The sequence below is a fragment of the Liolophura sinensis genome, chromosome 1 (assembly GCF_032854445.1).
Source record: "Liolophura sinensis isolate JHLJ2023 chromosome 1, CUHK_Ljap_v2, whole genome shotgun sequence".
Taxonomy (NCBI): Eukaryota; Metazoa; Mollusca; class Polyplacophora; order Chitonida; family Chitonidae; genus Liolophura; species Liolophura sinensis.
Window position 1 is genome coordinate 32689679 of NC_088295.1, and position 65920 is coordinate 32755598.

Sequence of the window (65920 nt, forward strand, 5' to 3'; positions counted from 1 at the left end):
GCGGTGTGTATCGTTTGCTGGCCGTGTTTCCGCAAACATTGACAATGTTGACTGAGGTATATACTCCATTACATGTTGATTACCAAATTCTGCAAAATACTACTGCCAAGCTCAAAAGGATATTCAAGCAGCATACAGACAGCATTACCCGACCAGAACATGCAGGGAGATCATCCACTACAGGGCAGCTAAAACTGTATGTGAATCTTCAGTCGTTATTTGTATGGGAGGTGGAGGTGAAGTCATTGGACAGGTCGAGCTATATAATAAATAGGTCACTGTGAAGTGTTAGGTACATGGACACAGACCCCTATTACAACTTCCGTTTTTTGGTAGGGACGATTGTAGTTCTGTGAATTTTAGGGTATAAAGTCTTTTTTTGCTCCCAGGCGTCCAGTTTTGGTGCACAGGTGCATGCTAGGTATTAAAATGCTGGAAACTGTCTCAACTTTGAGGAGGTATGAGCTTTACTGATGAAAGTTTGAAATTCTGGGTGAGAGGACACAAGGTGTGAGGTAGTGATGAGGCTGCGAGTGACGTCCCCTTGGCGTTGCTAGGCACGCCTCCCAGCTGCCGGCATGGAAAGGTCCAGATTTTGACGGTCAACCTATGTCAAGATTTTTATGGCTTGTTTCTCCCAGGCTGGGCCAGGTATGCACCAAAGCTTATTGGCCAGTGAATGTTTGGGACTGACCTACAGCGCTAGACGTTAACATTGTCACTTATGGAAAATTAATGGGGGTCCGAGGCCACATTATGGAGTGATTTTGTACTCGTCCATGTTGTGTCAGAAATCTACACTGGATCCGCATTTCCCTAGCCTATGGCTGCGGTTAGATGGGGAAAATGAATGACATCATGGAAAGAAGGTATAGGGAAATAAAGATCGACCTGAATGGAAAAAAAGATATTCGAGAACCTACAATGTGTGATAATTATAAGAAATTGTTGTATGATAGACACTAGAACAATATGGCGTAAAACTATGAATATCAACAAAGCGTCGTTTTTGAAGCTTGCAGCGCTATCTGCCATGAAAAGCATGTGTGCTCCTGCAATAAGTCATGCTGTTATGCATGTGCTTGAAAACTAAGGTCAATTCATTCAGCAGATGTAAAACAATGAACAGTGTCAGTGCATTGCAGTGAGTGCTTAGGGTTTAACGTCATACTTAATTTTTCAGTCATCTGACGATGACAGTGCATTAGAATTAATAAAAGCCTTTTATGGACTCTTGGACTTTTATGACCATTTTTATTTTGCCACACCAATGGCAGGATTGGATGTAAATTACTAAAGGCAATCCTTGACTTGAACTCCCTGATAAAATGATGCCATTAAAACTGATATTTCCCCCAATGGATGACGGTTAAAAGTGAGGAGGAAGATGTCCTGAAATCCATTCCAGAGATTTATTTACTAATCTATGTTTTTGATTATTTTACTAAGGTTGAATTACCATTTCAAGGCGGACATCTTTAGCTGACATCTTACGTGCTCACAACAATGTCATGCATGCATTCATTCACAACGTGTTTATTTTGAACAGAATAATTAAAGCAAATTTCAATTTGCTCATAACGATATTCACTTAAGTGGATAAGTGAAATATGAAGAATTCTTGACTTTCAGTATTGAAATTAATGATGTATTTTCCTACAAATTTCAAAATTCTATTTTAAAATCTCTTAATGCTTTGACGATACATGGTCAATGGACATAAGTATTCATCACTTCCTAGATGGTGTCACGCTGTGACCTTTTCATCAGTAATTTCAATGGGGACCTGTCAAATGCCCTGCAGCAGGATATTGACATCATTATATTGATGTCAAATGTTCCTTTCCCTGATTAAAGACAGCAGAATGTTACAATAGAAAGTGATACATTGTAACAGAGTTGATGTTATGCTACAACCTGTTCATGATGTAACAATGGCTTGAGGTCATGCTTCACACTAGCGCCAGTCTAAGCTAAATATTTTCGATGATATTTACAATGGGGGATTGTGCTGGCCATTCAGTAGTTTTTATTTTTTTCCCATAAATTTTTCCCACAGTCCTTATAGGCCATAAATTATTATCAATTATCTCAATATATTTCTGGCCATATATGTTACCATATCTACCACCACTATATATTCCAACACCATTATAACAGACACAGCCCCTGACCCATCAATTTACCCTCCTGCGAGATGGAGGGCAGAGACGATGGGGACTGTTGACTTCATCATGTCCACATATAAAAACAATTGTCCATTATTATCACAACTTGACTTTCATCAGAAAATATCCCCCCTGCCCTCCTGGCCATTCGTCCAGTTCCTACTTTCCTTACACCATCTTACACGTTTTTTCTTCACCTCCTCACCAACTGCCATCTTCTTTGAAACTTATCTTATATACCTCACTGGCTGCAATCTTCTTGACGCAGGTTTCTAACAAAATTGATGATCCCTTCCCTCGTTTATATTTTCTGTTACATTTTACAAGCCAAAAAAAAAGATGTGATCTCTTACTGTCAACATTTTTTCCCTCCCACTTCCGGGCATGTTTTCAATGTTACCCTCTGCTTGACAATTTACTCAAAATACAGCCAATTATGATTTATATGGAGTATGAAATGATTATTTTACCATCATTTCTTCCTCCCCTATACTCAGCTGTTTGCCTTTCCAACCCACCTTGTCAAACGGTGTTTACAAGTAAACCCATAAGAGCAGACGACTATATGATGTCATGAATATATTTATGACAACTTATAGTCTATTTCATATAAAAGGTTTGACATATTTCTGTCTTTTTTTCTTTTACTGTAAAAATCTAAAGTGCAGAATTTATTGAAGATAACTGAACATAATTTTAAATTTTATCTTTCAATGACCAGACTGCTTTTGATATACACGTCTATGAAAATTAAAAAAAAACACTGATGATGCATTACGTGTAACTGTTGATTGCTAAACTGGATTAATTAAAGAAGTTATGATGGCTTTAATCCACAACGGCACAGTTACATACTATGGTACAGTCATATGGGCATATCTAGCAAACTGGTTCAGGATAAATAAACATGAAGGCCTACATGTATATTGTACAGAGTTTTGAAAGGCACTTGCTATGTCCCCTAGTATGACCTAATTTAAAAGTATATTGTATAGAATATCCAGTTCTTGTCAAAGGTAGCAGTGTGTACGAGCGTAACTGAATATATCTCAAGAATTTAGTTCTAGAGCTGGCTTAGGCGGGGTGGGCGAACATGCATATAGAGGGTGTGGTGTTATCACGTTAGTATACCTGCACTGTACACGTAACTATATAAACGCATATGTAGGCCTACCCCGCATGCACGTCAATGATACCCCTTTCCGTCTGTGGGCGCATGCATATACATATGTCACGTATGTACCTGTTCGTAGGCAAATGTTGGGTTAACTTAACAGCCATTCAGTATAATATTACACATATTTAACTTATAAATATGTGCAATACTTTAAAAACAGTCCCTGGTAGTTTTATATTTGCATGTAACATTTGCCGGAAATAAACTCACATATGTGAGTAATCTCATAAATGAAAATGTAATGATAAATAGTGAATATTAAAGTTATACATATATGAAATGAGCCCATGCAGGAATTTCATCCCCATCATTTTGTGAAAAGTTCTCCGTGTCAGGTTAGACAGTCAGTAGACCTACTTTGTGAAGACGTTCAGGTATAGCCAATGAAAATAATGAGAGAGAAAGAGAAGAAAAAAACATTCAGTAGAAATTTACCAGTACACATGTAACAACGTTACCGACAAAACAGGCATGGAAAAGGCAGTTTTACCTTGCAGTTGCAACTGATGACAGAGATACATGTAGGCCAAAAACATGTGGGCAGCCTGTAGAGGTAAGTTGTCTCAGCAGGGCTTGGGCACTTAATGGACGTGTCACAACCACACGTAAGTCTAAACCTCGTCCTCTTGTTACCACAGGTACCGAAAAATCTGAATTCATGGTGTATACTGTCAACTAGTGTAGCTATTTCAACCAGGAAGTTAGGTTGTCTATTACGGTGGGCCAGATGTGTCCTCTGTTACACTGACGCATAAGACGCAATCGGAACTAGTTAACTATTTTGTCGTCTGCTCGCTCTGAAATACTATACTCTCGTGCATGAAAAACACTTGACGTTGTTGTGGAACCTTGTTCTCTCCCCTGACCACGCTTTCAAAGCGCGAAAAACGTGTATATAGGGGAGAGTAAGGTACAACACACCCACGCGTTTATTAGCAATCCTCTGTTCTTTACGCTGGCTTGAGGAACATAGACCAGTGAGGGCTGTGATTTTTTTTTGATTCACTTGCTACATTGCAGGCAATTAAGAATTACCCTTGGCAAACTGTATCTCCTGTGATTTTGGAGCCGTTATGGTTGATAACCTCGTTGTACTTTCAGGGCATAGAGGTTTATTTGGCATGGATACCAGCCCACGTGGAAATAGCGGGTAATGAAGAAGCGGACAAGGCTGCAAAACAAGCGCTCCTGCTGAATAATATATCTGTCTCTTACACATTATCATGTCGAGAGGTGTTCAACGAAGTCAAGTCACACTTCTACTCGCTTTGGCAGAATGAGTGGGATACAACGAATAATGGTCTTTTTATTTTCATTTTCAGCCTTCTATTTCCAGTGGTTTGTGTAAGCCTATCTCCAAGACGACACGATGTCTTATTTTACAGATTAATGTCTAGTTTCTTACATGTTAACTTATGCCTTTTCAGGATAAACTGTCACCCAACTGGCTGGTGTGATTTTGTGATGTAGATGAGTCCGAAGTACATTTTCTTTTAAGATGTCACAGATATAATGTAGCCAGAACTCAAATGTTTGCCAAGCTATCACATTATGGTATTTTTCAGCACACATTACAGGCAGTTCTATGTCCTCCACGAAACAGAGTTAAAGTTTTCAATGAAGTGGCGAAGTTCATTGTTAATTCAAGGCGATTTTGAGTCGCCCCAACCCTCATCCTGTTTATTTGAGTGTTATCTCTGGTAATGTAGTATAGATTTACTCTTGCAGTTAAGTGTGGCGTGCATCATCCCTTTTCAGGGCTTGGAAAACGCCAAATTGATAATTTCACTCACTCACTCACTCGCTGCAAAATGGACTTTGCGCCACAGCACACGCTCCTTATCGCACCGTCTTTATCGTCATGTCTGCTGTTACATATAGCTATTTGTACAACATAAACTTTACTGTCGATGATAAATGTCGACGAATAGATATCCTAGAGACCTTTGATCTGTGATAGTCCTCTAAGCATGTTTTTACCCACAGTGCTCAGAGATTTTGTGGGTCACCTATGATTACAAAGTTGCATTAGTTTTCACGACCATATATCATCAACCTAAAAAAAAAAAAAAAAAGACCAGGCGGTAGGCTTAAACGATTGGTGATCTTTCGAAACGTGTTAATTTTAGGAAAATTAATCACTTGGGGCAAAACGGACCTGGGGAGGGCCAAAACCCGATCCACAGTCCATTTTGCACCGTTGCCTCATATGCTCAATTAAATACCGTAATTTAGGCAAACGCTCTCTTGTTCATTAAAGAATAAATACCAAATTGAAAACAACAATCATAGCAAATCAGAAGAAACATGGGGAACCACATTATTTAGGCGTATATAAGCGTATGTGATATAGGCCCTTAAAGTGTTTAACATATAGGCCTATGAAGAGTGTATAATGTACACTTTCACAGCTGGCTGAAATGATACGGTAGTTTACGATGACAAATGATGATAAAACTCCCAGCACTTTGCATATTATTTCCCCTCATTCATATTGTAAAATTATCCAAGCTGAAAACATGTCATAAACTGTACGCCTAAATATCGAGTAGGCCCACAAGAAAACACAACATTTCATGAATATTTTGAACGTGGGACGCAGATATTCCAATCTGGTTTATATTTGACTTATTCTAAAATTTGAACTCTTCAGCAATCACTGCATGTACTAAAACGGACAACAAAAACTTATTAAGTGCATTGTATTCAACCATTGGAACCATATATAGCCTAGTAGGCCTAAACCATGGAACAGTCCGTCACTTATCGCTTCTATTTTATATTACCGGTTAGTGCATGACAAGCTGCTTAACCACAATAGCATGCACACAAAACATTTTATTTAACAAAAAAACCAGAACAGACAAAAGAAAATGAAGGAAAAAGTACCAACATGAGTACCTGCTATATATACATTTAACACATTTAACAAAGTAGTTTATAGTGATCTAGCATAGTGCAACCTCTGACCTTGCTGACCGTGTGATCCTTGTATAATTCATTTATATATTGCTATTTAGACAGATTTACGTATTTTAATTATCCATGGATATGTTTTAATTAGCTACAAGTATATATACTTGCACCACCTTTGTAATTTTATTTAATATATCTATATGTGAGAATTGAATTCATACAATTTCAGGAAAATGAATTATATTAATAATGAAATATATATGAATATCATGGAACATTTGTCTGAAATCATATTGGAATTCATACAGGTGCGTATTATATATTTTACTTTAAAGCTGAAAAATATATTAAAAATTAATACCATACATTGCCTACATATTAAAAATTAAAACCAAAGTTACACGTCTGAGTTTATGTTTGTGTTATGAGCCGAGTAAACCCATTTCTACTCCAGCCTGAGATGGTGTTAAGGTGTCCTTTCTCACAATACCATCACTTTATATGTAAATGCAGGCAACGCTTAGTAATCAACAAACTGAATTCATTATCTAATTCTTTCTAATTCATTCTAACAACTCTTTTCTTATACGTTAACATCAAGTATGTTTTATAGTTAAAGTTCATCTGCTAAGTAAATGTGAAAAAAGGTTATGGAAAACATTGTATATAGAAGTGAAAAAATTGATATTTGTGCCTTTTTCACATCGGTATGCATGTGTGTGTCTACTACAGCTGTTGTACAGTTATTTATATCATTTGTGGCTATGAATATTACACGGTGTGTGTCACAACTCGTTTGTTTACCCCATTCAAAAGAAAAGAGTAATACCAGTACAGAGTTACGTGTGAAATGTCTAATGCCTGTTTTGCCCCCGATGAATATGGCTTAAAACGAACTTTTCTCATCTCAGCATTTTTTCACCTATACTCTCGCAACCGTCGACACATGAGGTTCCTGGCTATGTTTATAATGAAAGTTTTAGTAGTACGTTTGGGCCTACCTTGGCCTATACAAATCAAAGATATGGATAAGATAGGGTTTAGGCGCAATTAACCATATAGGCTACACATCACGTATTATAATAGCGCCAATAACCTGTCACAAACTGGCCATGCTTTACCATTTTTCTTGTGAGATAAGAGGTAAAAGTGTCGGCATTACAGTATTACATCACTTGAAATGTTCGTTACTAGTGGTAACCAGAATATGAAACCAGAGACTCAAGCAAGAGACTGCAAAAAATCTACCAAAAACCGGCAAACATCCAGAAGTCAAGCCAGGGTTGACATTCTTGGAAACGCTCTCCTGTCAGAATTGAAGAAGGCCAATGAAGAAACAAATGAAAGAAGAGGGAAAGTGAATGTTTTGAAGTCAAGTGTTCATGGTAAAATCATAAAGAAGTACAGAAGCTCAAAAACTGGGTTTGGATGAAACAAAATTGGGATAGTTCGGCAAAAGTGGGTCAACGTAACTGAACAAAACAGAAGTCGGATCCAGCAGAAATATAGACAGGAAGAACTGGCGTTTTTTTTTTTGAAGAGATGACAGTCGTTCACAACTTGGGAAATCTGATGTGAATAAATCTAACAGACAGAAAACACAAACCCGAGATCTAACCGACTACCTATCAACTCATCACGCAAAATTTCTTTCAGAAAACCCATCTTTCTAGATTTCAATGGCAATGTTTTGTAGAATGCGTCCGAAGCAAATTTTGTTAACAAGGTTTATACGGCGGAGAGTTGCCTGTGTACTTAAACACCAAAATATGGCCGTTGAACCCACAGCTATGAAGAAGGGGGATGTAAAGGTGTCCACAAATCCGGAAGCTTACATCGTCCGATTGTGGCCGACTTTCTAAACGAGAAAAGTGAACTGGAACACAAAAGTTTCATTGTTGTCTTTGACGAAATTTCATATTCCACAGTGACTGTTCACGCTATATTGAATGTGATAATACAAGAGGTGAAAGCGATTGAGCATCAGATACAAGCTGTGCATTACTAGACAGATGGTCCCACAAGCTGGTGCCAAAATAAATAGATATTTTCTACAGTGACAAATCATGAAGAGATTAACGAGTAGAAAGCACAGTGCAGTTTGTTCCAGGTGGGTCATGGCAAGAGACCGTGTGATGGTTTTGGTGGCACTAATAAGACAATGGTTGACGAAGCCAACCGCTCTGAGAACGTTGTCATTCAGGATGTGATGATTTGTTTCAGATGGGCAACAAATTCCAACATGGTCCCTGATAAGTTTCTGTTTATATCAGGTTTGTATGCAGCTGTCAGACAGATTGACCGAAGGAAATGTGGTAGTGCTTCGAAGGACATTTAGGGTGCATGCGGTGACTGGGTTAACAGACCAATAATACCAGGTGGCAAATTACAAATCTGCAGATACCAATTTTCAATAACAACATGATCGCTTTCCAAACATATGTTGCCCACCAACACTTTAGAAAATGCGCCATCCCTCCCTATAAGTGAAGAATTTGCTGGAAATTGATAGTCATAATATTTTTCTGGATTCAAAATATACACAAAAAACACTTATGTTGTATTGACATAAACTTGTGTTCTTCCCAGCAGAAGTCTTGTCATACTTGAACGAGTATATCTTGTGATGAATTAAAACAAGGTCTTGTGATGAAAGAATTGAAGACATGATGTATAGAATGCTATACACAATACTTTGTTGCAAAATACACAAGTTTTTGTTGTGTTGCATAAATTATTCCTCATTTTGGTTCAGAACAAATTTGTGATCTATTATTTTTGTAACACAAACATGTATACTTCACATGGCTCAATTTTAAGTTCACATTTATTTAACACGTGTTGGGGTAGGACATTTCTGTGATGAATGAAAACAACACCAGTTGTTGTGTTAGATTTCGTCACAACTCTTTTTTTGTGTATAAAGTCATACATAATAATACTAGAACATGGTTTCCTGATATATGTGTAGCGCTAGAACTGAATCAAAAGCACTAAACGTACAGAGTTGTACCTTGCATGCGGTAAACGATGCAGCCTGAGGTAGATGAAAAAAAAAAAAATGTTGTATAAAATTTTGGTTTTATTTAATCTGTGTTGTGGAAAAGAAATCGAAAAGAAAGATTAAAAAAAATTATTGAATTGTAACACAACTGACGAACTCACGCAGGCCTTATAAGCCTGTGCTGCCAAATATCATCAAGGATATATGTAAATGAACAATCCTCACGTTCATGTTGTCATGAATTCCTAGACGTATATATACTAAAAAAATGTTTGGATTTTCACTATGTTTTTATAGTATTTATCCGGTTTCATAGACCTGTAATCTGTTGTATAGACTACTCAGTCTCTAAACTATATATACTTTTACATGTCATGGAATATAGGTATATAAAGCGGTTTTCAGGGAAACGCGAAGAGGTTTTGTTAGAACGCTAAATATAGACCACACTGCTCTATAGACGGTAACGCACACGCTGTTTTGTACGCTGTAAAACGTATATTAGCGTTTTAGCATTTTAAAACCTGAGTATACAAAATATACAGGGGCGTAGGCTGGTAGAAGGGGGTGAGGGGGTGCAGACGCACCCCCCAGCGAGGCCAAAAAGTTCCGCTCAAGTCGACGAAAAAAATATTTTATCCCATATTTCTTACCTAGATATCAACATTCATTCCACAGATATTTGCTGTAGCCTGTATAGACCAATATTTTAATTTCGTACCAATTTATTAAATAGTATATAGGCCTATTTAGACATGTTCTGTTATGTGATCCATTCCACATTGTTCCCGGTGGAAGACGACATGTTTTACAGAATTACCTCTCTTGAATCGTACCGCGCTTGCAGCAGTAACCATTTCCGTCTGGTGGACATGACAGATGCCGCAAACAACAAATTACACTGTAATTTTACAGTGAAAAGTGATGGCAGTTTTGTGACCAGTATTTTCACTTTAGATTTACAAAATGTGCTGTTTAATAGTTACACCCAAAATAGTAGTATATTTCCATATATACCATTGTAAATAATCAGTTAGCTCAATGCAAATTAACAAAATGTACATATCTACCAAGAAAACCAGTGTACATTTGGAGCAAAGTGCGCTGTAAACCGCTACAGTTTCACAGACAATGCTGTAAATACACATCGACTAGATATACCATGGTATATTAGCAATAATTTCACATTATATCCACAGCCGTTGCATTCATATTACTGGGTCTACATGTATAGGCAACATAGTTTCAGCATATAGCCCAAGCCGCTACAGGTGTATATAGTGGCTGTCTTTTATTAATATACTCAGACACTGGCCCACGAAATCTAGCTATACAGGCGCATATGATATAAACCTCCTGCCCTGCCAAACAGCCTCAAACACTTTATTATCTACTGTAACGTACAAAAATTGGTTAAAACCGTATAACAGTGTCTAAAAAAGGCCATGGGTTCATGATTTCCGATAGGCCTGTATTGCCGGTGGTTTATGGCATGGCGTTTTCTGGTATAAGCCTATTCTCATGATGTGCAAGAGACTCACTAAAAGAAATACGCGTTCGATATAACAATATCATCACGCACGACTATGCGTAATAGAGATAAAGTGAACAAGCAGTTTTAAGTAAATGGTCTCCCCTACCATGCGTAACGCTCAAATTACTTTAGAGTTGTCGTCCAGGGTCTAACACCTACTGGTGTAATATGGAAACATCTATGGGGCGGACGTCTTACGATCAAAGTAACCATCTCCCCCACACTGAAGCTAACGGCATGTCATATAATACTTCCCAAAAGATATAGCTACCAGATCAGCTTAATCAGTTTACGGGAGTGAATCAGCTAGTTTACTCTCGTTATTCAACATATGGTTGCCAATGGTGACGGTATTTCTGAAAGGATTCGTGTCAAGCCGGAATCCCGATCAACTCGGCAAACTAAACGAGGGAAAAGCAACAGGCTAAGATGGCATATAGACTATAATTTTATATCAATCAGTGGAAGCTTGCAAAACATACCCATTTTTAGAAAGGTAACCAGCAATGATCGATCTTTGTAACTAAAGACGAATAACAATATTGCACCTGCTTTCAAAAGTACTCGAGAAGCATGTTCAAAACAACTTCAGTGAGCATGTCGATTATAATAGTCTCATTGACGGAAATAGACTTGCCAGACTGGTTTAACATCATTGATTGACTCTTACTTTTCATATCGATTGTTGTGAACTTACTGACTCAGGATGTACTAACCTGTAGAAGGCATTCGACATGATAAACACCAAGTTATATTGGGCAGGAATGTGTTATGTTGGAAAAGCTTAAAGTTTATGGAGTTCATAAAAGTGTAACCAAATTCTTTTCATTCTTGTCTGCTTTCTAGAAAGCAAGTAACGAGTTAGCTTTAACGTATTTCTTTTGAAGCTGATTGTAGTGCTGGTGTCCGTCAAGGTTCTATACTTTGGCCACTTCTGTTTTTATTATGTATACTTTTACAGACGTGGTGTACTATGGACCTGTAGTTAGACAATAAAACGCTCGGTACGGCTGCAGGGAAAATGTAGAAAAAAGAGAACAGAATTTATAGAGTTATACCATAAACACGTGTTGTAAAAGCAGTGACAAAAATAACTATGCTAGTACACACCAACCAAAAACCAGTGCACCTTAGTCGCAAATGTAAGCGTCAAGTCCGACATTCATATATACCATTCGTAGTCCGTAAAGGGCGTTCCAAGTCGATAATCGCAAGATCCATTTCCAAAACAACGTTTAACACTAACTCCCAAAGACAAAGGTATGTAAGAAATTATACAAATAAGAAACAAAGCCGGTAACACACAAGGGGGAAGCGGTCATCAGTGATGCCGGGCAGACAATGAATATTCCAGGTATGAATTCTATATCAAAGTTCAAATTCGTAGTCCGTGAATGAGTTCCATGTCAAATAATAATTAAACAAGTATCTCAGTCGCGCTTTAATTGCAACTGTTCATAAAGGCATCATGCTGATGTAATGAGCATGGCTACCTTTACGGCCCCTAGCCCCAGGTTAAGCGGTATTAGATACAGTTTGAAAATGACGAGCGTTACAGACCCTAACCGATCAGATTGTGATTCAAAAGTAATGGACGATTACGTCTTTCCCGTTAATATGTAAAGATCTCATGCTACAAGAGGCGCCATCTATGATGTTACACATGACATACAAGATAGACGGTTACACTGGGCAACCAGCGCCATCTATGTTGTTAAATACCATGTACGTGGTAGGGATAACAGCGCCGTCTATGTGGTTGATCACAATACAGATCACCAGAGGTTCTCAACGCTCTGTCCATACCTGCCAACGACTATGTTATACTCAATTGTAAAATTTGAGAAACTTAGAATGAAGGCGTTTGATGGAGTATCCTTGACAAACTAGTTTTTGAACTAGCAACTTGTGACGCGGATTAAAGTCATCACAATTAACGCAAGATCTGGCAAATGCTACAACGCGAGATATGTATACGCCATATGCAGGACCCTTTGGTATATTGCTATCTAAATAAGGATAATTTACAATATCAAAATTGAAATCATCCCTTTTGTCGTAAAGGCGGCGTGAAAGGAGACCTTGTTCGTCTTTGTACAGATATAGATCCAAATAAGATGTACCATCAGGACTATCTGTTGTCTCCTTTAAATCCAACGAAGGCGGATAGATTTCCTTCACCGCTTCAGCAATATGGGGATTATTTAACGCCAGTAGATCATCAATATACCGCTTGGTAAATGAACAGGATCGACCTTTGAAGACATTACTTTTAAGTAATTTCTGCATATAGTCGTATTCATATGAAAACAGGTATAGGTCTGCCAAAAGAGGCGCACAATTGGTACCCACTGGAATACCTATGCACTGTTGGTAAATGGTATCAAGACCACTCGTTGCACTTGAAGGAAACCTAACCAAAAGTGTGGTAAATGAAAAGTATGTAGTCAGGTTTACAACTGCAGAACGATTTACAATACCAATCTAGACAGCATCGTCAAGAAGGTTAAAAGGAAAATGCATCATCTATGCCGCTTAGAGTCTTTCATACCATGCTTTCCTGGACAATCCTTTAATAGCTTTATCCTTCTACATTTAAACCATTGTCAAACGTTATGTGGAAAGCGCAAGTCTGCGTTGAGTTTGGGGAAACAGTTTATCGACAGTAGTGTATCGATATTCAGACGTGTCTAATATACTAGATATGTGGACCTTTTAATGTTTAAACATAAGGTGGTATGAACTACGTACTAGATGTGATACACCGGATTTAACATACGCGTGTCTTTCCGACATCCACACCGTTGACTGCCTGTAGTTCTACTTCCAGGTGACTAGCTTCATTTTATATTATTTATATGATGATTTTATTAATGAAACTGTTTTTTGGGAACTGTGGAAATTGTTTTACCGGCTGACGGTTTGATGTGTGATTTGGATACTTTGCTTGCTATAGAAGCATTCTTGCCGGATAGTTAACGTGTGGCCAGAGTTTCTGTTAGACAAAATATTGGCGATTCAATATATATTGCCGGTGCCACATAGAATGTATTCAGACTTGAAAAGAAATAGTCTGATCGCTTATGGTTCCTTCAAGCCTAAATGGGCAATCACAGTTGCTCCCTATTACGACAAAGTTTGCAGTTTCCCTCAACGTGTAACCGATTGTCAACCTTGACAAAGGGAAACATCTCAACCAGTGTAGACTTTCTGACACCTCATCAGATGACCATACAGTAGCTCGCTGGTAGATTGGGGCGCATTCCTTTATCATATCAGAGGGCCTCCGTGCCTCAGGCGCGGTCGCCGTGAGTTCAAGTCCAGCTCATGCTGGCTACCTCTCCGGCCGTAAATGGGAAGGTCTGAAGCAACCTTCGGATGGTCGTGGGTTTCCCCGAACTCTGCCCGGTTTCCTCCAACCATAATGCTGGCCGCCGTCATATAAGAAAATATTCTTGAGTACGGGCGTAAAACACCATTCAAATAAATAAATCAATTTATCATAACAGGAATTGGTCCAATTTCGTGTGAATAGGCGTATCTCTGTTTGCGACACGAGCAGCTTGTTTTAAAAGACTGCAAAAACCTCTCCACTTAAGGGGTAATTTGATGTAATCTAAATCCACGCGATTTGTCTCCCTTATTACGAGAATAGCGGAGGTCAGTGTTTGTAGTACCTGGTCCCGACATCGCCCATAGCCAAATGCACAAGTGGGGCGGTTCCAAATCCGAGGCTTTTAATAATTGGATAAGCCTTTGTGGCTTCTGTGAATCCTGTTTAATTCCCATATGTGGACAAACACTCACCAAATCCAGTTTTGTGAACGTCTATCCAGAGGCAGAATAGGAGGCACTACTTGGCCCGGTCACGGATGACTGACCCACCGATGTGCTTCTATGTACATCATTTTCCCCTATACTTATACATCCTAACAAGCTGGTCACCAAAAACGTTTCTAAATTGCTTATAAAATGATCTATGAGCACGTTTTATTGACAGCCGTAGGGCCTATAAGACTTGGTTAGGTTGTTACAGTGATCTGAAAAGGCCGTGCTTTTAATATGATTTTGCGTAATTTGTAATAATTTCCGATCGATTGATAAATATAAATTTTCGTGTGGACGTAGACAACATACTGTATCAACTTATTGACTGCTGAAGTGAATTGGAGGTCGGAAGCATATTTTTACAGAAATTCAGCATTAAAAATCTATTAGACCCTCAGGCATTAACTGAGAAAAACAGTTATGTGCAGGGTGAATTTGTGTATCCTCATACTGAATTTAAAATCAGCTGGATCTGTACATCAGTTTTGCATAATTAATGATTAGGCCTACCTGGATTCTGGCCTGTGGGTCAGGTGTTCCGCAAGCTCATAAACTTGAAAACTAATTATAGGAAAATCATGAGTCACAGGTTAAATTTTTGTATGCATATGACCATCTGACAAGTGCGACTTTCTAGATCCGTTGGTCACGATTCTATAACTTGCTCATGTATGTATCTAGGACATTAATCCCATGCAGGGAAAATCATGAATCTGAAAAGCTGCATCGAATATGTGACACAATTACTTCGGGTCGGTGCACATATTTTCGTCTATCAGACATAAAATGTTAAATGATATCCTCGGCATACACTTTAGTACAGAGGTATATGCTGTATGATTATCAAAAGCAGGGCGGAGGAGCATCTCACTTTTGTTTTTACTATAACTCATCCTTTTTTTAGCCAAATGTAATGAACGACACAGCAATCTCACTTGAATAGCATGTTTGCGTTGATCTATTGCATACAAGTTCAGTCTGGTGCAAGGTAACTGGAATTTGTCTTAAATAGATATTATAAGGCAGGATATAAATTCGTTCATGCGTGAGCGCTTTTAAACTGTTACACACACAGCAACAGAAAAGGGAAGCATCTTAATAAAAGATTTACCTACTTTTAATTCATAAATGAAGAACTGAATAGAAATATGAAGAATTACATTTAAAGAAATACTTTCTCTGCTTATTGTTTTCATGTAATTTACACTTCTTCAGAATTCCAGGATTTAGCGTGTTTGTTTGGTAAAGTGGTAAACTATAAGGGGTATACAAGTATACAAGTTTATACAAGTTATTTGATGCAGAAAAATGCAGTAGTAAAAAGTTTCTCAAATGACATATTTAATACTATGTGTAGAACAAATAAGTGATAACTTATTAACGCTCAACTGTGTTTCGCTTAGGCAAATGTATCACAATCACTACATGCCAATACAAATGAAATAGTCAGTGATACTGATGATTTAGTTATATACATAGATAAACCTAAAGTCTATGGCACCTGTAGCTAAGGCGACAAGATACTTGTTACACCCTGCATACGCAAAAAGGACATTTGTTTGACATTTTATCTTATTCCCCAAAATATTTGATAAAATTCAACTTTTGATTATAAGTTATGTGCCCTTCGGTAGCCCAGAAGACGTCAAATCTTTGGGCCAAGCCCATTTTAACCTATGGATAACATTGATACAGTGACTATAAATAGTTAAATTTCATTACAAATAACTCCCAAAATTTCACAAACGTATAAAACTTTACAAAATATAATATTGACACTTGTTGTTTTTTACACTCACATTCTCAATTTATGGCATTGCCCATAAGGGGTAAACCGAATACCTCAGGACAACATTTTAATATTCATTCCTTAGTAGCTGCTGTCTGCCCCCGCTTCTTCAAAGGTGAAGTCAAGACTTTCGTATATTCCAATGTTCATGTATTGCTGAAACGTAAGAACAAGGATAGAATGGGTAAATGACTGATGTGACTGATATACTTTCAGTCATTTTAGAAAAGTGGTATCCACTAAAGGCATGTTGTAACAGTGAAATAATACTTTTTCAACATATGTTTGATAGCCGCCATTGTGTGAGTGAAAAATTATTCATCATGGCGTTATGCAACAATCCAATAAACAAATAAATATTTTTGATAAATGAAAATACTTGTGGAAACTTAATTCATCTTCTTGGCAACGATAATTTTAGAGTTAACCTGTTAACTTTAACAGAAAGTCTGATATCTGAGAGATGCTAGAATGTATTCTGTTGTCACAGCAAATTATTCTGTTAAAAAAAAATACAAATATTCCACTGATTCAGCACAACCATTTTATTAGGCTAACATCATATTATGGTAAATATGACACAATATTGTAATAACAGAATACATTCTAGCATCATTCAGACGGCAGACTTTCTGTTAAATTTAACAGATGAATTGTTTTGACTTATATGGACTATGAAAGTTCTGTCTCATACTAATTTTGGATAGTGTGTTAAATTATTTGTATGACATTTCGCACAGGTTATCAGCACAATAGTTACTCCAAGAGAAGAAGAACAGCCCATATCTAGACAGAAAGTTCCACGAAATAGATCTTTAGTTTCCAAACTAACCCCACTCAGTAATTTGGAACTTTTGGGGACAACACATCAAAGCGCTTGTGACATTCAGTATTCCCACTGTTGGGCCTTTTCATAATATTTATACTGACAAGACGTCAAGGGATCAGACCAGGGGAAAACATATTGTTCCCCCCTGTACAGGTGTATAAGAGGACTAATGTAAGATTCTCCACTAAAAACGTAAACGTGTACCTGTACGTGTGTTGTCATATCGGCCAGTCTGCATGACAAATCCTGAAAGGTAGGTCGTTCTGCAGGGTCGTCTTTCCAACACTCTAACATTACAGTGTATCTGTGAGGGTAACAGAATGACCATGTTATCAGCAAATCTATAAACTTGAAAGATAACTAAAATATTCATGAACAATGGGTTATGAAAATATAAAGTAAATGAACAAGCACTCTGGAAGTCTATATTGCTTTTAGCATTAGCGGTTTGATCCCTCAGAATAATGGCTATGTTATAGTCTACAACGGAAACGGCCATCATTTTGTCCAAATTAGGCGACAATGTCCGAATCCCGAATTTGAACTGTAGCTTGTAATGATACCGTCGTGCACCAAGTATTATTGATCCTGTGCGATGGACCGTTTTGGAAAAATATACCAGCAGATGTTTTGTAGCTTACGGACAGATGGGGTCCCCAATGGCACCGGTAGGAGGTAAGTACAGACTTAAATAGGACCACGGGAACAGCGATAAGCACTTATATCAACAAATTCAATCACGGCAATATTTAAGCAAATATAACGCTTACAATGGAATCTGGCAGGATTTAGGGCAGGCCAGACGACAGTTTTGGATGAGAAGGTGGCGTATCTCCTTGGACTTCATCTTCCCATAAGGTGTCGCTCCGTAAGTCATGATTTCCCACATCAATACACCAAATGACCACCTGTGGAAGACAATAACCTACGCCTTGATATATTCCAGATGGTCAGTCAGTCTGAAAGGTGATACTATGAGATAAAGCCTAAAAAGGACAGTTTGGAAATCAAGGTACAAACTATATACACATCACAGGCTACTATATTGTGTATATAGTTTGTACGTTGAGTGAGTGAGTGAGTGAGTGAAAGTTTTAACGTCGCTTTCAACAATATTTCAGTTTTATCGCGACAATAAAACGTCAAATAGTCGATCTACTACGGATATTTCATTTACTATTCAGTCAAAAAGGACACCAGAAGTCACATAACAAACACAGACGGTAGTTTAAAATTACAGCTTTCCTGCCATACCAATGGCAGAGAGAAAGTCAAAAATAGTATCACTTTCTACAGAATTGAAAAGTTCTGAAAGAGAGCTCACGTGATAAAAGGAATCTCGTACAGGAGCAAAGTCGCCACAGTCAAGCAATATGTGCTTGACTGTGAACCGTTGATCACAAGCAAAGCAATGAGGAGCATCTTCTCCTTTTAACAAATACCCATGCGTAGCACGTGTGTGACCGATACGACACCTCCTCAAAATGCAAGAGCGGAGACGATGCCGTGAAAGGGAAGGCGCTGGACCAACAAACTGACGAATATCATGCAGTTTGTTGGTTGTCTGGCCATCCCATTGAGCCTGAAACAAGCGCTTGATATAGGAGCAAATAAGTGAACGCAAGTCCGAATATGGAACGTCAGTTTGGGTAGTAACGGAATGCAAAGCCGCCTTCGCGGCTTCATCTGCAGCAGTATTCCCAGGGATACCCATATGCCCGGGCAACAAAAGACAATGATAAAATCTTCATTAAGTCGTTTAAACATCTCCCTGATAGACAGAATGTCTGGATGTACAGGCGAACTAGCCCGAATTGCCTGGAGGCAGGAAAGGGAGTCAGAGCAGATGAGAAATCTGCTACCTCCTAGCTCTGGAATGGACCGAAGTGCGCACAAAATTGCCTTGGCTTCCGCAGTAAATACAGAACAGGAATTTGGAAACCGAGTTGAAACGGTTCTGGGTCCAAGGACAGCGGCAGAAGCCACGCCATCATCATTCTTGGAACCATCAGTGAATATGCGGTGATAAAATGGATACTTTGAACACATATTACTAAACTCCTGCTGGTATACTAAAGGGTTGGTGGAACATTTCTTCAGGGAGGAGAGCGAGGTATCAACCTGAGGCTCAGCACATAACCACGGTGGATCTTCCTGGATGAGTTTGTACGTTGATTTTCAATATCCCATTTCAGAGAGTTGTTTGGAGTTAAACGTGAAAATCCACAGTACCATTCAGACAAAGTAACCGCTTTTAGGGACTGCAACTGGTTTTCACAAAAGTTTAGTAACTTGCCTTGTTTGGTACATTATGGACTAAAAGAGATCTTAGATCAAACAATTGATTACACACTTACGGTATGAAGACGTTATTTGAGCAAAACGCTTTTGCTTAAAACAGAAGAAAACCTAAAACAATGACACTATAGGCTAAAAGGAGCATATTTTTTATATCTGGTGGTGCCATTTGCATAATTTTGCGATTTTTTCTCCCCATACACGTAAAGCCTGAAAACGGCAAAGCTGGCCTAAATCGCTGAGCCCATCGCGCCCTCCATCTTTAACATCTTGAAATTTATGCTGGGAGTGTGTTGCCTCTCAGCCAATGAGAGTTGTTAAAACTGTCTGATTATCCGTGTAAACATGGAACGTACATCCAACATTCCCGTTTCCCCATGGTCAAACGGAAAACGACCTGTACGGTTCGCTACCTTTTGGGAAGAAGAGTTCTACCGTAAATGCACGAACTGCACTTTGACGGTTTCCGACGGCAATTCTCCTCCTAACACAAAAGACTTCAGGACTAGTTCTTATGCAAAATGGAGTCGCCCACAGCGTATTTTGGCGCGGACTTTATAATTTATCAACTTGAGGTACATATTAGAATTTTTTTTAGGGCATGTACCTGCGAGGAAATGCATACTCTTTTCATTGGTATTTGTTTGATATTTAAATTTTCTTCTCCTTTAAGTAAAATAATTTAGGCACATTAGCCCAAACTGAGATTAACACATACGATCTGGGAAGGTCTGTCACCAACCTGCAGATGGTCGTGGGTTTCCCCTGGGCTCTGTCCGGTTTTCTCCCACCATAATGCTGTCCGCCGTCGTATAAGTGAAACACCAATCACAAAAATAAATAAATTAACACTTTTGAACAGCTGGTTCATGACTGTCCTTCTTGCCCTTTTCATGACGTACAACGTCTGCAGTAGACTTCAAAGGGCAATTTCATTATGAAATGTCACACATTAAGTCCAACTGTGACATACGGTAACTTCAAATAAAAGCCCTTACACTTCACTCTGTTGTGAGTAGACCTTCCCCTCCAGAGTCTCAACAGAAGCCCATCTGCAGTGTGGAAAGGTGAACTAGAATGAAAAATTATTTTCAGTATGAACGTAATAATACTGTAAGACAAAATGCATGTATTTCTTTGATACAAAAATTGCTTTACCCTTCAACTGAAACTTACCATTAATTTTTCAATTGCTAAAAATACAAAACAACTTTGCTAAGCTGAGGATATACCTGGCGGTAATTATTTGCTTACTCTTTGATTTTGCTAAAGAAATCCTATCAAATTTACCTTAGCCACATCTTTTGGTTCGAATCCGACCGGCCTTGCAAGCTGGAAGCCAGATATCTTTGCCGTCAGGTCTCCACCAACCAGAACGTTCACAGCTCGTAGGTCTCCATGAAGGATCTATGCAGGAGATTTAGCAACGGGAGCTTACTCAGTGCTGACAAAAACTAGGGAACATTTTGTCGACATAGAAGTATGTTTAATGCTATTTTCAGCTTGGTTGAATTATGGCATTAAATGTTTAGTGTTCTACAAATTGAACTATCTGGACAGTAATGCAAAATGAACTAAAAACAACACATGTTTTGGACATTCTGATTCGTCCTCGCTTACTAATACTTGGATAAACTTGGCAGAGATTAAGTGTCGCACCCACATAAAGTTCATGGTGGTTGCAAATACATAATGGTTGTGGCACTTGACCTGCGTTTCACCTATACCTCTAGCTGTGATAGATGCGCCATACCCTCGGCCACATTTTCAGCAAAGAGCAAGAGATTAGCTTCTGTCAGTTCTTTATTTGATCCACTTCGTCTTTTATCCCTCAGAAAACTCTGTAAATCGCCCCTTTCTTCAAAGCCGTTGATCAAGAAAACGGTGTTATCTGAAAATTGGAACACATAGACATCATTAACTAGTTATACAGACAAAGTTATCTAAAAAGCTACGGCTGTCTGTTATCACGAAATGAACCTGTATACAAGCCACTCAACACGACTAAACAACCAACATCCTCGGGTCATTTCTTTATACCTATTATAATTTGTAGAAGAAATTGCAGCCACGTGTTGAGTTAAATGATATCAGTCGAGTTTCCGGCAGGATAAAAAACCTGATTTAATAATAGGTAAATATAATATAGTGCCAATTTTCTTGAGGATGGCGTAAAACGCCATTCAAAGAAGTAAGTAAATAATATGGTGTCAGAACACAAGCCCACCCTGTTCATGCAATGCACGTTTTCATTTGTGCTTGGACGTTAAAGACTTGACAAACAGTGATGTGCTAACGTATGGCAAGACCAGGCTCTGTTCACATGAAAGGATAGAGGTGACTTTAGTGTGATTGCTTGGCCATTTTCGAACTATGGTGTTACTGATAACACCGGTGAGTGAGAATATGAGACAAGGACTTACCGTCTTGTATGGAGTAACCTAGGAAGCACACGACGTGTGGATGGGCTCCAATATTCCGCATAATATCTATCTCTGCCTTACATCGCTCAAATGGATTGGCTCCTTTAATGCGAAAAATCAACATATTGTAGCCATCAATGCACCGCATATTTACTCTAACGCAATTAATTGTGTATTGTGGCTTTCGTGGGTCAACAGCTTACCAGGTAGGATGAGGGACTCTCCATCAATAAGTGGTTTTAAACAAAGATTACTAAAATGTCTACGATATAGGTTTTACATTCCCCATCTAAATTTTTATGCAGGAATGATTTGGTATTGATCTCTATGATTTTTGTATATTGTGTGATTTAACTTTTTACCTGTCGTGGAAATAAAATATTTTAAACACCTACAAAAAAGTTTATACTTTATTACATTTTACCTGTCGATAAAATAAGATTTTTTTTAACACTAACAAAGATTTACACTTTATTTTTTCGCTTTTTACAGAAAGTTCTGTGTTTCTGATTTTCTAATGATATTGGTATATTTATAAGTATATTGTTATTGTTTTTGTGTTTGAAAGATTTGAGACGAAGGGCCCACCCTGGAAGCAGCCACTCGGGTTGAGGGAGAGTAGGCATCCTGTTCAAATAAATTATGTATACCATTCTATACTTAAACTGTTTAAAGTATGGTATCACTACTGATGTGTACGTAAAACTGAGAGATCCAAGCTAGTTCAATTTGTGATAACAATCTACATCTACAGCTACAGGGGGCTGCAGGACTGAGCCAAAAGGGTAGCTTGTTTTTATTGATTTTTTTACTTTCGTGTATTTTAAACTGAACTCAAGAGTGTGTCACTTTTACGACAATTTGTCACATAGAATTGAAAATTGGTATGTGACTTCACCGTGGCAGATTATGTACATATCAAGTTTTGCGATCTTTTGTTCTTTTTCAGCGAAACTACGACCACTTATGGTTGGTCAGTTTTGTAAAGTAAAACCTAGTAAATTGCTTTAAGGAAAGAGGTGATAAGTCATTTACTCTTCGGGGTTTTGGTAAACTTCGTTTATTTTCAAGAAATTTATGTTCAGAATTTTGTTGTGGTCTTGAACATAATTATTACTCTAACGTCTCAAAGGGATGGACTCATAATAACAACTACAGTACAGGCTTGTTTTCCTATGTGAACTCTTTTGTCTCGAAACAATTGCATCAGTTAAGATGCTCATAATTACATGAAAATTTACCTGTGATTTTTCTGATGGCGACGCTCCTCTGATGCCCATCAGCCTCCTGAAGTGTTCCTTTTAGCACTTTATGTTTACCTTTGTTCAGATTTTCATTAGAAACTCTCAGACGGAATGCTGATATCGCAAGTTGATTAAATCGCATACCCTCGTATTTCCCCTCTGATTTGTTTGGAGCCTGGAAAGTGATCAAGTGATTGAAAAAGAGATTTCCCGCTCAGAACTGAGCGAATATTTGTAATTTATAAACAGATGTTTTCAATACCGACTAATACTGTCGCAAAATGTGAGTGCGGGTGCATTTCGTGACCATGCTTTTAACACCGCTCATCATTCTTACTGCATTTTTTCGGTTACTTTTCTGCACAGATTAGAAGCTGACGTTCAGTCAGGAGGGTTGTCATGTGGACACCCCTACCTGGTGGGGGGTGGTGATCGGTTTTATCAGGGCTCAGTCAGTCCGGATTTTGCTGTTACGCACATGGGATATTATTTAGTACATTATATGTAATAGTGTAATATCAAAGGCACATACATAAAAAGGGAAAAGTGGAGCAAGATGGACCCTCGGGGAGAAATGGGACAGTTCTCAGATACACATAATACTCGTGCTGCCACCTATGTTGCCGCGCCGAGAATCAGAACGAGGACGATGTAAAACAACAACAACGTCGTTATTAAAAGCACACGTGGACATGGAGTCATGCTAGCGGCCCTTTATGAATTTTGACCCGCCTGATGTAAGGTAAGCACATTTTTAGCCTCCCTATGAGCATAATTTACCTTGAGATATATTGCCATAAATATATTCGTCTGAAACTTTGCATAATGAGCTATCACGAACAAGTAAATAATGTAACATCAGAAATGGCATGAATAATGCATGCAAAACGCTACTGAAGCAGTTAATTAGCGATTAGGTATCCGGAAAGTCAGCGCACAATTTGGTGTACAACAATCAACTCTTGGCCGAAGGGTGAAAGACACAAACAAACATGCCTAAGGATCGTCCAAAGTACTGTGACGTTTCAAAGTAAGTATTCTAACAGGTTTAGTAACTTTACACCTTTTCAAAGGATAGACTAATCATAAAATTCTTCTTCAGTTATATCTCTGGAATATTACAAAATTAATTAAATGTGAATTGTTGTCATAAAATCGGTATAAAAAATGTAAAAGTTATATATCTAACTATCTTGTAAAATAATGGTACATAATACAGAATACCAATCTGGGGCATGTTCTACAAAGTATGGACAATATGACGACGAAGGTTGATGTTGTCATAGTTATCACAGTCCCAACTTTGAGACTGCTTCGTGGAAATGGTCTCAGGGTCGCGTTCTACAAAGTTGCTCCGTGACAAGGTATACCCTTAGTAACTTTGCAACTGCTTAATAAAACACGGTGCACTGTATAAAAAAAGAGATGCATACTTCGAAACTTCGAAAAAGTGGCGGTTAGTCCAACTTGACCAACCTTTACTATCTTTAGCTTTTTGCGTTCTTTTGGGATTCATGTTTACCGTTGTTTTGAAAATGTGTCATGATATTAGTAATCCAGAACGCCATTCATCTGCTGGCGATATACGAATGTATTTTTGATGCTTGGAAACTCTGTATTATGAATATGTCAATCCATACTATGGGGGTAGGAAAGTCTGTCAGTGACACTGTTTTGTTCTGGCACTGTTTAAACCCTGAGTTTCTCCCAGTACCAACGCTTAATTGAACACCACAGTTTTGTCGAATCATTAATTTGTAACTAGTTTTTCTTTCTTATCTTCCAGACCGTTTTCTCGTCTCCGATAGAGCAGGATCTTGTTGATTATATCCTCAACATGGAAACCATGATGTTTGACTTGACAACTTCAGATGTCAGAAGTCTTGCATTTCAAGTGGCACATGAGAATGAAATAGCTAACCCATTAATGATGAAACTTGCAAAGCTGGTAAAGGCTGGCTATGGTGTCAGTTTGGTGTCAGCAGAAAGAGGTCAACTGGTCACAGTAGAAATATGCATTAGCGTCACTGGGACATTTATTCCCCATTGTTTGTCTTCCCAATGTTACGCATGAAGATGGAACTGATGAATGGCGCACCGCCTGGTTCAATCTACGCTTGCCATAAAAGTGGGTGAATGCAGATGGACATATTCACAACATGGTTCCAGCACTTTATTCGATTTTCTGGTGCTTCCAACGACAACCGCGTTCTACTCATTCTGTATGGGCATGCTGCTTACACAAAAACATACAACTGATTGATTTGTCCAGAGAGAATGGGGTGGAGTTACTATGTCTACCATCACACTGCTAACATATAATGCAACCATTAGATGTCAGTTTCATAAAACCACTATCAACCTATTATGACCAGAAGTTAGAGAAATGGCTACGCAACAACCCCGGTCGAGTAGTTACTACCTTTCAAGTTGCTGATCTCTTTGGTCAAAGCAGCCACAGCTCAGACGGCTGCGCACGGGTTCAGAAAAACCGGAATATTTCCCAGCAACCGAAATATTTTCCAACCACACAAGTTTGCTGCCGCAAAACCAACAGATATTTCAAATCTAAACCCCCAAACGGTCAACCCATCGATCAATTTAGATGTTGTTGAAGGTATCCCAACAGTTACAGCAGCTGATGAGTCCGTTTCAGGCGTGACCGTAATCCAGGGAGCTCTGGTTGAGCCGCAACCCACTCTGCCAATTCCGTCAACATCTGGCAGACAGGATGAGTCCATTCACTCGTGACCGTAATCCAGGAAGCTCTGGTTGAGCTACTACCCACTCTGCCGATTCCGTCAACATCTGGCAGACAGGATGAGTCCATTCACTCGTGACCGTAATCCAGGGAGCTCTGGTTGAGCTATTACCCACTCTGCCGATTCCGTCAACATCTGGCAGACAGGATGAGTCCATTCACTCGTGACCGTAATCCAGGAAGCTCTGGTTGAGCCGCAACCCACTCTGCCGAATCCGTCAACTTCTGGCAGACAGGATGAGTCTAATTTCTGTGTACCCGCAATCCCGGAAGTTCCAGAGACTCGGTCCAAAAATTCAACCTTTTCCAATGCTCAGCCACTCTCTACGCCTGTATCGTCTTTCATGAGGCAGTCCTCTGATACCAATTTAGTTTTGCCATGCTACTTGTCACCATTTGACATTTCACCCCCACCCAGACTTACCGTCAAACAAACTGGGAAACCAAATGTCCGTCGTGGCAAGGCAGCTATTCCCACCAGCAGTTCACATAAATCCTTGCTTCTTGGTAATAAAGTCCAGTCTGTCAAAGCAACATCTAATTCACGTCCGCAACGCAACAACATCAACACAAGGTAAAGGAAAGGTACATGAGGCCACCTTCCAAAATCACTGGTTGTGACTTATGTGGCCAAAACCTCTGAAGTTGCAGATGTAACACACCCTTCACTGGAAACTGACACAGAATGTCTCTATTGTTCTGAACTGTGGAGCACAAGCACCAATGGAATGATCCAATGTACAATATGTTTACAGTGGGTACACCAAGCTTCCACTGGCATAGATGAGAGCGAGGATGCTTTAAATTGCGAACTGTGTAACTAATCAATTAAACTGGAAACAATACCATGATATTTTTAACGGTGTGCGTTGTTACAAGTGTCAATACAAATACCAAAATTTGTTTGTTGTGCTGAAACACGTGTTGATTCCTTAATTCATACGTTTGGGCAAAAAGGGACAGACCAAAATTTTATTTTATGTCGGAATTGTCCACGCGTACAAAACTACAGCTATCAATAAATGACTGATATCGTGTCCGTTCCTCACAAATTCTCTGTTCTTACACAGCTGCTTTCAAATTTAGCTACACACAAGTACGTGAAGTTAAGTCTCCCATCTTGCCCCACTTTCCCCTAACCAATAACCAATATTTAAATTATCCTTCAAAACGAAAAGAACAGCATCTTAAATATATTACATAAGATAGTTCTGGTAACAACATAAGATAGGCCATCAAAGCATTACTATAACAACAACTGTCTTACTGGTTTCATTGTCTCATAAGGATCCATATTCAAGTCTTCAGCCCTAGGCCTCTCATGACGACGCCTGAAAACAAATATCAAAGATCACTTCACACCCTATCAATCCTTCTGCCGAAATTCCCTGGAAAAAGTTATGGCTGAATGTACAAATTTTAAATAAAAAATGACCCAAATGTCACCAAATTACTTTCAACTCAGATTACAAAATCACTTTGAACATGCAAGCATTAAAATAAACCAAGTCATCTGTTTCCTGATTTCCTGAGTATGAAAACAATTTTGAATGTAATCTAAGTATATAAGTACATACATACAAGTATAAGCAGAATCCTAGTGGGGAAAATGCTGATCAATGCTAGCTAGTACATATAATGTACAAGGGGTTCATTACAGACACTGATGTACATAATCATATACACATTTATATATGTTATCTGTAATTCTGTTAATTATTTTTCCATAAAATATATTTCAATGTTTATTGAATGTAGTTTATACACAAATGGGTTCAGCTTGCATGCGATGAATTAAATTCCAGCCAATAAAGATAGCCATAATTTAACCAATCGGATGAGATCTGAAACAGCCAGTAGTTTCACAGTAATTTCAGCCAATACTATTTCAGTAGCAGGGTGTTGCAGCCAATAGATGTAGAGTGGCCTGATGAGTTTAGGAAAGTTTTCAGAGCACATGGTTCAATTAGCCAGTTGCAGTCTGCATTTGAGGATCCAACTTGTCTACTGCATTGAGCAAACCCTCCTACATCCCCTTAGCACCTCAACTCGATGAATATTTCAGAACTTTGTCAGATTTGTCAGCATTACACTTCGATATACAGTAGTGTGAACGCGCTATTCATATTGTATGATCTTAGACCGCTGTCTGAGCAATAACATGGACCAAGTAATAGCATATTACAAGTGAACCTCTGTTCACAACTACTAACATAAGTGAACCGCTTTTCACAAGCAAGAGCAGGGACAGTTGTCCTATACTAACATCTTTTACTAACAGGGACCGCAGTTCTATACTAACATGTGAACGCGCTGTTCACAGTCATTTACTAACATGAACCGCCGAGTAAAGTTGTTCACAAACTCTTACTCTCACTAGGATGTGGAGCTACCAGAATTCACTGATAGGACATGCACTTATATTCATTTTTCATGTCATCATCATTGTATCCAGGTTGTGAGTTCACATTGTTACCTATTGAATTTTGCATGTCGGCTCATATGTTTATCCATGACAAATTATTCAACTAATAAAGATGTCAAACGGACTTCATTTTTGTTTTGTTGTGTATAAAAATCATTTTATTAATTTCTGCTGTTGAATACATACGTGTCCTTTTGTTTCTTCTGATGTTTAGATCGCACTGTGATCACAACAATAACGGCGAGAAGAATGATTATCGCCAGGCCACATGACACGCTGACAGCAATGGTTATTGTCTTGTAATCCTTTTCCTCTGCAACATCAGATATAATCAGATCTTTAGCTCTGTGAGCACTCTGCTATGTGTTTAATACACACATTTATTCACCGTTCATAATGTCATATATTAATGTCACATTATGTCACATACTGATTAAGGGAATAGACGCTGACATTTTACACTCAAGGGGTATTGTCTCTATTTCATTTGATAAATAAAAAAAGCTTTCAAAAAGGTATATTAGTGCGCGCATATCTTTAATTATAATTTATAAGAATGATAAACAATTCTAATTATTAACAATTGACAATTCTCTAATTGAAACAAACACAAAGAACATGGCCAGTTTTAAATTATTTATTAGAATAACTATAGCAGTACGAATATTGATACAGAATATAAGTTGTACATATAATACATTATTTATTATGCTAACTGTTCATAAATAATTTAGATCAACACGACTAATATGTTCATATTCATCAAAGATATATCAACCTTACACTATCTACAAGTCCCCATTCTACACACGGGCAATAACTGTGGAAATAACTGATAGACGCAACCCGCACAGCACACACACACCCGGACATCGTTTCTGTCATGTTTACAAAGTTTCAAGGCATTGACAAGGTAATGATGACGGACACACGGATGGATGAACTAAGTCACAAACAGAGAGACAAGCAGACAACCTGATTGCTGTATCCATCCATATCATATGAGGAGGAGATAAAAATGGCTAAAATATCAAAAGCTTACGCACAAATCAACCTGATTTTCAAGCCTGAACTAAGATTTCACAATGTGACCAGCACAAAATTTGTTCTTACCTAGGACTAAATGGAGTGCAGCTTCACGGCATTACCAAGACAGTATCAAAACATAATTTTATCCCCTCAATGTAACATGTACTAAAATGATATGGAAAAGACATGAATATGAACTTTCCTTTTTATAGAATACGACTCGAACCAGTTCAACATGCTAAAAAACAAATCATGATTTTCATGTCAAATTTTCTTCCCATTAATTTAATGGCTCTTGTGCCGGGACACACCACATCATCCCGAAACCATCTACATACATGTATATGTATCATCTATGCTTGTATTTTTTATCCCACCACTTTTATATCTCTCCTTGTTTATGTGGCATGTCGAAGAAACCAAAATCTCTCCTAGTAAGCTGAATCATGATACGAACAGTGCTGTCAAAATTTTGATTATCATTTGTACAATCAATCATCATGTTTCATGATGATGTCTTTTCAACTTCATCATCTTCAACTTCCTCTACCTGGCACAAAGAACTGTTGGCATCTGCTAAAATGAAGAAACACAGCAGCTATGCACACCTTTGTATCAGCCTTAATTTGCAGATTTGTGTACTATCCAAAAATAATAAAATTACTTCTAAAAGAGTCAACAGTTGCCAACAAATCCCTCAAATAAAAAAAACAACAATATTTATTATTGTTATAAATTCCTATTTGGTACCCACAGGGGAGCACCACAAAATATAAGAACATAACAATGGCTTCAGAAACTCAATAGTACATATAAAGGTACTAACCTTGACGAGCTTTCAGTATGATCTCTGCTCTGAAAACGCGCCTTAAAACGGGAAAAACAGCAATCCCTATATTGTACTAGGTTTTGACCGTTTATACAGAGTTTACATTTTCCTCACAAAATATGATTATTAAAATATGTACCTATTATGGTTTTACTTTGAAACTTTGATAGGTAAAACTGGCATCACATAAATTTTGAGTAATATGTCTAGAGAAAAGATTTTTACAGCAAAAATGATACCAGTTACCAGATACCTGGTAGTAACTTGACATATTTGTGATGTTATATATTACATACTAACATATTCCATAGATTTGTGGTTTCTAAAACACAAAAATTTAGGTGGAAAATACTGCAGACAGAGAATCAAATGATTTTTCAGTAAGCAACTCTGTCCTATTCTATTATTTATTTATTGATTTGGCAGATTTATAGTGCCACTGTAGCAAATTTCCCACTTTTATGACAACTGTCAGGGAAATGGTTGGAGCCTGAGGCAAGCCAAATACCCAGAGCAAACCAATGGTAGGCCTGCTGACTTAAAGCCAAAACTGAAACTGCCAGAACTGCATTTAAACTTGTGCTCTCATCTGTCAAGTCTTGTCATCAGATATACAGTGAGCCAGCGCTTCTGAGGAAGCAAGCCAAGGCTGGAGTGTAATTGCTTGGGGAAAGCATTAAGTGCCAATATTTTCTAACACCATACTGAAGAGAAATAACAAACCTACTGTATGACTGATGCCAAGAATTCAGTTTCATTTTATGATCTAAACTATATATATCAGTGTTTTGGAAAGACAAAATATGAAAAGCATTTGGCCTAAAGTCAATTCAGAGATGTAGACATACCTTTGGTTCTATATCCCCCAACATACTTCGTCTCAGTGCATCCCCCTGCAGTACAGGAAAAGGCTTTCACTCTGTAAGGACAAATCCCCTGACTATTCATAGCTGTTTGTAATGTATATATATATATAAGCCTTTAAATGTGACTTTACACAAAGGATTATTCTATAACCCTTGACCGTTTTCCTATTACATAAGAAAGTGACCAAAGACTATAAATGTCACTTTAGACTCCAATTTATAGCAAACAGAAAGAAGAGACATTACAATTCACCTTTAACTCCCTCTTTCAACCTAAATAATCCCTCCCTTGATCTCTTTCACCTAAACAAACCTACTCACATTATTTTCTGTGCAGTCTGTAACCTTACACTTTCTGCTCACCAGGTGTATGTATTGGTTATCGACAACTTGATCACCTAAAGAGTTACCAATTAAATTCAGAATGCCAATATGAAGAAATGATCAAAAACAAAACTGTGGATTTTTATGCAGTCCATACCTACCTACTTCAACAGCGAGACAGGCATTTTCAAAATTATATATGATTTACTTCCCACTTCAATGATGCTTTACCTGCAATCCATGCCTGGAAGCAGGGGACCGTTACAGAAACTGTCCACACCTTTTGTACTACAGTTTGTGTCTTCTCCCACAGTTAATGTAATAGCTGCTTCCCTCTTAGATCGACTACCACCAACTTGAGGGGTGGAAACAGAAAGAATGAAATTAATTTAATGTCCAACTATATAGGATCAGTTCCTAGAATAAAGGCTTAACTAAACATAGTTTTAGCTACGGGTCGAAAACAGTTATACAACAGCAACACATCACATAAGAAAGTGGCGACAGCAGTTAAACTGATTTTGAACCTGTTTGATTAAAGTTGTTGAAACTTTTAATAGTTTTGTTTCTAGTGTCATAAAACCTCTGTAAAGTTTCTTTAGACTGGATGCTCTTTGTCTAAAAATCAGATACAATGTACTGGCTCATACTGGCAATTTCCTGACATGGAGTCAAAAATACTCACTTTATTTTCAAAGCATCTCATAAAGTAGAGCCTTTCTGGATCAGCCATATTCATATTGACACATATGAAACAATCTGAGGATTCTCCATAACCTGTGCTTTATGTATCACTGTCTTATTTTCATCATGAAAAGGTTTTTTATTCAGCTTTAAAGTAACATGTTGGAATATATATAGAGAAGCTTATACCTGTCTGAAAAGACCAGCCTAAAGGGGTAGCTCTGTAGGGAATTTGGAAATTATCTTCGTTGGCTTTGTACCAGTTGTTAAACTCTATAAAATGGTCAGCTTTCATATTAGCCACTGTGCTGGAGACTACAACAGAGAAAGGTAAAACAAAAAAAAACAAAAAAAAGCAAACTGAGTTCTGTGCAGGATAACTTATCAGGCATTAATCAAAGCACTAAACAGAAGTTAATCTATCTATGACAACCGACAAACTGATCTATTGAATTTTCAGCATTGGAGAGAACATATTTTCTAGCATGTTGACCAAACAGGATTAAAGTTTCTGTAATGAAACAAATCTGACACCAACTAAATGTGTCTTCTGCTTCAAACAAAACATATATGTTAATTGGATAATTAGCATAGTCCTACTTACTTCATTGAGGACACTTAAGCACTCAAAACTAAAACATAAAATTTCATGTTTAGTACCATAAATCTGAAATTATCACCTAGTACACATCTTGGCAATAATTACCTGTAGATTCATTGCTTTGCACTGCATCAACCACAAGGCCATAGTCTGTGATTTTTCCATTGGTATCATTTGAGAAGAAATCTGTTGTGATTGTGAGAGAGAAGGACCTGGCACTCTCTGGTTCAGACAAGGAGGGTTTGGTGTCAGAGCAGCCTATCACACAGCCGGTCGGTTGTGGTGGATCTGAGCAGAGAAAACCAGCACCATGATAAAAACACAAACAGCTATTCAGTGTCGTGCTCAAGAACACTTGACTTGAATATACATACATGTATGACAGCAGTCAGTTCCATTAATGGAGGAAACAGCAGTTCACAGGATAAACCACTGACCTTTGGCAAGTAACAAATACACTTTCCCACATGCGATGTATAAATTCTCACTTTATTGGTGAAGGGCAATTCCAAGTGCTGTACTTTCTTAGAATAAACGTTCACTGTGATTACCAAATCGGAAATGTCCGGTGTAACTTTACTGAGGTAAGCTCAGATAAACTCAAGGATTTCACCAAAGGAACAAATTCCAGGAACATTAATTACCTGTATCAACATTCATGCCATCACAAATTCAGGGAAATACAAGAAAACAGATGTATTGTACATACCAATGATGCTTTTACTAAATGACTGTCACTAAGCTATTACATGGGTACAACAAATGAAATGAAACATGAGAGGAAAATCATCACATGCTCTAAATGTTCGGGTTAAAATGCTGAACTTTCACTTTATGAAAACATAAGCTATCAGCCACAATGTTGCAGACCACAACTACTGAATTACATGAATCCTCATTTAAATGTAGATGTTGGAGAATGTCCTCCATGTCTGCTTTTACACCAAATCTGCACTTACTTCCAGCAGGAGAGTAGTGTATTTCTGTCAACACTTCACCTTGGCAACACGCACTCCCTGCAGATATCTGTGTGAGAGATAGACAAACTTTTATGACTTTCATAATCAGCTAACCAAGATGAGTTTTCAACTTGTTCGGACAAAGGCTTGAGCTGCAATTATTATTAACCACAGTTAATTTTGCAACAATACACTGGCTTGACAGGTGTTGTTTTGACAGATTTCAAAATGATTGACATTGTCCATGAAGTACATTTTCAAATGTACTTTATTGTTGTTGCACCTGCTGGTCTCTTTTAAACCAGCCAACATCTTGTCTCCCTGATACTCTTGTTTGGTCTAGAAAAAAATTGTTACATGCGGTTTACAGATGTTCCATTTTAAATACCAGGAAATGGCTGAGCAGATTCAGGTTATAGTGAATGTGGTGACATACACTTTAGCTAACAACCATGGGTATTTAAATACTGCTTTCAAAACACCTTTCTGAGACCAGCATGCAGAACTCTCAGAATCACACAATATGCAAATTAATCAGAAGTAAAGTTTTAGGTCCTTTACTGTACACTGATATGGATTAAATTTTTTGGAACAAATGGTAAAATGTCAGGATATTGGTTTTCACTGCTGAAATTTCTGACAGCCTGACGAGTAGCTCCAGTTAGATTTCTAACTAATAAAAAGTTCTGGTTGTCAGGCCAGTAACTTGAAATTCTTACATTTTCCAAAGCAGCTTTTCCATCCCACACATGTAGCTGAATAATACTAGTACTTACTTCATAGGTATAATTCTTCTCAGGTTCAACAGACACTGTTTGTGCGTAACGTGCTTCCCTGGATGGTGACCAGGGAAGGGTGAATACCGTCTCATTATCATATTGCATTCCAGACAGCTGAAATATAACAAAAGGTCCAGGCATTCTGATAATGCTCGTTTACCAGATTCTGTACACAATAAATACTGTGTATTTTTCTGACTGGTGTTTTTCGCCATACTCAAAAGACTATTTCACTTATATGATGGCGGCCAGCATTATGGTTTGAGGAGAACCTGGCAGAGTCCTGGGGAAACCCACAACCATTCACAGCTATAAATACTATAAAACAGATCAATAACCTTGCACAGTTACATGTAGATCCCAATCAAATCAACAGATAAACAAACAAACATCGTTGAAAATATCAGGCATGCCCTGTTAACTCAATACTGAGCTTTGTAGAACTAGAATTTGGGTTCTGTAGTCTCTGGCACCATATGACATGTATACTGTAAGTCATATGGTGTGTGTGAGATGAGATTATGCACAAGAGCATAGCATCTTCCCTATATTTCTAATGTTACAATGATGCTGTCAATATACCAGTGGCATACCTTGTAGGTCAGAGTAAAGTTAGTGATGTTGGCGTTTCTGTCTCTCAGTAGCGGAGCCTTCCATGTAACATTCAGGCTGTGATACGTATCCTGTATTTGTCTGATTTCCAGCTGGGTCACTTTACCTGGAGCTAATCAAATATTTACAGAAACATGAAAAAATATGTGACAAATTGAAGGAATTTTTATGGATTTTTATTCCTAGGCCAAAGGAAAAACACCTAAAGGAAATAAGTACATTCTGGACAAACAGGCAGGTTGACAAATACTGTGGGACAATTACTCTGTTTTAATTATTATTTTGTTGTTTTTAATTATTCTCACAAAGCATGCAGAGAAGCATTGACACTTAACTGATCATAAAGCCAGAGTGACCCTTCTGTTCGGGAACAAAACAGGTTGCACCTCTATCAATAGATCAAGGAAACTTACTCAAGTTACTTACTCAACTTAAATGTATATCCATGTTTTCTATGATGTTTTGTCTTACTAACCTGCTTCCAGTGTTCTAAATTCAGTTGTATATGTGGGTGGACCATTTCCAGCCTCTGTTGAAGCCATCACTCTAACTTTGTACAGCCAAAATTCTTCTAAATCGTCAATGGTCTCACATGTGCTAAAAAAACCTGAAATAAAGCTACAGTTTTAATATTCAGTTTGAAAGAAATAAGGTGAGGAAACTATGCTGCTTCCACCATCTGTTTTTGTCATACATGGACAAGTGGTTTTCAGTGATGGTACCTACAGTACATGGATAAGACTGTGTCATTGTCCTCACAAATGCTATTCACTGCTTGTTGTCGCAAAGTCCCAAAAACAAATTATGACAACTGAAGTGAACCTTTGTCCCTTACCCCTGTTAGAATATATATGTTCACATACAAATACATGTATATCATGTCTAAATTATCAGTTGAAATAATACATGTATTCACAGATGAATTCTGAGGCACTGAACTAAACTGAATAAAAATTTAAATGCAACACCCAATGTTTTGATAAAATTAACTACGTTATCAAATTCCTTTCAGTACAGTTTTTGAGGGACTGCTGAGTCCATTTAATGCCTTAAATGGACTCTTAGTATTACATTTTCATAAATGATGAAAACAGACAGCTGATGGTAACGCTGAGTAAGGTTAGGAAACAGAGGTGGGGTCAGTTTGGGAAATTCTACACAGGCGTCGTGCAGGGGTAAGGTTTATACCCTAGAGTGGTCTATGGGCTCTCAAATTTGCCTGTTGAGTCGATTCCGATCCATTTGAACTTAAATCTGGTTATTATGGAGCCCGACTGTTTCCTTAGCTGTGGCAGTATCTAGGCTGAAATGGTTGCGGAAGTGGAGGAGGGGAATATGAAAGTCTTGGTTGGGGGACATTACACGCTGTCGGCTCGCATGCGGGCGATTAGTTTGGGTGCCAAATTCTTCATGACGTCACCTGAGATGACTTATCGTTAACACATTAACATTAAAGGCCCTGGGGACAACTCTAAGGGTCATGTCAGCGTCGAGCATAACGATGGCAAGCTCTCGTTTGTTTTGTGGCATCTATGGCATCGTGCCTTTTGACAGAACTTGTACTGTATTCGTGACCTTTTGTACACCTAAGGGTAAGGCGTGCCAATGAAGACCTTACGGATCACTGAATATAACTTGGGCAACACCTGTCTGATGGGTCAAAATGGTGAACTAGCTTAAAATCAACAACACTTTGGTTTTGGACAGTGGAATGTTTACTGGTGTAGGGTTTTGCTCCTGGCCATTCATCGGTACTACATTGACAAAAATCACACCATTATCTTGTGAAATATTGCAAAAACAAAAGTGTTGCGTTTGTATTTTTGTTCAGTATAGTTTCATATGATTGTACCATTATACTTGTCTTACCTTCACTCACTTATTTGAATTATACTCACACCATACTCTTTAATTTATCACTTGTATGATGGCAGGAATAAATCCGGAGATACTTGTAAATCATTGACATTTGGCAAGTACTGACAAACTTTGTCACATGTGAGGTACAAATATGCACATTATACTGTTGACTGATGACTATACTAAGACAAGTATTCTTCACCAGACCTTAGAATACGCAAACAAGCCACACTAGCATTGTAGGCTACTTATTGTCACAAAGCAGTGAAAATATGCCATTACCTTTTTAAACTGACACTACTCACTATAGTAATTACTCCCTTAGTAATTACATTTGGGTATAATCAGGAGGCCATTACAGACTGACTTATTTATTTATTTATTTGATTGGTGTTTTACGCCGTACTCAAGAATATTTGTGGGCGGAAACCGGGCATAGCCCGGAGGAAACAACCATCCACAGGTTGCTGAGAGACCTTCCCACTTACGGCCGGAGAGGAAGCCAGCATGAGCTGGACTAACTGTGTCGTATTGGTGAGAGGCTTCTGGGTCGCTACGCTGCGCTAGTGCGCTAACCAACTGAGCCACGGAGGCCCCTCACTTATACGATGGCCGCCAGCATTACTGTGGGAGGGAAACCGAGCAGAGCCCGGAGGAAACCCACAAACATCTGTAGGTTAATTACATATTGGCATGGATCAGGCATCGACTATGCATGCCTTAATTAATACAATAGACCATTAAGCTGCTTAGCTGATGTGAATTCATTAAACAAATGAAACAATTCTAAGAGAATACAGGATGACACTGTACAGTCACAAATCTGATCAATTCTCGAACCTGTTTTATGAAGCAGTCACAAACTTCAGGATCCTCTCCCAGATCCACCAGAGTCAGTGTGTAGTTTGTGGGAGGAGAGAAATTTTCTGATGGGCTCCAATAGACACTCACATTCTTAGCTTCGACCATTGTCACTTTTGTGTTATATACTACTGATCTGACTTACCAGAGATAGCATGGTCTCTGTCTGGCTGTGGTCCTTCTCCCAAATCCACCAGAGTCATTGTGTAGTTTGTAGGACCAGGGAAAGGCGCTGGTGGACTCCAACATACATGCATATTCTTAGCTCTGACCACCGTCACACTTGTGTTCTTTATTACTGATCTCACTTACCAATGATAACACGTGCCTGTCTGGTTGCGGTTTCTCTCCCAAATCCACCAGGGTCAGTGTGTAGTTTGTAGGACCAGGGAAAGGTTCTGGCAAACTTCAACATACACTCACATTCTTAGCTCTGACCACCATCACATTTGTGTTCTTTATTACTGATCTCACTTACCAGCGATACCTTGCTCTTTGTCTCGCTGTGGTTCCTCTCCCAAATCCACCAGAGTCATTGTGTAGTTTGTAGGACCAGGGAAAGGTTCTGGTGGACTCCAACATACATGCATATTCTTAGCTCTGACCACCGTCACACTTGTGTTCTTTATTACTGATCTCACTTACCAATGATAACACGTGCCTGTCTGGTTGCGGTTTCTCTCCCAAATCCACCAGGGTCAGTGTGTAGTTTGTAGGACCAGGGAAAGGTTCTGGCAGACTTCAACATACACTCACATTCTTAGCTCTGACCACCATCACATTTGTGTTCTTTATTACTGATCTCACTTACCAGCGATACCTTGCTCTTTGTCTTGCTATTGTCACTCTCCCAAATCCACCAGGGTCAGTGTGTAGTTTGTAGGACCAGGGAAAGGTTCTGGCAGACTCCAACATACATTCACATTCTTAGCTCTGACCACCATCACATTTGTGTTCTTTATTACTGATCTCACTTACCAGCGATAACTTTCTTCCTGTCTCGCTGTGGTCTCTCTCCCAAATCAACCACAGTCAGTGTGTAGTTTGTAGGACCAGGGAAAGGTTCTGGCAGACTCCAACACGCTCTGTCCGCTAGTCACAGTCATATTTGTGTTCTTTATTACTGACTTCACTTACCAGTGATAACTTTCTTCCTGTCTCACTGTGGTCTCTCTCCCAAATCAACCACAGTCAGTGTGTAGTTTGTGGGACCAGGGAAAGGTTCTGGCAGACTCCAACATACACTCACATTCTTAGTTCTGACCACCATCACATTTGTGTTCTTTATTACCGAGCTCACTTACCAGCGATAACTTGCCCTCTTTCTTTCTGTGATTTCTCTCCCAAATCCATCAGAGTCAGTGTGTAGCCTGTAGGACCAGGGAAAGGCTCTGGCCGACTCCAACATACACTCACATTCTTAGCTCCTTCCACTGTCACATTTATGCTTTTTATTTTAGATGGCACTACAAAAAAAAAACAAAACAAAAAAAAAACAAGAAATGAATGCTCTAGATCACAGGGTAAAGATTGATAAATGAAATACCAATAGGCCTGCTCTGAATTACCTCCCTGTAATATACGACAGCGACTGTGACATAACGCGGGATTAGTTTTTGAGGAGTACTTTTTGAGAAATGGGACCTCGTCTATTGAAGCAAGTACTATGTAGTTTATGTTATGACAGTCACAAATATTTCCTAGACAATGGCATGTACTAGACAACGGCATGTAAAAAAAAATAGACAGCATGATATCAGTCTTTAAGAGTCGCAGAAATGTAGAGAGATCTCAAATGAGGTTGATGTTTTTCAGCTTAAAGGTATATAACCTTTGACAGAGTTCACCAAAGCTGTCTACTGTATTTAAATAGGGTCAGTATTTGTTAATTATCTCATAATGGATTAAAAAAATGCCTAATGTTTGTCCTGGTCTTCCAAAACAGGTTTATAAAATTAAAACTGTCTTAAAGCTCGGTCTTAACTAGCTTATGCCATTCGCCATATTGTGAGGTGTCACCTAACCACAGCTTACTCCTACAGAGGCACCTCTTAAATGGAAGAGTGACCTCAAGGGAGGTAATTTCGTGCTGCCTTATTGTTTCTGTTAATCATCAAATATTAGTACGGTAATGTTATATGCTACATAGTATCTTGCTTTCACATCATAAAATCTCAAGGTAAATAATTTCTGGTCTGAAATCACATTTTACCAAAATGTCATAAAGAATTTGTGTTCAGATTAGAGAGAAGGATATGTGTATGCTATTTAATCTTATGTTGGTTAGGGCCAAATGATAGGATATGTATAGTAAATTATAAAAATCTCATAAAAAAGCAGTAAAACTCTTTTCTGTTATCTCGCTGCCAGCTCAGGACAGTGTGTGAAAGTAACAGAGGGAAGATCTTTAGACCATTTTATCTAGCGAAATCAAGAAAAACAACGGCTTGTTACATGCAACAAACAACTTTTTAATAATGGTCTTGTCACCATTAATCTACCTAACACCAAAGGCACAAATGACACACATTTCCCTTGGGAGCTTCTGAAGTTCACAATCCTTCAATCAGCTCCTCAAGTACTTTATGTGAAACTTTTTTCCTGCTGCCTATGTTACAATAGATATGATCAACACTCGTCCAATCCTTTTGAGGGTTAAGTCACATGATATAGTTGGACTTCTCAATGAATGAAAGGATAGACTTGATAAGGCCAAATGGTCAAGACCGAATGATCATCTCAGTAAAACTCCAAGAAAATTTCCTTTCAATAAGATCAGAGATATGGCCATCACAAAGAGAGACAGACTGACAGATGGACTTATGGAACTTGACAACACTCCTTAGCACTTAGGATGATTAATATCTAGTAACTGATACCAGGCAAATGGAACATCCCGAACTAAGGTATCTTACCCTCAGGATTCGTTCTGACGGTCAGCGTAGCCGGATCAGGATTCTCACCTACACCTTCAGATTTCAGATACAGCTTCAGTGTATACTCAATGTAAGGGAACAAGTCTGTGACATTGTACATGAAGTTCACCTGTTTTTTCCCAAATTTCTCACGACCCACACTTCCACAAGACCCTTGTGCTTGTTCCTGAGAGACAAATGAATAAAGTTAACGTAAGAATTATACGTAGTGAACTGCATGTAAAAAAAAACAAACAAAAAAAAAAACAACAAAAAACAACACCAACAAAAAAAAAACAACAACAAAAAAACCCCCAGCCAGACCAGAATTTAAATGTAGCAGCACTAAAACATATTTTCACATACACACATGTATGCAGCATTAGGGCATTTCTGAAGAACTGTCTATCACCTTGGAAATTTGTATAATACTCTCAAAGGTATAATATCTTCCGTCTTTGGATATCACTGCACTGTATACACTATTTGCACTGGAGGTTTCCATCCATTACAGTACTCACCATTGCATCCTGTTCTTCAAAATGAACCTCTTTCAAACAGTCATTTTCCTTGAACACTAGCAGGCGGAAATTCTTTATATTGGTGTCGTTCCTTTCCCACATCAGCTCAAAACTCCGTGATGTTTTCGACTCTTTTGAGACCTTGAGTGGAGAAGGAGCTGTGGATTACAAAAGCAAAAATATTTTTGTTTAAAAAAAAACTTCTTTTGAGATCAACCACTGAAGACATGTCAAGTGTTCAAACAAACATTATTGATTACTTAGCATCAATTTGTATCACAAGACATACAGTTGTGCCCACTTTGTTACAATGACCAAGCTATAGAGAGAAAATATTTATTGTATAATCCATCAAAATTAGTGAAAATACATTTTCTGTTCGCTAAACGTGTACCATTATTATACAAACATTAATACATGACCATATACATGCATACAGAATTGATTACTACTTGTATGTACCATAACACTGCCATCTGAGTATGCTACTTGTATGTAGCGTAACACTTCCAATGGAGTATGCTACTTGTACGGGGCTTAACACTGCCAATGGGGTATGCTTGTTTCTGCACCTGAATGGAAATGTACAACACTTACACAGCTCTACATCATATGTCAGAGAGTTTGAGGAGTTAACCTTGTTAGACTGGGCCTTCAGCATCAGGTGATATAACCCAGACACCGGGGCATGCAAGACATAACTGTGATTCTTCTTATTCTGGTACGTAATCTCCTCTTGCCTAGAGAATCCATTTGGTCCAGTAACCATCAGGTAGAATTTGTCCACCAATCCTGTCCCGTTTGTCCACGTAAATGTGATTGTCTTTTTCGCAGAGGACGACTTACTTGACACATACACTGGTACACTAGGTGCTGAAAAACCCCAAAGGATTAGCATATATGAATAATGCTAAGTACAATGAATAATTAAAAGTGCATATAGATGTTAAAATCTTGAAACATTTTCAATCCAAGAAGGGAATGCCTAACGTACATAAGCTGAGAGTTAATAATGATATCAGGAATTTGTAACGTAATTGTCAGCGTTCAGGATTACAATGTACCTTCAGTTTTCACTAATGATCATCTGACCTGACCCCTATAATAAAAAAGAAATCAATTTTGCCTGAATGGTACCTGAGAAAATAACAATTTTGGTGCATGAGCCAATCAAATGATTAAATACATGTATTTAGTGAGAACATGGACTAACAAATTAGTGACACTGATATTTGTCTGCTGTATTTACAGTAACATGTATAAGCTAAGCTGGATATCAAGAAGAATTTCTGAGTTCAGAAACCAGTCAAACAATCCAGTCTAAAGTGCACATATCATTCTGAAGCCATTCCACAAAGCCTCAAATCTACCCTGACAACTTGTTAAGTCTTCCACATTTTCCACGAGACACAAAAAAGCCATAAATTTGACTTCTTGTCAACAGATTCAAGTTCTCCTGACTGAACATTCACAGAAGTCACAGGATTAAAGATAAAAAGTCAATACATTAGCCCTGGAGATAATGCTTGTAAGAAATACATGTATGTGATCTCTGATATCAAAGGTATATCAAAGGGCATCATGCCCACGATGTCATCGGGGTGGCCTAGCTGTAATGTATTTGATATGGCTCAGTAGTTTAGGACTGAGATATAGCACTGCAAGATCCTATGAACTTTAGCCTGAAGAAGTAGGTCCAAAAGCATGCTGACTGCACATTAGTTCACCAAATGTTATAAATATGTATGAATCAGTTCTGCCAGGCAGATGGACATCAAATGAGTATATAATAAAACTATGACAATGCCCTTCAGCTGTGTTGAATGTTAACCGCGTGTGCATTTTTGACGGAACGATTCCTTAAAAAATTGGGCTGACAGCTTGTCTCCATGACCTAGCCAACATTATGAAGAGCCGAGGAACACTTCCATGTCCTAGTCCGGAGAAATTCCATGTCCTAGTCTGGGGTTCAACCCTTACGCTGTGTGCCTCGTTGTTAGGAGTGGCTCTGTTCTTATTCCAGAGATACCACCCTTGAGAGATAATGTTTTTCAAAGACTTTCAAGAGCTTTCAAGAACTATAATGTCCTATATTAACCAGCACTTTCAATGACCACTAAGTCAACGTACAATCCGTCCCGTGAAATTTAAAGGCAGTACATAAGTAGGTATTTTGATACATGATGTATACTGGATGTAGCTTATATGGAAGTCCAATATTTCAAACACAATACAATATGATATTTAACACTGAAAAATCAAGTACATGTACTCATTGGGACCTTGTAATTCAGTGAGCCTTGTCTGACTCTCTTCCAAGTTGCCCAGTTACGCATTACTTGACACATTCAGTTTAAACAGAACCTTGATATAGTATTTGAACACAATAGAATACTATTAAAATAAGACACATCAGTGAGTGAGTAAGTGCTTCCAGTTTAACATCGTACTAAACAATTTTTCAGTCATATGACAATGAAGGAATCCTGAGACTGCAGGTAATGTGCCTCCTTGTTGCAGGACAGATTTCCACCGCTCTTTTATCTAGTGCTGCTTCACTGAGACGACTTACCGAAGGCAAGTAAGCCACCATGCCCGAGCCATTTTACTGATACGGGTCAACCAGTCGTTGCATCATTTCCTTAATGCTGAACGCCAAGCGAGGAAGTTACAACTTCCTCTTTTAAGGTCTTAGGTGTGGCTTGAGGCAGGATTGACCCTGGATCTACCGCTCCCGAAGCGGGCTCTCTACCAACTGTGCTATCAGGGCCAGTAAAGATGTATTAAGTACAATGTTACTGGTACATGAACCACGTTTATCTTCATGCAAATTAAAAATTAAGAATAGATGCTTGGGAATCTCATTTTTATAAACAACCATTCAAATTTTTGCATAGCACTTTCAGCATCAGAATCACCTTCATTATAATTTGTTATTTTCATAAATATACATGTAATAAACTCTTTCATACTATTTGTGAAATTTGTTGTTTCAATTGACATTTCCATATATGACATACATGTATGTTTTGTGAAAAATGCAATCTCTTATAAATACACAATGACCTCACCTACAGTTTCAGGAATAACTGTTGGATGGACTATGGACTTGTAGTCATAAACTATATACAGTAGTCTAGGAGATTAACACTGCAGGTCAAATATGAGCTTTTGGCACCTAGTGTACTACATGCACAGTACTTAGTATTTTGGTAGCTGATATATCAGTCCATTTCAAACACAATACAACATAATATTAAACATTTAAAAAAACAAGTACTTTATCTCAAAACAAATTCTCTGTCAAAGACTTTCACAGCACTGATAACCTTTCAACAAAATTCAAGTGGTCTCAAGGCTTCCAAAAACCAGTGGGAATCTTATAACTGAATGGGTCACATCTGACTCTCTTTAGAACACTTCAGTTCTTATCTGCACCACATGGCATGTTCAGACAGAATCATGATATAGTGTTCAGAAAACTATTAATATAAGAAGTATAAAGCACTGTACAATGTTACATGAAAATAGTGGATAAAACAAAACCAAAATATCACATCTATATCCTTGCAGATTAAGACTTATAAAAAATACATTCTTGGGAACTTCACTTTTATAAATGACCATTTATATTGTTGTACAGTGCGTACACTCTGCATAAGAATCGGTGTCATTACGATTTGTTTTTTCCATATGTACATATAATTAACTCTCACACTATATTTAATTAGCGGCTTCATTTGTTATTTTCGGCAACATACATGACATATGTTTTACGAATTTCTCAGATAAACCATATGTTCTCACCTACAGTTTTTAGATTACTCCAGTCACTAAGGCCACTGAACTTGGACCCCGATCTGGTGGACACTTTGACAGTGTACTCTGCTCCTGGTGTTAGAGCTGGAGACAAATTAGACACAGTGATGGTTCTAATCGTTCCATTATTAACCCTCTCTGCAGTAACATCTTTTATCCATGATGACACTTGGGTTGATCCTCTATACAGCCGCACACGAAGCCCGTTATATTTACCAGCTGATAGGGTAACTTTCACCGTAACACTGCTGGTAGTGATGGACAGAATCTGGACACCAGAGGGAGTAGCTGGAGCTGAAATAACAACAAGTTTAGATGCAATCAAGATGTTCAGATCTGTCAACATATATAATCTGTTCAGATCTGTCAACACAAGTGTGTTGCCTTTCATTCGTTCTTTCTTCTGGTTGACTGTTATTCTGATTTAGCCTCAGCTAGGTAGAAGTATCTGTTGACATACAACAGCTCCGTTGTTCTCAGCTTCTTTTCATAAACTTTGAGGGAAGTGACTGTGTAAATGAATTACTCTGAGGTACTAGTACTAAATCAATGACGCAACTATTTGTCTCATGTTTCTTGAAGAACATTTTTTGGGATTAATTTCCAATTGTTTCATTCACACAGCCACTTCCATTAAAATTTTCATTTCCATTTGATATTCGTTAAAGCCTTAAATCAGTGGCCCTGCATGTACATTGGGCACTTGCTACCCTTTTTGTTTAGAGGCAATGCCTTCACCCACGGAGGTTTGTGTGACATGTAGGCCACACAAGTTACAATAACTATGCTTCATGTAGGTGTGATAGTTTTGACATCATTATTTGTTTTCTTCTGATTTTAAGCTTTTAATAGCATTTAATGTTCTGAAGAGCGTATGATCCGATGACCAGCCAGGTTAATAGTCATAACTCCATCCACCTAACTAAATGTAGACACCCATAGCAGATATATAATTTCTTACATAATCAATAGTTTAGAGGGCATATAAACATGAAGTGCTTTGTGAGGAAACAATCTTACATTTTCACTTGACATTAGTGACATTCTGCATTCATGACAGCCTTTAATAGAGAGTCACCTCCACCAACACAAGAGTGGAACCAAAAGATTTCTAGATGACAGGAAAGAAAGCAACTAGTGTAAACCTATTCTAACTAATTAGGTAAGAAAAGTTTGGTTTGGCCTAAAATGACCAACACTGTTAATAAACTTCTGCTTCTGATATCTTAATCCTGAAAACTGACTCCAAGAAGACAGGGTGGGACAGGGAATTAAGACATCAATCACTCAGTAAGGTGCAGTGTGGAAAGTGACAAAAATACAGAAATTTAGTCATGGACTGTTAAAATGTTGAATGTACATGGACTATATTTATATTTGCCAGTAAAGCATGCACGGATTCATACCTAGAATCATTTGAACATGCATTGTACATCGGTTACTTTTGGTGGCGCTGCACTGGGATATATAACAAAAACACACATTAAAACCTGTTCAGGTTAAATAGTTACCTCAGGAATATTAAAAGGTTGTATTGCACATTGTCAACATTTTTACAATTTTCCTTCACTGGTGCAAGCCTAGGCTACTACAGTACAAGTCGCGAGTCTCACATGTATAAAACAGCAGAATGATGTTTCATGAAATTTAAAAATATTTCTTGAAAAATGTGCTTACAAGGTCATTCAAACAGCACACTTATTTTACATGTCTCCCTGTAACATTGTTTGGGCACTTGCTTGCCACAATTGTCAGCTATGGACTCAAGTCAGGAGGTGTGTCAGGTAGCTGACAAAGGGCAGTGGTTTACTCCAAGCTCTCAGGCTTCCTCCACCCATTATTAAACCTGACTGCTGTCTTATAAGTGAAAAATTCTTCAGTACGTTACACTCTGATCAAATAAATACAGTGCATAAAACCATACATACAAGAAATAACATTTTTCATTAGGCGTTTTGTGGCATATGTCTAAGTTTTCATAAGCTTATGAAATGCTGGTGAAATTCATTACCCAAAGTGTGTTGTATTTAAAACTACTTGAAAAGTAAAAATTTTGATTTGAGTGAGTGAGTGAGTGAGTACTTGGGGTTTAACGTCGTACTAAACAATTTTTCAGTCATATGACGACGAAGGAATCCTCAAAATGCATGTAATGTGCCTCCTTGTTGCAGAATGGTTTTCCATCGCTCTTTTATCTAGTGCTGCTTCACTGAGACGACTTACCGAAGGCAAGTAAGCCACCCCGCCCGAGCCATTATACTGATACGGGTCAACCAGTAGTTCCACTATCGCTGGTTTGTAGTTGCTAAACGCCAAGCTAGGAAGCTGCAACATCCTCTTTTAAAGTCTTAGGTGTGACTCGACCCAGGATTGACTCTGGATCTACCGCCCCTGACGTTCTACCAGCTGTGCTAGCGGTGCGGTTAACTGTGATTTGATAGTGTGATAAAAAGATAATGGAATGCATTTGATTCATTATTATGATTGTATTACGATGAATATCATTTTCATCTAATAATTTTCAAAATCACTCCTCAGAGTCTTGTGTTACTCAAGTGACATCTCTTTCTAATGGAAAAAGTCTCTTGTTGTACTGGTACATGTACATGTATAACAATTCATTATACATAAACACTAAGCATATCAAGAAAAGGCATTCTCCAGCACCATCCCAGGACTGACAAACAACCCCTTACCTAATGTGACTGACTTTGCTTCAGAACTGAGAGACGGGACACCATTGGACTTGGCTGTGACTGTCACAGTATAGGTTTGTCCTTTGTCCGATGCCCGTGACACTTGCACATTCTGTTGCCCAGGAGGGTTACCGGATACTGTCTTCTCCTCAGTGAATTCAGTGCCTCCTGAAGGTTTGACTGTCAGAATATACTTGTTAAGCAGACCCCCACCGGATTGCCATTTGACCTGGATACCACCAGAGGGTGCCTCTTCAACACTGATTAGTGTGGGCTTTGACGGGGCTGGTAACCAAAAGTCAGAAACAAGAGTACATGTATATTCCATTTTTATTTGACTGGTGTTTTACGCTGTGATCATTAATATTTCACTTATACGACGGCAGCCAGCATTATAGCGGGAGGAAATCCGGCAGAGCACGGGGGAAAACCCATGAACACAGAAACATTTAGATGTTGTAAGGTGATCACTTCACTGTATGTCCTGACTGAGGTGTAGTTTTCATGAAAAACAGTTATTCTTGCACCTGCCTGGGTTTATGAGAATACAATTCATCCTGCTCTGCCCAGTCTGCATGGGCTACATATTCGTACCCTGTTGGATGGAATATGAGATTAGCATTGCAGGTCAAATATGAGCTTTGACACCTACTGTGCTACATGTACATTACTAAATATTTATGTAACTTACATATCAGTTCATTTCAAACACAATACAACATAATCTTTAACATTAAAAAATCAAGTACTTTATCTCAAAACATCTCTATCTCTTTTTTTTAAGGACTTTCACAGCACTGATAACCTTTCCCAAAATTAAAGTAGTTTTAAGGCTTCCAAAAACCAGTGGGAATCTTATAACTGAATGGGTCACATCTGACTCTCTTTAGAACACTTCAGTTCTTATCTGCACCACATGGCATGTTCAGACAGAATCATGATATAGTGTTCAGAAAACTATTAATATAAGAAGTATAAAGCACTGTACAATGTTACATGAAAATAGTGGATAAAACAAAACCAAATATCACATCTATATCCTTGCAGATTAAGACTTATAAAAAATACATTCTTGGGAACTTCCCTTTTATAAATGACCATTTATATTGTTGTACAGTGCGTACACTCTGCATAAGAATCGGTGTCATTACGATTTGTTTTTTCCATATGTACATATAATTAACTCTCACACTATATTTAATTAGCGGCTTCATTTGTTATTTTCGGCAACATACATGACATATGTTTTGCGAATTTCTCAGATAAACCATATGTTCTCACCTACAGTTTTTAGATTACTCCAGTCACTAAGGCCACTGAACTTGGACCCCGATCTGGTGGACACTCTGACAGTGTACTCTGCTCCTGGTGTTAGAGCTGGAGACAAATTAGACACAGTGATGGTTCTAATCGTTCCATTATTAACCCTCTCTGCAGTAACATCTTTTATCCATGATGACACTTGGGTTGATCCTCTATACATCCGCACACGAAGCCCGTTATATTTACCAGCTGATAGGGTAACTTTCACCGTAACACTGCTGGTAGTGATGGACAGAATCTGGACACCAGAGGGAGTAGCTGGAGCTGAAATAACAACAAGTTTAGATGCAATCAGGATGTTCAGATCTGTCCACATACATAATCTGTTCAGATCTGTCAACACAACTGTGTTGCCTTTCATTCGTTCTTTCTTCTGGTTGACTGTTATTCTGATTTAGCCTCAGCTAGGTAGAAGTATCTGTTGACATACAACAGCTCCGTTGTTCTCAGCTTCTTTTCATAAACTTTGAGGGAAGTGACTGTGTAAATGAGTTACTCTGAGGTACTAGTACTAAATCAATGACACAACTATTTGTCTCATGTTTCTTGAAGAACATTTTTTGGGATTAATTTCCAATTGTTTCATTCACACAGCCACTTCCATTAAAATTTTCATTTCCATTTGATATTCGTTAAAGCCTTAAATCAGTGGCCCTGCATGTACATTGGGCACTTGCTACCCTTTTGTTTAGAGGCAATGCCTTCACCCACGGAGGTTTGTGTGACATGTAGGCCACACAAGTTACAATAACTATGCTTCATGTAGGTGTGATAGTTTTGACATCATTATTTGTTTTCTTCTGATTTTAAGTTTTTAATAGCATTTAATGTTCTGAAGAGCGTATGATCCGATGACTAGCCAGGTTAATAGTCATAACTCCATCCACCTAACTGAATGTAGACACCCATAGCAGATATATAATTACTTACATAATCAATAGTTTAGAGGGCATATAAACATGAAGTGCTTTGTGAGGAAACAATCTTACATTTTCACTTGACATTAGTGACATTCTGCATTCATGACAGCCTTTAATAGAGAGTCACCTCCACCAACACAAGAGTGGTACCAAAAGATTTCTAGATGACAGAAAAGAAAGCAACTAGTGTAAACCTATTCTATCTAATTAGGTAAGAAAAGTTTGGTTTGGCCTAAAATGACCAAAACTGTTAATAAACTCCTGCTACTGATATCTTAATCCTGAAAACTGACTCCAAGAAGACAGGGTGGGACAGAGAATTAAGACATCAATTACTCAGTAAGGTGCAGTGTGGAAAGTGACAAAAATACAGAAATTTAGTCATGGACTGTTAAAATGTTGAATGTACATGGACTATATTTATATTTGCCAGTAAAGCATGCACGGATTCATTCCTAGAATCATTTGAACGTGCATTGTACATCGGTTACTTTTGGTGGCGCTGCACTGGGATAAGTAACAAAAACACACATTAAAACCTGTTCAGGTTAAATAGTTACCTCAGGAATATTAAAAGGTTGTATTGCACATTGTCAACATTTTTACAATTTTCCTTCACTGGTGCAAGCCTAGGCTACTACAGTACAAGTCGCGAGGCTCACATGTATAAAACTGCAGAATGATGTTTCATGAAATTTAAAAATATTTCTTGAAAAATGTGCTTACAAGGTCATTCAAACAGCACATTTATTTTACATGTCTCCCTGTAACATTGTTTGGGCACTTGCTTGCCACAATTGTCAGCTATGGACTCAAATCAGGAGGTGTGTCAGGTAGCTGACAAAGGGCAGTGGTTTACTCCAGGCTCTCAGGCTTCCCCCACCCATTATTAAACCTGACTGCTGTCTTATAAGTGAAAAATTCTTCAGTATGTTACACTCTGATCAAATAAATACAGTGCATAAAACCATACATACAAGAAATAACATTTGTCATTAGGCTTTTGTGGTATATGTTTTTGTTTCATAAGTTATATGCCTTGCTTATGAAATGCTGGTGAAATTCATTACCCAAAGTGTGTTGTATTTAAAACCACTTGAAAAGTAAAAATTTTGATTTGAGTGAGTGAGTGAGTGAGTGAGTACTTGGGGTTTAATGTCGTACTTAACAATTTTTCAGTCATATGACGACGAAGGAATCCTCAGAATGCATGTAATGTGCCTCCTTGTTGCAGGACGGTTTTCCACCGCTCTTTTATCTAGTGCTGCTTCACTGAGACGACTTACCGAAGGCAAGTAATCCACCCCGCCCGAGTCATTATACTGATACGGGTCAACAAGTAGTTCCACTATTGCTGGTTAGTAGATGCTAAACGCCAAGCTAGGAAGCTGCAACTTCCTCTTTTAAAGTCTTAGGTGTGACTCGACCCAGGATTGACCCTGGATCTACCGCCCCTGATGTTCTACCAACTGACCTAGCGGCGCGGTTAACTGTGATTTGATAGTGCGATAAAAAGATAATGGAATGCATTTGGTTTATTATTATGATTGTATTACGATGGATATTATTTTCATCTAATAATTTTCAAAATCACTCCTCACAGTCTTGTGTTACTCAAGTGACATCTCTTGCTAATGGAAAAAGTCTCTTGTTGTACTGGTACATGTACATGTATAACAATTCATTATACATAAACACTAAGCATATCAAGAAAAGGCATTCTCCAGCACCATCCCAGGACTGACAAACAACCCCTTACCTAATGTGACTGACTTTGCTTCAGAACTGAGAGACGGGACACCATTGGACTTGGCTGTGACTGTCACAGTATAGGTTTGTCCTTTGTCCGATGCCCGTGATACTTGCATATTCTGTTGCTCAGAAGGGTTACCGGATACTGTCTTCTCCACAGTGAATTCAGTGCCTCATGAAGGTTTGACTGTCAGAATATACTTGTTAAGCAGACCCCCACCGGATCGCCATTTGACCTGGATACCACCAGAGGGTGCCTCTTCAACACTGATTAGTGTGGGCTTTGACGGGGCTGGTAACCAAAAGTCAGAAACAAGAGTACATGTATATTCCATTTTTATTTGACTGGTGTTTTACGCTGTGATCATTAATATTTCACTTATACGACGGCAGCCAGCATTATAGCGGGAGGAAATCCGGCAGAGCACGGGGGAAAACCCATGAACACAGAAACATTTAGATGTTGTAAGGTGATCACTTCACTGTGTGTCCTGACTGAGGTGTAGTTTTCATGAAAACTATGTTATTCTTGCACATGCCTGGGTGTATGAGAATACAATTCATCCTGCTCTGCCCAGTCTGCATGGGCTACATATTCGTACCCTGTTGGATGGAATATGAGATTAGCATTGCAGGTCAAATATGAACTTTGACACCTACTGTGCTACATGTACATTACTAAATATTTATGTAACATACATATCAGTTCTTTTCAAACACAACACAACATAATCTTTAACATTAAAAAATCAAGTACTTTATCTCAAAACATCTCTATCTCTTTTTTAAGGACTTTCATAGCACTGATAACCTTTCCCAAAATTAAAGTAGTTTTAAGGCTTCCAAAAACCAGTGGGAATCTTATAACTGAATGGGTCACATCTGACTCTTTCGAACACATCAGTTCTTATCTGCACCACATGACATCTTCAGACAGAATCTCGATATAGTATTTTAACAGAAAAGTATTAAAATAAGAATTATGAAGTACTGTACAACGTTACATGAACATAGTGGATAAAACAGAATCAAAACATCAAAGCATTACATCTATATCCTTGGAAATTAAGATTTAAGATTAGACGCCATCAGGATCATCAGACCCGTCAACATAAATAGTGCGTTGTCGTGATTTGTGGATGGTGCAGTTAAGGATTCCATAACCCGTCACTGTATTGGTATAACACGGACGTAGGTGACTTAAAACTAATGCTAGACTAAGTGCATTTATCTTTCCATTGCAAAACGATCTTTTGATGATGTAAATGTAACAGATGAGGCTATCAAAGAGGTTGTTGTTTGTGTTGACAAGAACGAAAGAAGGTTGTTGGCAGGCCTTCCCACTTATGGCTGGAGAGGAAGCCAGCATGAGCTGTGTTTAAACTCACAGTGTGTCCATGACAGTGGTTACAAAAGATTTCCTGGCCACCATACAGAAAGCAACTAGTTCAACCCTATTCTAACTAAGAGCTGTACAGAAAAGCTTAAATATACTATCCCCGGACATGTACATGTGTGACAGAGGATCATACTGATTTTTATGTTGTATATTTTGATTAAACACACCACTTATAAAAGCAAAACATATTATTTCTGTTTACACTCATTCATATTTCTGTCTGATATAATGTTTTCTGAAGTTATTGCTTTCATTTGATGAATTTCAGATTCAAGTGAGCTTGTGTAAAGTCCGGTCAGGTTCTAATACTCAGGGTTTCTACCTGCAGAATCTCCTTAAAGGTGTGTACTCAGCCTGGAACATCATAGATCCTCAAAGAAATTTTATGGCCATAGGGACACTCCCAAGGATTCCACTCCCATGAGGACCTGCAGATAAGGCCACCCTTTTTTTTTTCGTTTGTCAATGTTTTCATAACTTTTTGTAATTGTACTTTGGTTTATTTTGGGTCAACAGTTTTTGTAAATACCATTAATACCATTTTGTTTAAATTGATCAGCTGTGTTGCGTCTTCTCTTTGTGTCTTTCTTTGTGTCTCTCCTAATGTCCCTGGTGGAATAGTCCTGTACTTGCGGCCCAGTTTACTTGTGATCCTTGACGAACTTGGTCAGGGACGGCTATCTACACAGCCATTACTTTACACATGTAACATGTACATGACAGCTATAAACAGAAAACCTTAACCAGAGCTAAACAGACTTTAACCTTTATCACGTGTGCTATCCCTAAAGCCTGGATATCAGAGTCGGTGGTCCGCGTTTCCTGTTTGAGAATATCACCACGGCCATGGCGATGAGTCTACTGCGGATCGGCACCAGTGAAGTTGAAATGTATTCAACTTTCTCAACATGTGCTGGTGAATCAGCGAGGATCATACAGCCAACAAGAATTTTATCAAGTACACTAATATTCACACATAAACTCATCTAAATTATAACAAATGCCGTGTTGTTCGACTCCATCCTTGTTTGTCCTCTCAGAATAAAAAATATTCACAAACCGTCTATTTCCCGTCGTGGTTTCTAATTCGCAAATAATAATGATAATATGCAGATCGAGCTCTGACTGTTTCCACAATTATTCGGGAAATGCAAAACCATAACCTACGCGTACATTTATATAGGATTTTCAATTTAAGCTCTAAATATAGTGTACAATTATAACAGAACTTATACATGCTAATTTAGGCGCCACAAATGGACAATTTATAACATTAGCACAGCTTTCGGCGAGAACTTACATAATTACCAGGAATACGGTTACTATTTTACGTTTCCTCTGACACTAATAAACTTCGTTGAGAGGTTGAGGCAAGCAAAACTTGGAAGTCATGCACTGATTTAGCTCACCATTTTACTGGCTTGAATGAGTGAGAGTCCCTTCACTAATACTTTTCTCATCAGTATGCCTGCCTTACCAGGTAAGAAAACTGGACATACATCGTGTCATGTTTACAGCTAATATAAAGACAAAGACTAATGTGCCGTTAAACAGTCTAAACGATACTACATGTTCTGGCTGATCAAGATCCACGTAAGATGCGATCAAGATGGTGCCAACATCATGGCCATATGGTCTTCGTAGGGTCGGCCCAAATACAATCAAGACGCACGTAGGTGAGATAACCATTCTAAAATGTTGTCAACATCGCATCAGTCAAAGTGTTGAATTTTCTATGATCTGATTCTTTATGCGAATACCTAATCTCACAAAATCAAATCTCAAAGAATTCTGTGGCTCAAAATGTTTATTAACACTGATGAAATCTGGACATCAATGTCAAAATGCAAGTAGCTCAAGCCACACATATAGCTGAGGCTCTATGCAAACTTATGTAGATCTACCCTTGTTTACTATTTGTGATTTAAAGTATTTCAATCATGGGCTAGCAAATCACAACAAAAAATTGAAACTGACTGACATATCTTTTGTTCTGCTGTATAAGATCAACACGGAAGATGTTTCTTTTAAACCTACAGTATCAAAGAATCCCCAGCCCCTTTTAAGTGTGCACGGACCAGTGTTCCTCTCACTTAGCATTTGTACGAGGAATCCACATGATCCACATCTGTTGGGAAGTAAAAATACTGTTTGGGACATCCCCAAATATAAAGAAGAATTCATATGAACACAATGTACTCCCGGAAACATATATTTGTTTGAAACGTGTGCATGCATGTACGCTTGGGGTTTATGTCGTAGGATTTTTCAGTTATATGACAACATGGATTCATTGGGTGTGTGTATATATACTGTGTCTAACTTATAACAAATGCCGTGTTGTTCGACACCATCCTTGTTTGTTTTTTCAGAGTAAAAAAAATATTCACAAACGGTCTAGTTCCCGTCATGAATACTAATTCGCAAATCTCATGATAATACGCAGATCTGCCAAAGTGTAGCTGACACTGAAGTTCCAAAGAGACCGGACTTGACACCCCATCAAAAGTCATATTATACTGACAGAGGGACTGATGGAGTCTTTGTCATTATCTTACAATCTGTTTTAATTTGGAAATATAAGGTTAAACATCCTATTTTCTCTGCCTGTCAGTTTTAACCCTCTGTAAACATGGCTCCTCAATGCTCCTATGAAATCATGGGGTTACTACTGAAACATGCAGATTTCCATGGGGCAATTCTCTTATAACAGGTTCCAAGGCGTTTATGAATATCTCAACCCTGACGTCTGGAATGTTCAAAGTTAATTTACTAATGGAAATTACTAATGCTGCCTTTACTTGCACTAGTCCGTAAATTCATGGGGTCACCCATGAAATCATCAGGTACTAGGGTCACCTTGTGAAATCATCGGGTACTAGTGCAAGTACTCTAGTAGTAGTACTCCCTTGATGTTGATGGCCACCCCTCTAGAAATGACTGACTCTTTATAATGCTGTAGATATCCAAGACACCCAGTGCTCCTTGTGCTGTGTCACTGATTAATCCCAAGAAAGCTTGGGTACCAGCTGAATCCACTTATCTATGATTCACCCCAAGAAATCATTGGGTAATGAATTTACTGGCTTGCATACAAAAGGAAAGCACATAGACAGTTACTAATTTCTCACTCAACATAGTGTCAGACTAACTAGCAGCCAGCCGGCCCAAATCAAATGAGACTGTCTACAGCAATTAAAATGTATCAGACTGGATTTAGTGATATGAAATGTGTCATGGATGCGAGCTGATAAATTTGAAGGAAGTGGCTAAGTAAATGAACTACACTAGTGATAATGAAATCAATGACACAGCTATTTTTCATTTGTTTTTCTTTAATTTCCAATAGTATCATCTACACAGCCACTTCCATCAAAGTTTTCATTTCCATTTGATATTCTCTTAAACCTTACATCAGTGGCCCTCCATGTACATGTATGTTGCTACCTTTTTGTTTAGAGGCAATGCTTTCCCCCGGGAGCTTTGTGTGACATGCAAGCCACACACTTTACAATAACTATTCTTTATATAGGTGTGAAAGCTGCTTGATCAAAATTTAGTGCTGCTCCTATTCTATGCTCTCTAGAACTGTTCATGTGCCCAAACATGTTACAAATTCTGTCCCAGAAAGCATCGATTAGTGCATAATTGGGTTGTTTTCCCCCCAGTCTGGAATATATATGCGCATATACACGTATATGTTCAGGGCACCCATCTTGGAATAATCAGGGGCAAATATATCCGTGCTCTGTGATTGCTCAATATTTGCACACTGAATGGCAAGTCAGCATAGGGCGAGACAAATGCTTATATTTATTCAGTAAACATTTTTTCTTTTGCACAAAAACATTGTAATTTTGTTCTCACCATTTTGTTTGAAGTAAAATGTCTAAATGTCTTGTCGTTTAAAAAATTTGCTGAGGTGTACCTGAGGTGCCTGACCACAAAACTACAATCAAAAACTCTCTAAGTTTCTAAGGTGTACCTGAGCTACATATTTTAAGTGTTGATTTTTTTTCAAAGTTGCTGAGGTGTATGTGACGTACATTATCTCATGTTCAAAAATTCTTAAAATTTCTAAGGTGTACCTCAGGTACACTATTCATTTTCTTCTTTCACAGTCTCTAAAGTGTACTTGAGGTACATTTTCTAAGTGTTGATTTTTTTTCAAAGTTCCGGAGGTACTAGGCATAGGCATATGGCTGGGGGTGTACTCGAGGTACTGTATACCTCAAATAATATAGATGGGGTGTACACCTCATCTACACCTCACACTAAGGAGTACATGAAGCGTATTCCCCACATGTATCTCGTCTATACCTCACGCTGAGGTGTACACCTCATGTTTGTAAGGGCTGCACAGGCTATATATTCGTAACTGTTGGATGGAATAAGGACATGTAATCATAAACTATATACAGTAGTTTAGGAGATTAACATTGCAGGTCAAATTTGACCTTTGGTACCTACTGTACTACAAGTACATTACTAAGTATGTATTTAGCTAATATATCAGTTCATTTCAAACACAATGCAATATGATCTTTAACATTAAAAAATCAAGAACTTTAGCTCAAAACAAATTTTTTTCCAAGGACTTGCACAGCATGGATAATCTTTCAACAAAATTCAGGTAGTTTTAAGGCTTCCAAAATACATTGGGAATCTTATAACTGAATGGGTCACGTTCGACTGTCTTCTGAATACTTCAGTTCTTATCTGCACCACAACATGTTCTGATAGAATCTCGATATAGTATTCTAGCAGAAAACTATTAAAATAAGAAGTATGAAGTACTGTATACTGTTACATGAAAATAGTGGATAAAACAGAATCAAACATCACATCTATATCCTTGCAATAAGATTTAAGATTAGATGCTTAGGAATTTCACTTTTATAAACGACAATTCATATTGTTGTACTCAGCATAAGAATAGGTCTCATTACGATATGTTATTTCCATTGGTACATATAATTAACTCTCACACTATATTTGATTAGTGGCATCATATGTTATTTTTGGCAACATACATGACATATGTTTTGCGAATCGCTCAGATAAACCATATATTCTCACCTAGAGTTTTTAGATTACTCCTGTTGCTAAGGCCACTGAACATGGTCCTTGACCTGGTGGACACTCTGACAGTGTACTGTACTCCTGGTGTCAGAGAGGGGGACAAACCAGACACAGTGATGGTTTTCTGGTCTCCATTATTAACTGTCTCTGCAGTAACATTCTTTATCCATGATGACACGGGGGTTGATCCTTGTCCTCTATACAGCTGCACACGAAGCCCATCATACCTACCAGCTGACAGGGTAACTTTTACCTCAACACTGTTGGTAGTGATGGACAGAATCTGGACACCAGAGGGAGTAGCTGGAGCTGAAAGGACAACAGATTACTATGCAATCAGGATCTTCAGATCTGTCAACATAAATACTGCTTTGTCTGTCAACATACATAACACTGTTTTGATCTGTGGACAGTGCAGTCAATGATTCCATAAGCTGTCACTGTATTGGTGTTACAAAGAGGTAAGTGACCTAAAGGATCATAAATCTTATGTTAGATTACCCTTTGCACCTTCAAAACGCTCTTCTGATTATGTAAATGTAACAGGTGTCTCTATCAAACAGGTGTTGTTGTTTCTCTTGACAAAAACCAATAAAGTAGACGACGTCTAAACAAAATGGCAATCTTGCCTTTTAGCAGTGTTTTGCTTTCACAATGAGAAATGTGTCAAAGTTTACAAGCCCATTCCTACATACTGTAAAATTCCACCCTACATGCTGTCACACTTGTCTTCGTTTCTTTCTTTCTTCTGGTTGACTGTTGTTCTGATTTAGTCTCAGCTAGGTAAAAGTATCTGTTGATATACAACAGTTTCGTTGTTCTCAGCTTCTTCTCATGCATGCTGATAAACTTTGAGGGAAATGACCGTGTAAATGAACTACTCTGGGGTACTAGTAATAAATCAATGACAACTATTTGTCACATGTTGATTGAAGCAAGAAAATTTTTGGGGATTAATTTCCAATAGTTTCATTTACACAGCCACTTCCATTAAAGTTTTTATTTCCATTTGATATTCATTAAAACCTTACATCAGTGGCCTTGCATGTCCATGTATGTTGCTACCCTTTTTGTTTAGAGGCAATGCTATCCCCCGGGAGGCTGTGTGGCATATAGGCCACGCAAGTTACAATAACTATGCCTCATGTAGAATGTGATATTTTTGACATCATCATTTTTTTCTTCTAAATTTAGGCTTCTTACAAGCATTTAACGTTCCGAAGAGCATTTGATCCGATGAACAGCCAGGTTAATGGCCATAACCCCATTCATCTAACTGAATGTAGACACCTGTAGCTGGAAAGTAATTACTTAAATAACCAATACTTTGGAGGACATATAAACATGTAGTGCTTTGAGAGAGGAAACAATCTAATGTTTTCACTTGACGTTAGTAGTGGTAAGCCAATCAAGCAACAGCCTTATCCATAGATTCCAAGTCCATGATACTAGTACATGTAGATCTTTCCCACACGAGGTTTCCCCACTAGATGTAAAAAGCAGAAAATTTAAGACAATCGTGGGAGTCGCCAATCGTTGATACATGTATGCAGCTCAAAAGTTGTAGTCCATGGAAAGTTGTGCATTAAATGTAGTATGCTGTGCGAAAACCTGACCAGATTATACAGTTTAAGATTCTTCCTGATTTTAGTCGCATGGGTCGATCTGCCCCTGGAAAAGAATAATATACTTTATGCCTGGTTTAATTGCGCTTCAACGAGTATCCGATACCTGTAGACATACCCAAAAAGCGAAATGTTGTTCTTGCTATTCCTTGGATGATTTGTACTTTAATGAACTGATCATCACCTTGAGATTTAAAACAAAAATGGCTCATTTGGTGAATGATTAACCATTCTAAAGTGTTGAAGGAAATATTGTGAACATTGCAGCAGTCAAAGTGTTGAATTTTCTATGATCTGATTCTTTTTGCGAATACCTAATCTCACAAAATCAAATCTCAAAGAATTCTGTGGCTCGGAAACTGGCGCGAAATATTTATCAACACTAATAAAATGAGGACATAAATGTAAAAAAGCAAGTAGCTCAAGTCATAGCTGAGGCTCTACGCATACTTATGTAGATCTACCCTTGTTTACTATTTGTGATTTAAAGTAGTTCAATCATGGGCTAGCAAATCACGACAACAAATTGAAACTGACTGACTTATATCTTTATATCTGCTGTATAAGATCAACACGGAAGATGTTTCTTTTAAACCTACAGAATCAAAGTATCCCCAGCCCCTTTCAAGTGTGCGAGGACCAGTGTTCCTCTCACTTAGCATTTGTACGAGAAATCCACATGAGCCCCATCTGTTGGCAAGTAAAAATACTGTTCGGGACATCCCCAAATATAAAGAAGAATTCATATGAACACAATATACTCCCGGAAACATATATTTGTTTGAAACGTACGAATGCATGTACGCTTGGGGTGCATCATCAACTCTTTGTTGCTTTGTTGGACTACTTTCTACAATCTGGATGTAACAGAAAACAAATAATATTAACTCTTCCTCACAATATTTGTACCTTCATTCTGATGTGATGATTTATGTTTTGTGACATATGATTAAGGCAATCTGTCCGTATATCAACAATAACCTCACCTACAGTTATAGTATTACTCTTGACACTGGGGTTACTGAGCTTTCCCCCTGATCCGCCGGACACTGTGACCTTGTACTGTCCTCCTGGTGTCAATCTGGCTGATAACTCAGTCACTGTGACGTTTCTCAATGTACCACCAGCACCTATGTCTAGTGAAAACGGTCGCTGTCCCTGATGACACCGAGGATGATCCTCCTGCTGTATAGACCTCCAGCTTCAACCTGTCATATCTACCAGCTGGCAGGGTAACTCTTACCTCAACACTGCTAGTAGTGATGGACACAATCTCAACAGCTGAGGAGTAGCTGGAGCTGAAAGGACAATAAATCAACATGTACATTGAAGCCTTTAGAGTGCGTCTCAGCAAATATATTGGAGGAAATATGGGAGGTTTTCCCCTGAAAATATAGGTACATATAGGAAAGCTCAAACATATTTGTGAGATCTATGGATGACATTTTTATGTATTTGATTGCTGTTAAATTACAAACTCAAGAATGTTTCAATTATACAATGGCAGACTGGTCAGTTTTATGTGTGAATAAAACTGGTAAACCATTGAACTTTAACATGTTTTTGCATACCAAATTATGCACACTAAATACTGGTGCAAGACAAATAGCTTTTCAACAAGTGTGCTATCCGCTGGATGATGTAGTTCTACCATACATTATCAACATCACCAACATCATGACCAGCATGTACAGTACTGCTCAATCCTAACGATATACTTTACATCTATCATCTGCCCATCTTATGGCATCTTGATCGAATGTGAGGCAGATCCTGTACAGATTATAGGCCATGACGGGCTGCCATGCGCAGGTGTTGGCACCATCTTGATTGGGTCTTAGGCGGACTTTGATCGGCTGGTACATGTAGTCTTGCTTAGACCATTTCACGATACTTTATCTTTGCCTACACACTAGCTATAAATATGACACAATGTATCTTCAGCTTGCCTACCTGATTACACATCCATGGTGATGAGAAAAGTATTAGTGAATGGTCTATCATTTGTCTAACTCTTACAGATTCAAGTCAGTAAAAAGGTGAGCTAGCCCAATGCATGAATTCTGAGTTTTGCTATCTCGTTTCTCAACCAAATTTATTTGTGCCAGTGAAAATGTAAAATCTTAACGGCATTCCTGAACAACCAGAGATGATGTGTTATGTTCTCGCCAAAATCCCACTAATATTATAAATAGCAATTCGTGTTGCCTAAATTATCATAAATAAGTTCTGTTATAACTATACACTGTATTTCACATCACTTGACTTCTTAAGAAAAACATGCACTGAAAAAATTTTGTGTATTGTACATGTAGGTTATGGTTTTGCATTTACCTAATAATTGCCAAAACAGTGAAAACGCGTTCTGCATAATGTAATGATTATGTGCAAATTAGTAACTACATGTACGCCGAGAAACTAGACCACTTGTGAATATTTTTTTCACTGTGAAAGAACAAACAAGGTGTGGTGTCGAATAACGCGGCATTTGTTATAATTTAGATGAGTTTATTTGTGAATGTTAGTCTGTGTAGCAAAATCCTACACAAATGATGGTTGGATCCTACTCCCATCCGACATGGATGATACAAACATCTTGGCTCTATGATCGGTGTATATATGAACATTTTTGCAGTCATATTACACCCTTCCAATGCATATCCGTGCCAGATAGATCGTTAGCATCGAGCAGTACCGTACGCTGAAACTGGAACAGCTCACATACAGTTTGCACCTTTTTATTGCTTTGCGATCTACAAACGGATTGAGCTGGTGCAGGGCTAATGTGACTTTTATATGATCACTAAGATGATAATGGTGTTACATTATTAAAGGTATCATGAAACATGCAATACATGTAGATAAAAACACCAAATTTGGTAGTGCACCACAGCTTCATTGTAGAGGAAGCATAGATGCAAAACTTCACCTCAGTACACATGTATAAAGAGGTTTTAAGATAACAACATTATGCTTCACATTAGTACACCTGGCAACCATGGTCTTGGGAAGCTTGGGAACATGGATTGTGGGTTTACACCCAGCCATACATAGGGAATTTATAAATTATCCCGATTCTCACTGGTTGTGTGCGCCTTAGTGAAATAAGTAGTTGACAATGCTGGTGTGGCCATTTGAGGAATCTGAAGTTCATTGAGGACCACTTGTCTTCCAGCAACTGTCCAGTTGCAGTGCATATCTGTACATCATGTGTGGGAAAACTTGTTAATATCTTGCAAAGCTTGTCTTACAACAGGCATTTTTCTCCACGAAAAAAAAAAAAAATTGACTGCCTTGTGGCCATGATCAAAACTATTTTTGTGGGAGCTGCAGGGTAACCCAACCAACCCCACAAAAAAGGTCCTAGATAAACAGACAAAATCTGATAAACAGTGATTCTAGTATTCTGGTACGGCGTAAAATTTTTCCCTACCAGCCTACACTATTTCACTCAACGATGATTTTTAATGATGGCCTCATTTAAGTAAAGAATTCTTGAGTATGGCATCAAAAATCAAATAAATAAATGAAGCCATGAATTTTGCAATTTACCTTACAAGGCATCAAGGCCAGACCATCACCCTTGTATGCTCTTGTCCTTGTATGCAAAATTTGAGCTCAATGCAGGAAAAATAAGAGTATAGTTGTACATAGAATATTCATTGACCAATTCATTATTTATTGTAACTGATTGTAATTAGTAGGCATGGAAGTCATCATTAATGGAACATCTTGTTGTCACTGTAGTTTAGATCTATATAAAAACCTGAGCTTACTACATGTACAGTGTACCTGTGCTTGTAGTACTTACTGATAACATTTTCAGTAATTAACACACACGCATGAAGTATCTCTCTCATGTCTTTGTGCTTTATATGTATGAAATACCACCCTGAACATTTACATTAACATTGAATAGACAGAAAGACTGAAAATCCTAGGTTGAATTTGGGTACAGGTTTGTTAAATAACATGCATTAATGAAAATACTCTGTAAATGCTCTATTCTCCAAATGTTAGAAACTGTTACATAAAGATTAGATAAGTATATAGTACTATTACTGTACAAGTATTCCTTTGATTTGATATAACTTGTTTGATGCATATGTCATGGGTATGGACATATGTTCCTGATGGAGCCTACATGGAGTTTGTACACGCAAGTTAAAAAGCAGCAAAAAGGTCAAAATGACAGCGACAGTGAATTTTTAGCTGGTTTTGATAAAAATATAGGAAATATAGGAAGTTTCCATCAAATATAGGAAAATATAAAAGGGTCTGGAAAATATAGAAAATGCAGAACATTCTGAGGCCTGACACTGTGGTTATAAACTTTATACATGTAGCTCATCTAACACAAATGACGGAAATCAAGAAACAGATCATTTTAATCAACTAACAAACAAAAGTTTAGGTGAACACAATATACCGTACATGTACGCCCTTACAAAAGCAGTACTTTAAAATGTATAAAAGAATACCAGCAGCACTGTGGTGAGTACAACCTGAAGGGAATCTTCATGGGTGTTGATGATAGGTATGTGGTTACCATGGCAACAACGAAATGAACAAATGTCAAAAAGAGTCGTGACATATCATTACCTCTGTATCTATGTATCCACCAAATATTTAAACTGCATGTGAAAAACAAGTAGAGTTGTAACTAATACTTGAAATCATATCTATTTATGTAGTATGTATCGGGATGAAAGCCAGGTCGTGGGTACCATGGAAACGATGAAAGTGGACAAACATTATGCATGACACAAGATATCAATTAAGAATTGAAATTAAATATGGGAAAGAACTGGAGTTGTAACCAGGACACACAGTTCATACCTAACTATACAGTAGATATAAAAAAAATAGCAACTGGGTTCCCATGGAAACTGCAAAAAATGGACAAATGTGAGTTGTGACACAGCATTATCTGTGTATGTATGTATCCACCAAAAATTAAAACTCTATGCAGAAAGCTGAAGTAAAGCCGGACTCGAAATGATATCTATCTATTCAGTATAGTGTGACAATCGGTGAAATGAACACATGCGAGTTACCACACATCGTCATCTGTGTATGTATTTATCCACCAAAAATTAAAATTCTACACAGAAAACAGTTGTTCTACACAGAGTTATAGCCTGGACACGAATCACATCTATTTACATATATTGTTTACAGGGAAAATGGGCATGTGGTAACTATGACAAACGCGGAAATGGACAAATGTGAGTTGCGATACATCACTTGAGTGATGGGAGATGGGTCTTAATCGTCAGGATCCCAATATGATGGGTTAAGTTCAAGGCACCAGTCATTAACCAGTTCTGCGCAACTTACTCTTAATTCTAAAAAAGAAGAAAATACCTAGAACCCAAGGGTTTTTAAAAGGGTCCGGTTATAGGGCAGAGCATGTGCGGGATTATAAAGTGTTAACTGCACGAATGTGGATCAACTGATCTAACGAGGGCACTGACGTACTGAGCAGTTCTGAACCACAACAGGTCTGTGGCTATCCGCAAAACATTAGATCACGCATGTCAATTCACAAGCAAGAACAAGAACCCCAAGAATTTGTCAGCTTCAGTGCCTGCCAACGGAAAATATGTACGCTTTTAGGCCCTTGCTGTCAAGTATAAAAAAATACACGACCATCACGCTTAGGTCCATCGAATTAAGGATTACCGTTAGAAAAACATGAGGTAGTATCACAGACAATCAGGCAACAGAAAACTGATCTAATGTGGAGTATTTGCATGTACAGTGTACATGTACATGTAAGCTACAGCCAAGTGATAAATCAGATTGAGCTTCACACTCAATAATATGACACATCAACTCTGAGACCAATCCCAGCAGTTTAAGCCAAGATACCATACAGAAACCTTAAAACACTAGAATGGGAAGTGACTTACAAACAATTTGGCACAGGCAGTCAAAAACAGAATCACAAGTAAAGTGTCATGATTATATGATTAACAGCACAGTTATAAATCAGATTAAGCTTTAGACACTCACTGGGTTTGAGGAGAAACCAAACATAATGAATGGATGAACTGCACCTAGGC

The 65920-nt window shown here is 38.1% G+C and overlaps 3 protein-coding genes across 3 annotated transcripts; all 3 read right to left on the reverse strand.

Annotated features, from left to right (window-relative positions):
* Window positions 1–16497: 16497 nt before the first annotated feature.
* On the reverse strand, window positions 16498–23360 carry LOC135478691 (tyrosine-protein kinase receptor Tie-1-like). Its single transcript, XM_064758646.1, has 8 exons — window positions 23208–23360; window positions 21967–22068; window positions 21271–21434; window positions 20834–20950; window positions 20542–20615; window positions 18016–18153; window positions 17450–17549; window positions 16498–16572 (listed from the first exon to the last, which is right to left on the reverse strand). The coding sequence occupies exons 1-8, from the start codon at window positions 23350–23352 to the stop codon at window positions 16498–16500; spliced, it is 915 nt and encodes a 304-aa protein (XP_064614716.1). The 5' UTR covers window positions 23353–23360.
* Window positions 23361–26780: 3420 nt separating this feature from the next.
* Window positions 26781–42005, reverse strand: LOC135478850 (uncharacterized). Its single transcript, XM_064758658.1, has 14 exons — window positions 41834–42005; window positions 41237–41394; window positions 40716–40902; window positions 39105–39266; window positions 35555–35686; window positions 35061–35191; window positions 34465–34581; window positions 33689–33755; window positions 32835–33017; window positions 32318–32443; window positions 31676–31799; window positions 31103–31173; window positions 28583–28709; window positions 26781–27302 (listed from the first exon to the last, which is right to left on the reverse strand). The coding sequence occupies exons 1-14, from the start codon at window positions 42003–42005 to the stop codon at window positions 27218–27220; spliced, it is 1842 nt and encodes a 613-aa protein (XP_064614728.1). The 3' UTR covers window positions 26781–27217.
* Window positions 42006–44954: 2949 nt separating this feature from the next.
* On the reverse strand, window positions 44955–59067 carry LOC135478992 (receptor-type tyrosine-protein phosphatase eta-like). Its single transcript, XM_064758723.1, has 5 exons — window positions 58941–59067; window positions 58225–58536; window positions 49033–49338; window positions 47752–48036; window positions 44955–45349 (listed from the first exon to the last, which is right to left on the reverse strand). The coding sequence occupies exons 1-5, from the start codon at window positions 59065–59067 to the stop codon at window positions 45021–45023; spliced, it is 1359 nt and encodes a 452-aa protein (XP_064614793.1). The 3' UTR covers window positions 44955–45020.
* Window positions 59068–65920: the final 6853 nt, after the last annotated feature.

Bases quoted from the DNA above. Each gene is read 5' to 3' on its own strand.
- LOC135478992 (XM_064758723.1), bottom strand. From the start codon at position 59,067: ATGCATGAGAAGAAGCTGAGAACAACGAAACTGTTGTATATCAACAGA. The intron at 49,339-58,224 runs GTGAGAATATAT...TTGTTATTTCAG, and splicing joins GAGTAATCTAAAAACTCTAG to CTCCAGCTACTCCCTCTGGT. The intron at 45,350-47,751 runs GTAAGGGGTTGT...TTGTTATTTCAG, and splicing joins AGCAAAGTCAGTCACATTAG to CTCCAGCTACTCCCTCTGGT.
- LOC135478691 (XM_064758646.1), bottom strand. From the start codon at position 23,352: ATGCGATTTAATCAACTTGCGATATCAGCATTCCGTCTGAGAGTTTCT. The intron at 20,951-21,270 runs GTATAGGTGAAA...TCTCCTGCATAG, and splicing joins CGCATCTATCACAGCTAGAG to ATCCTTCATGGAGACCTACG. The intron at 16,573-17,449 runs GTACACGTTTAC...CTTACGTTTCAG, and splicing joins ATATGACAACACACGTACAG to CAATACATGAACATTGGAAT.
- LOC135478850 (XM_064758658.1), bottom strand. From the start codon at position 42,005: ATGGTTACTGGACCAAATGGATTCTCTAGGCAAGAGGAGATTACGTAC. The intron at 39,267-40,715 runs GTAAGATACCTT...TTTTTTTTGTAG, and splicing joins CGTCAGAACGAATCCTGAGG to TGCCATCTAAAATAAAAAGC. The intron at 28,710-31,102 runs GTATGTCTACAT...CTGATGTTGCAG, and splicing joins TGGGGGATATAGAACCAAAG to AGGAAAAGGATTACAAGACA.